Source organism: Chroicocephalus ridibundus, chromosome 2 (genome assembly GCF_963924245.1).
Source record: "Chroicocephalus ridibundus chromosome 2, bChrRid1.1, whole genome shotgun sequence".
In the NCBI taxonomy this organism is placed as follows: Eukaryota; Metazoa; Chordata; class Aves; order Charadriiformes; family Laridae; genus Chroicocephalus; species Chroicocephalus ridibundus.
Genome location: NC_086285.1, coordinates 138,199,786 through 138,254,285, shown reverse-complemented (window position 1 = coordinate 138,254,285; position 54,500 = coordinate 138,199,786). Strand labels below are relative to the sequence as shown.

The 54,500-nt window shown below is 41.4% G+C and overlaps 3 protein-coding genes across 8 annotated transcripts in view; 2 read left to right on the top strand and 1 right to left on the bottom strand.

Moving 5' to 3' along the window:
- Positions 1–7,391: 7,391 nt before the first annotated feature.
- On the bottom strand, positions 7,392–25,056 carry CHMP4C (charged multivesicular body protein 4C). Its single transcript, XM_063327121.1, has 5 exons — positions 24,628–25,056; positions 17,267–17,444; positions 16,192–16,306; positions 12,674–12,782; positions 7,392–10,567 (listed from the first exon to the last, which is right to left on the bottom strand). Exons 1-5 carry the CDS (start codon positions 24,821–24,823, stop codon positions 10,503–10,505), a joined length of 663 nt encoding a protein of 220 aa, XP_063183191.1. The 5' UTR covers positions 24,824–25,056; the 3' UTR covers positions 7,392–10,502.
- Positions 25,057–25,614: 558 nt separating this feature from the next.
- Positions 25,615–44,570, top strand: ZFAND1 (zinc finger AN1-type containing 1). 6 transcript variants are annotated; one of them, XR_010070043.1, is made up of 11 exons: positions 25,615–25,965; positions 27,094–27,136; positions 29,087–29,126; positions 29,449–29,576; positions 29,662–29,753; positions 30,567–30,691; positions 39,136–39,291; positions 39,444–39,532; positions 40,384–40,460; positions 40,895–41,089; positions 44,401–44,570. XR_010070043.1 is itself a non-coding variant. In XM_063327118.1 (10 exons), exons 1-9 carry the CDS (start codon positions 25,911–25,913, stop codon positions 40,427–40,429), a joined length of 777 nt encoding a protein of 258 aa, XP_063183188.1. In that variant the 5' UTR covers positions 25,615–25,910; the 3' UTR covers positions 40,430–40,460; positions 44,401–44,570. The 6 variants fall into 6 exon arrangements, 2 of the variants coding, with proteins under 2 accessions (XP_063183188.1, XP_063183189.1); XR_010070042.1 differs by having other exon boundaries at positions 40,381–40,460; XM_063327118.1 differs by lacking the exon at positions 40,895–41,089 and having other exon boundaries at positions 40,381–40,460.
- A 1,446-nt stretch (positions 44,571–46,016) lies between these two features.
- IMPA1 (inositol monophosphatase 1) overlaps positions 46,017–54,500 on the top strand; it is an 11,229-nt gene continuing 2,745 nt past the window's right edge. The window contains exons 1-7 of the mRNA XM_063327117.1: positions 46,017–46,137; positions 47,884–47,965; positions 49,137–49,270; positions 50,883–50,987; positions 52,271–52,316; positions 52,457–52,565; positions 53,282–53,390. Coding sequence (XP_063183187.1) covers positions 47,903–47,965; positions 49,137–49,270; positions 50,883–50,987; positions 52,271–52,316; positions 52,457–52,565; positions 53,282–53,390 — 566 coding nt within the window. The 5' untranslated portion in view covers positions 46,017–46,137; positions 47,884–47,902. The remainder of the gene's footprint in view (positions 46,138–47,883; positions 47,966–49,136; positions 49,271–50,882; positions 50,988–52,270; positions 52,317–52,456; positions 52,566–53,281; positions 53,391–54,500) is intronic.

Below are 54,500 nucleotides of genomic sequence, written 5' to 3'. Positions count from 1 at the left end.
GTGGGCACATTTTAAAGCCCAAAAGCACAGTTTTATCCAGTATCATCAAAACAGAGGGATACTAGTATTGAAGGATCCTGTTTAACAAGTTACTTTTAGGCTGCCCAGAGCAGGGGATGCGCATAGACGGGGTGTTTCTGAAAGACAGGCATTTTTCACTATCATTCAGAGGTAAGAGGAAGGCTGAAGGAACTATGCAATTGGCCAAAGTTACCGAGTCCCCAAATGTAGGACTGTAGCTGGATAGCTGGACTGTGTAGCTGGATAAATCAGAAAGCCGGATATATATGCGCCATTCTTACATAATAGATAATGAGAAATTTTAGCATTAATTCCTTCTGCAGTGGAGCAGCACCTGACGCTGAAATTACAGTTCAGGAAAAGCTAATGATGTTCTAGCTGAACTGGCAAAGCTTCTCTTTTTATACCTTTAAACCTCACCTTGACAGGCAGAGAAGTGGTCTGCAACTCATTTGTCTCACGCGCAACCCAGATCCTTACCCTCTGCCTGTCCCTGTCGGCGTGACTTGTGCCTTTTGTGTCTCACCGACGATGTGGCAGGGGACCAGCCCAGGCTGAAGTTCTGGTATGGCCTGTAAAGATCCCAAACTGCAAGCAGGGCAGCCTGGCTCTGGAGAAAAAGGGGACTTGGAAGTGGGAGTGGTAAACTTGAGTAGCAATTTCAGTCCTCAGAGGGGCCATCACTGCTAGCCAGAGCTGAGCCCTTCAGGAGACAGGAACATGTCTCATCAGAGAAGAGATCCACCCACAGTGCGGAAGCCACCGGCGCGGGTCTCGCCTGCCGGTGGGTGTTGTGGCTCAGCTCATTAAAGCACTGACCTAATAAAGGGGGTTCCGGGCTCAACTCCCAGCGCTGGCTGAGTCTCATCTGTCTTAAGGGAAGTTGGCAAGTCCTGTACAAGCCTTTGTTAAGCCTTCAGGAGCAGTACTCTGACCTGTTCTCATGGGTTTCAACACAATCTTCATAGAATCATAGAATCAATCATAGAATCTTCATAGTTGGAAGGGACCTTTGAGATCATCGAGTCCAACCATACACATACACACACACAAAACAGAAACAAAACCAACCAAACAAAAAACAGATCCCTACAATCTCTGCCACTAGAGCATGCCCTGAAGTGCCACATCTAGATGTTTCTTAAACACCTCTAGGGATGGTGACTCAACCACCTCCCTGGGCAGGCTGTTCCAGTGCCTGACCACTCTTTCAGTAAAGTAATTCTTCCTAATATCTAATCTAAACCTCTCTAAACCTCCCCTGCTGCCCCTTTTTACTGCTTTTAAGCTCTTCATGGAGATCTTAAATACTTGCCATTCCCTACTCAGCACGCCCGTGACTCGAGGATCATCAAGATGGTCTCCAAATAATGAATTTGTCCCCACTTTGTACCTGAGAGACAGGAATTGTATTTCCCTCTGCTTTGCAAATAGGGAAAAGGAGGAAGAAAGCAATTACGTGATTCACCCTAATTGCACAGTAAGTCAGCTGGTGTAGTCCTAGGGTTACTGCTGATCCCATAGACTTGTCAGCAGGTTAAAATTAGATAATTTGCTGATACGGAGAGCCTCCTGTCTGTATAATATAGGGACTGTGTCTTGGGATATCTCGACTGGCTTTCAAGTAGGTCTAAACATCCTTGCTCAAAAATGATTAGCTGCTTCTAGATGTCATAATATTCCTTTCTGTTACCTGTTCGAACTGAAAGCGCCAAGATGCTTGCATTACTGTGGTGGAGAAACAAGCCTCTGCTCTCTGAACCCCCTGTGGATGAATGCTTTTCATCCAGGAGAAACCACAGCTGTTTTATGGAAATGTTGAGGATGACTATGAAGTGCTGCTCGTAAGTTTGTTTGGCAATTAATGTGGGTTCGTCAGGCATTGCTCATCTGGCAAATGCCTGTGGGAGAAGGCTGTGCATTGGCCTTTCGAGATCTCATTGCTGCTTTGCATGTTCGAAAAATAGATAGATAGATAGATAGATAGACAGACAGACAGACAGATAAGATGGATGGATGGATGGATGGATGGATGGATGGATGGATGGACGGACGGACGGACGGAGTTTAGGAAGCAGTTGCAACACGTGACAAACCTCCTACAGGATCTCTCCTCCCAAATTTCCTGTGGGTCTTTCCTAGGTGTCCTCAGCATCTCCGATAACTGGGTGACAGGGTGGATAGCTTGTGATGTGATGGGGCCTCTGTTTCCCCCTCATTCTGTAGTATAAATGTGCCTGTTACAGGGATAAGCAGAGGCATTGGGTGAGAGACCTACCCTACTACGGCAGCTGCTTTGTACATTTAGGAAAAGTCTTGTCCTGAGAAATTTATTTCTTTCTATGTTGATGTACGGTGTCTTAATTTAGAAAACTTAGTAGGATGATGTAAACCTAATACGCGATTCCTCTTAGATTTGAGTTGGGCAAGGGGATAATGACTTACATGGGAAGAGGCAGACGGGAAAACTGTCTCGTTCTATGGGATCTTTTGAAAACCTTTAAAATCCACCATACAGCAAGATGGTGATGTGCCCATCGAGGTGGTGTTTCTGCTGACGTGTGCAAGAAGAGCCCCGATAAGCCGGCTTCTTGTACAGATCACTGCTCTTTCATCTCACAGACCAGTCAGATCTGACTCAGTCGTCTCTACTTAAACAGGCAATTAAAAACTAGGTTGAGAGCGTTGCAAAATGAATGTGCAAACTAATGTGTTATGAAGGAGTATCAAACAATGAAAAATTAAGCTCAACCTGGCTGTGAGTTAACCTGAGAAACAGAACATGTGCAAATAATTACTTTTATCTATCTTTGCCATCAGCATGCTGTAGGCAACTGCTGGTGTCCTCTGCCGGGTACGCGTTTCAGTTCTGATGCCAGAAAACCACAGAAAGGGCAACATCTTTCACTTCTCAAATGACGTGAGTTGCACAAGCTCGTGATCGTCCAAAGGTCAGAGCACGAGGTGTCTTCTCTCCACAAAGGGGATGCTCTGTTCCGCCCCGGTGAAGCAGCTGTTGGCTCGGCTTTCAGTTTATTCAGACACAGTAAGCGCTCTAGACAGATTCTCAGCCTACGTAAATTAATGTCTCGACTACTTACCATTTTCCTGCATCATTTTTTTTTTCTCCTATTGTCTTCTTTGTGAAATAAAACCCTTTGTGTTCAACCACAAGTGTCTGATACAATACACAGATAAGATTTGTCATTGGGTTAATGCTATTACAAACCTTTTCCAGAATTTCTTGGTCCATGCAGGAGGATTATTTTTTCCCTAGCTCAGGAAACTAAATTAATTAGACGCATTTTGCTGACAGAGCTTGCAAAGCATCGGGAGCGGAAGGTTTTAAGCTGAAAAGCATGAGGTGGTCTCTGCTGTCCGTGTTCAGCTAGTAACTTCTGACACCTTGCATTACAGCCGTAGGAAGGTCAGTAGTAACGTAATCCATTTTATTTGTGCGTCCATACACGGTTTCACTGTGTTTGCTTTTGGTTTAGCAGAAATTACCTGAGCGAAAGGCAGCTTTTTTTTTTTCTTTTTCCCCCAGAGCACTCTAACTCTTCGTCCTGGTGATACCGCTGAAGAAAGCTGACTGTGGGGCTAAAGCAAGCGGGGGGGGGGGGGGTTCAGAGGAGCCCCGGGCTACCTGCTCGTGCCGCCAAATTCAGTATATTTGCCACTGCCACCATTTCTAGCTTAGCCAAGACACTCTTACCAGCCTCTCGGTGCAGATCTGAAGGGCTTTTTCTCTCATGCTCTTGTTTGTGCAGCGTAAAAAGCATGTTTGCAAGGCACGGTGAAAGAATCAAAGCATTATCTATATGATTTATTCTCCTGTTACGGTTTTCTCCTTCCAGCCTATTATCATCCTTCAGGAGGAATATTTTGCAGTGCCTCACTGCAGACACTCTTACAGTACCTGAAGAGGGACACGTGAGGTGCTGCTCCAGGGTATAGCGATACTTCAAGTGTGGCAAAGCTTTTTCTGGAGAGTTCAGTAAACGACCCCGCTGACACATAGACACTGCACTGCAGCAGCTAACGGGGCTGCGGAGTTTGTTCCTTCGTGGTCAAAGGGCCCAAAACCCAGTTCAGCTCTACTGCGTAGCCACTCCTGAAAATGGGGCCAATACCTGCTGAATGTGTGAGTTCAGAACTGGATTTCCTTTGACAAATAAGACCCCTACTTCTTGGTAAAATTACCTGCAAGACCCAAGTCTTCAATAAATCAAAGGGATTAATGCTACACTTGAACATCCTCAACAGCCTCAAAACCAACACCTGCCATTCCTATAGGCATCTCCCACGTGTTCCCACCTAACCCAATGTAGCACTGACACTACCACGCAACTACAGAAGTGCTCTGAACCCTAGCAGGGGCTGAGGCACGGACTTGACCGAGAAATGCCTCTTGGCAGTTCAGTGTCCTCAATGTGTTGCAATGACATCCAGCTGAACCAGTGTTAAAGAGGTTAAGTCCCCTCATCAGGCTGGGCTGAACTTCTCTTCGAAAATGGCTGCTTTTAACGGATTTAATCTTTATCTTCGCTCGTTTGTCATGGTGTGGGGACTGGTAAACTTCTGCATGAAGCTCTGCTTCTGAGGTCCTGCTGTCCCACAAGTTTGCAAATCCAGAGCAGGGAACCAGGCTGGTGCCAAGGTGGCCATGGGCGAGGGAAGGTAAGAGAAGACACAAAGGCCAAAAAAGCAGGCAAGAAGGTGGGTTAGTATTTAAAGGCTTTGAAAAAGTGGGAATTTGGGGGGAAGGGTTCCCCACCACTTTTTGAGCAGCACTTCCAAGCAGGCCCTTTTCCTTCCAGTATGAGCAATAAGACAGACTGAACCTGGGTCCTGTGTGAAAATCGCAGCCTCCCAAGCGGGTCGGTGTTTGCTGCTGTACACTGAATCCAGAGCTCCTCCTGCAGGTCTGCAGAGTCCTGCTGCTGATGGAGCTCATCGCTGCTGCTTGACACCAACAGCGAGCGCACCAGGCACTTCAACAACCCTATATACATATAGGGTATATACAATAGGTACTTAGGTAAGTTGAATCCAATCACAAAAGTAAATATAATACATCTGAATCACAGAATTGTTCGGCTTGGAAGGGACCTTAAAGATCATGTAGTTCCAACCCCCCTGCCATGGGCAGGGACACCTCCCACTAGACCAGGCTGCTCAAAGCCCCATCCAGCCTGGCCTTGAGCACTTCCAGGGATGGGGCAGCCACAACTTCTCTGGGCAACCTGTTCCAGTGCCTCACCACCCTCACAGTAAAGAATTTCTTCCTAATACCCGATCTAAATCTACCCTCCTTCAGTTTGAAACTGTTACCCCTTGTCCTATTATTACACTCCCTGATAGAGTCCCTCCCCATCTTTCCCATAGGCCCCCTTTAGGTACTGGAAGGCTGCTATAAGGTCTCCCTGGAGCCTTCTCCAGGCTGAACAGCCCCAACTCTCTCAGCCTGTCATATATTTACATATTATCTATATTTACATATTAATATAAATATATATTTACATACTAAATATATCCAAAGACTTTCAGATAAAAGTGCACCTTTTATTTTTTTGAGGAAAGGGTGCTAAAGCTGGGGTGGAAGGAGGTCCATGTAAACCCTGATTGAACCCACAAAACACTCCTTAAACTAAGCTAGTACATCTTTGAAAGCTGATGTCATACCAACGAGAGATATCGAGACTCGGCACGGGATAACACCGCTAGCTCAGAGCAATTAGCCTCCCATCTATTTGATTAAATTTAGCTCACTTACGAACTGCAGGATCCTCAATTTAGACACATCCTGCCGTTTAAGTCTGGGAGAACCAGCTGCCTGCTCTTGGAGAAAGCCAGCCGAGTGGGCACCGACACAGCCCTGCTGCCTTAAAAACAGCCCGGGTAACAGCGGAGGGTGAGACAGCACAGGGAGGGTACTGGGGCGCCCAAACTGCCTGAGCGGGTGTTTGCCCAAAGCTCACCTTGGCAAAGACAACAATGATCAACCGTATTGAACAGCAACCGGGGAGTTACCACGAGACTTTTAGTTGAGGGGTGGGTGGGGGTAGGAGTCAGCTAAGCAGACATACAAGCAAAACGTGAAAACGTGAGGCTGTGCAGTGCGCAGGAGAGGAGGGGAGCAGGGCAGCAGAGGGGCCGGCGTGACCCTGCCTGACACAGCCATCCCAGTTATACAAGGATACAAGACATTTCTAGGCACATATTAACATCTCACTTTATCTGCTGCACTGCAGATATTGATCCCAAGTGTATAGTTCAGCGATGGCCAGTTAATTATGTGTTGATAACAAAACAATAAACCACTTAAACCGTGATAGCGTGATCAGTCACATGAACGGAGCAGGTTTTCCTTACAGTACACATCTGACCCACCTGTGCTCTGCTGGTGGGTCTTGCAGGTGTCTCTGCAATGGGGACAGATGTGAGAAAACACGGCAGCTACGTAAGATTAGACTGATGATAGCTGGCATTTCTTAAGATGGTCAAGCTCGTCCCTGCTGTTAAGTAATTTTTGAGAGTAAAGCTTCTGCCTTATGTTTCTAAAAAAATGACGTCATTAAAATAATGCAGGGTCTACATCATGTAAAACTGTGATATTTCCTCATTGGAAAACCGATACCAATCCTCTACTTCCACCCACCTTCCCCAACAGCTGTATACACAGCAGGCGTGTCTGTACCCAAACAGTTCCTTGATGCTTTGTGATGAAGCCTTTAGGCTTTACAAAGAGGCAAAGACGAGCTGCCCAAGCAACTGGACCCTTTCCAGACCAGGTAACGAATGATGGTCTTAAATCACTGCTCCAACACTTTAAATATATGTTTAAATATACACGTGTATGTACATAAAGTGTGAGCTACTGTACACACACTTAACTTTAAGGGGTTTCTAATAAGGTACATGAAAAAATGCATTATTTTATTTGTTTTAATTCATCCTTTCCTATAGTAATTTTTCTTTATCATGTTTAAAAGACCTGACCATTCTTCCTTTCAACTGAGGCCTGGAAAGTGAAATACACACATTTCTGAAACAATGAAGAAATCTTCGGGAGGTGGGGTGGGGTCAAAAAGTAGGTATTTTTGACACATTAAAATAAAATAATCTCTTGCAACACAACTGTTAAGTGCAAAGAAACGCAGCCCAAACACCACAGCATACACTGCTTTTATCTTTTTTTTTTTTTAAACCAATGTAACATTGAAGAATTCTTGATGTTGAAAGACTAATATATCAAAAAATGTTTCAAAATATCCTCATATCCTCTAAATAGCACTGTATCCTAATGACAGTGTAAGGAGAGTACTTACAGTTTTGCCTGGCAGGAAAATAAATTTAATACAATCATATAGCACAAATATGACACAAAATATTTATTTACAGTACATACATACATATTCATTCTTTTCACTTTATATTAATAGCTTTTCCCCCCTTTTAAAGCTATTCAGATTGAAAACGTCCAAGTCTGTCAAGAGAAGAGAACATTCTCAAAATAAATAAGAAACAAAAAAGGAAGTCAGCTGTAGTACACCATCTGCTTCCACAGCCCTCTTGTAAAATATGTTCCAGTTAGAGAGTACATTTACAATAACACGTTGACACTACTCACTCTTGTCTGCTTACATACTAAACAAATACCATCTTGGCATGAAGAGAGACATATGTTCAAAAAAAGGAAGAAACATTTGTCCCAGTGACATCTGAATTTACACAGGAAAAAGCCACCTCCTCAGGTCCCTAGAACACCTTCGCTTTTGAAGAAAACCTGTCATCTACTGTCTTCCAAACAACTATGGCAACAAGCATTCCAGTTCTGGAGGTCCATACTGTATTTTAGCCTATAGTACTTCTGCATATAGCTTCACCAACCACACATGTCCTACCCTGTGAGCTGCTACGTGACTGTCCTCCAGAATCACCAGCCACTACACACAAGCTTTTAGAGAAGCTCACACAAACGACTACAGCTTTTCTTCACCCTTCAGAAATTTAGTTCCTAAAGTACCTGGCCTGAAATCAATAAGCTGAAGACACCTGAAGATTCCCAGGATCAACACTTGGACAAAATATTGCTGGAGGTCAGCAGTCAGGCACCAGCTTGCAAAGGAGAAGGCCTTCCCTAGGATTTCTTCCCTGCAGAGTGTTCACATGGAAAGTTCTTGCACAAAAACAGACTGAAAATCACTATAGTTTCAAACTGGAGGCTGAGAGACCTATTTCGGTTAGGTTGTAGACCACTTTTTAAATTTGCTAAGTGCTACATAAGTGCCAAGTATTGGAAAACTACTAATTCGACCAAGAACAGATGCTAGAAGGCAGCTGTTCCAAGCTAAGCACGGGACTATGTTGGCACAGCCTTGCATTTAGAAACACCAGATGCGTCCACAAGCACATGGCCAGCCTCACACAGTGATGCAATCAGCGCACACCAGTACTTTTTCTACCCAGTTCAGAGACTTGCATAGACTGCACATGTTGAAAACAGGATTCCAGCCAAAAGGATTAGCAAATGGATTCTAAATAACTCAGAGTATTTGTTATTTTATTAAATATGCCTGCTTTCAGCTGGCATCTCATCCTGAATTTCAGCAAGCATTAAAACTGAGTAACATATTTTTAGTGTTTGTTTTTCCTACTGAGAGTTCAAAATGTATTTTCAAATTGTAAGGCAGTTCTTTTTTATTGTTTGTTTTTAAGATGCAAATTGAATAGTTCTATGTTTTCTCTACTTTCAACAGAAAGGGACAATTTTCCTGGTACCTCCAAACTTTGGGACAGAATTAACAAACTTAATTTTTTCCAGTAGGAAATTTATCCCAAGTAAAGTGGCAAGGCTTGATTCTCCTTTCATATGGATGCAAACCAAAAGCAATTCCACAACAGAGAATGAAAAAGTCCTGAAAAACTGAATCTCTCCACAGGGTTTGTAAATTTTGGGTTTCATCCATGGAACTCATCTTGAAATGTTTTGAGCACACCACCACGCCATGTCCAAAAAACACACATTAGCGTATGCTTAATCTAAAATCCAATAAGCCGAAGCCTGTTGTAGCCTGTTGAAGCGAAACACCCAGCACATCACAGACTAAAGCCCACAGGAGAAGGGATCAGTCTTCTGTTGCTATAGATCTTCAGAAACGAAGTCTCCCACTATTCCCCAAGCGGTTCAATCACCAGTAAATTTAAACTAATTTGAAAACAAGAAACCTTTATCGATGTGACTCTGCTTCCCACATCCCTAGGAACTCCACAGTGTTTTACTGTTTCTCTGTGATTGACAGTGGGCTACTAGCACAGAGCTTAAATCTTATTTAATAACATTTCTTAGTACAAACCAGCCTATTTAATTTTTGTTTTGTACTTGAACAGTGATTTCTCTATATGTGTAGTAGTTTAGCACTCAGAGTGGCATTTGTTCCTTAAGCTAAAAAGCTGTCAGTAGGAAAATAACATGTCAGACTTTACAAGCAATTCAGGATCAGCTTTTAACCAGGCTTAGCAAGGCATTTCAAATGCAACATGCTCATATTATTTCCATTCAGAAACCGAATAAGAGAAAAGAACCAAATGCTCAGAAATTAAAATTATTTTGAAATGGTATAATTAAAACATTGTGTTACCAGTTCCTTTGAGGATGGGTATTATCATACAAAGTAAAGACTCACCCTAGAAAGACACAGTGGAGGAGAAGAACACAGGAAAGTCAACTCTCTTCTGGGTTTTTGACAGGGTTAGCGGAAATCAGTTTTGTTTGGCAGGGATCTATAACATCTTGGACATTTCATTTCCCCAGTCATTGTAAAACTGTTCTCTAAGTGAGTAGGAAATAGTTCAAAATACAATTCAAGTCGACCTATAGATGTGCAAGGGTATTCTGGCCAAAGTTTAAAGCCAACCAAAAAACCTATCCCACTTCAAAAAATCTACAGAAGAGTCTCCTCTTAATATCTAGGACACCAGAAGTTGCTCCAGACAGACTGTCTAAATCTCCATGCCCAAATGAATGGCTGTTAGCTCTTAGACTCAAAGGAATTTGCAAATCAGGACATGGAAAAAGCTGTTTTGCTAATATTCAAATAGTCTGAACCAAATAACCCCCTAGGACAGAGCTTTGATAACTTATTGAACTTTTTCCAGCTGTGTGCATAAGTGAGGCACAAGGGTTTTACCAACCAGCAAGACATAGTAAGACATTACCTAATAAAAACTGATACTAATAGCAACAATCTCTAGCCTACGCTGAAAAAACAACTTTGATGCCTGGAGGTTTTGGCAACTATTGTATTTTTTTGTTTGTTTTTAAACTAGTTTTGTAATATGGCAGTAACAGTACTCTTACCAAGATTGGCCATAAAAATAAAAAAAATAGCCTGTATGAGATGCAACCACACTAAATCAGTACAGTTATAAAACAGCATTACAGCTCTAAAGTTCAGTGTTATAAAAAGATCATGTTCTTATGAAGCCCAGGCAGCCAGCTGCTTCATTTCGTCTTCATCCTCCACTCTCTTCCTGGTCGATGCTGCAGAGAAAGAGAGATTAACAATAACCATCAACTAATGTAACAGTCAGAACCATTTTGTTTGTTAGCAGGAGGACTTGCACAGTGCTTTTCAGTCTGAAGATCTCAGATCAATTTATTGAGTAGCAAGCTAAACGTAGGTAATGCAGTAATGAAGCTGATGAGGGATGCAACTATTGTGCCCCACCACAATGTGCTGTGAGAGGGAGCAGGCGCGCACCAGAATGCTGCAAGTTCTCTCACTGCCACTTGAGCAGGCACAAGTGACCTACCCCTGGCCGGCTGTGCATCCTGCTGCCTTTCCAAATGGTGCTGAAGGGTTCTGCGTGTGCAGGAGTCTCCAAACGCACTCACTCCATTTTAACGAGAGGTGTCATTTATTAAAAGGGAGAAAGAAACTCCTGAACTTATCTTTCCTCAGGTGACATCAATTAACTGCTGTGGTCACAGCAACAGCAATTCTCAGCTCTGTACGAAGTCCCACACACACTTTCCTTCTTTTACCCAGATCTCCTCTTGCACATTTTTCACATTCCCTGAGCTAAAAGCTCACCCGAATAGTCTTCCTTCACTGACCTACAATCTGCATGCCCTACAGTCCAGGTTCAACTCCGGCCCATAGGCTGTGCGTGCCAGGATTTGTCCTCCAAACCCCAGTGGAATGCTGTTACTGGGTGCAATACCCTCGTGTACATTTACAACAGCCAGTTGGCTCCCACCTGTGGCAGCCACACTGCTGGGAGCCACCACCTTGAGAGGGGCTGCAGCTACCACCTCCGGGGACATGGGAGACCAGAGGTCCAGTCCCTACTATAGAGGCCAGTGCCACTGGCTCAGTGCGCGACTGGGGAAGGTCACTATGCCTTGCTCCATCTCAGTTTCCTCATCTCTAAACTCAGGAGGCGTAACATGCATCTCCAATTAGAAGCATTATAGAACCATTTTGCTCTTATTTTGCTATTTCTGTGTAACAGTAAGCATGGAGTTTCACGAAGGATAAGCCAGTTTTGCAGGCCTTACACTGTATTAAAGTAACCAGCTACTTTTGCCTGAAGCAGTCATACAGACCGATGGAGTAGCAAATTAAGATAGTGAGAAGCACATGGAGATGGCCTGGGTTTAATAAAAATGTGAACTGGCACCGCTGAATCTGGAAGATGATGTACGAACAAGCCATAAATGCCTAGACTGCAATCTGCACTGGGTTTTCCTAAATCCATTTTTTTTACTAGCTGTTCTGCAATTAACTTAAGTAGATGAGGCCACAATCACAGTTTGAACATTTTAAACTGTTTCTCAGGGTTTTAAGTGCCAACTGCCAAAACACACATAAGAGTCTCCGAGCTGAGATGGTGTAACTAACCTGTTCTGCAGCAGAATGCACCATAAACAACCTGTAGCAAGTGTGCGTGCTCTTGCCACCAAATATGTATACTCTTTTGCTAGCATTAGTACACAACGAGTCTTTCAGCTGACAGAGGACAACAGGGACATGGTAAAAGGTACAGGTAAAAGTTGACTGTCTCTGGCTTAGCTCAAAATTAACAGCGTAGAACTACGGAAAAATAAGACCACTGCTTAATGCCAGGAATAAGTCTGTTCTGTAGAAAGAAAGCAAAGGAATGACAGTATTTCTTTAAACGTGTACTTCCTGCTGCCTCCTTCGTTTCTAATTAAAATACCAGTGGCAAATATCAAACCACTACCTTACAAAGCTGGATCTTTGTGACGCAAATATTTTGAATCTAGGTCAGACTCTAATTAAAAAAGACTAAGGATCTAATTGCCAAAAAGAGAAAAAAGGTCTTCCCATTCCTCAGTGATCTCACTACACTTCAGTAGGAGATGCATTCTTATATGTGGAAGGTCAAATTCCCCGAGTTTGCCTCCCCAAATCTACACAGAATTTGATCCCAAATGCTTTCATACAGAAAACCAGGATTCCACCCTGCTTTTTCTGATAAATAGATACTAAAATAGGAAGAGGAACCTATAATACTTTAAAAGTTAAAACACAGTTAAATACATGTCTGGAGCTCTCTCTTCCTTTCCTCCTACTCACAGCATGCCTTAATCATGAGAAGCGTAAAATGGCAAGCAGTTTACCAGGGCGAGAAGGCAGCGATGTGGACGGAACACTGGGCAGCCTGACATCTCTCATTTTCTTGTTCAATTCTTCTTGCTCCAGTTCTTCTAATTCTGCCATCAACTCATCCTAAATTCAAGCAAAACACCATTTACAAATTCATTGTCCTGACAGTGATCTCGGGCAAGGGCACATTTAACAACCATGAAGCAAAGCACTACTGAAAAAACAGTTTAGACCTGGAAACAAATATATTAAAAAAAAAAAGCATATCACAAGTATAATTTTTACTAAGTGTGGGCAATAACAACAAACCTTAATTGAAAGTTGAGAGGACAATGGAAGTTAGAAACAGACAAGGTATAAAATTAGAAAGAAAACAGTCAAAACTCATCAAAAAGGCAAAGAGAAAAGTAGGCAAAAAAAAAAGGTCCCTCTGCTTTCCTCAGGTTTGTTCCAAGTCTAGAACCTGTACCCTTTAACAGTCTCTAATTTTAATGTGCAATTTCTAGCATTTTAAAAAGAAAACAGGTTATAAGGTAACCTGTCATTAAAACATTATGCTTCAACCCTATCGCACAAGTCCAGGATTATATATGATTTCAAAGCAGCACTGGAATCAGAGATGTTCTCCTGGGTCCTGTTATTCACTTTTGAAGCACATAACACTCTTGGGCTTTTAGCTGCAGAAGTTGATTTGGACAGATGATCTAACCCACTTGTATAATACTAAAAATAAAGAGGCTACAACATTTTTTACAGAGACAAAGACTTATTCCTTGGCTGGAGCTTCCCAAAGAAAGGAAGCTAAATATTAGCTTAAATATTATTCTCTCTTTGTAGAGAAATGGACTTTTGCCATGTTGATAAAATGGTTTAAAAAGAAACAATGGGAAAAAGTGGGTGGGGAAGAAGTGGCTGTAGCAAACTGAGATCTACTAGTATTCAAAGTATTGAAATGGGCTTTGCCTACCCACTTATACCTTATCTCCAATGTGAAAATTAAAATGATAATTACATAGCCACCACAGGCCTTCCTAGACTTACTTTCTCGGGTTTTTATATTTTTAAGGCCAAAAAAGGCTACGGTTTGTCTGTCTGACCTAGTTCACAGTGCAAATACTAGGATATCATCTAAAAATTTCAACATCAGGTCTACAGCTGATGATGTTCAATTGACACCTCAAATAAATGTGCAGGTTGGGGCCCCATGTCTAACTTCAGCATTTAGCCGAGGCGCAAACGTATCTGTACTTTCAAGTGCCTCAGACAGTGGTGTGAATACAAGCTTCTTACTAAGTTAGTATCCAAGTTGTTGTAAAGTCAATAGAAACGGGTATTTCTGAAGATCTCTACATGGTCATCTAACACTCTCCCCCACCAAATTAGTCCTTATCAACCTCTGCTGAACAAGTAAACAATTAAGAGGCATGTCAGCCACGACAGGCTCAGGAAAAAAATAAAAAAAGAAAATAAAAAAGAGGTGAAGGAAACAATGATCATGACCCCTACACTTTTAACATAATGATGTGATGGCTAGAACATCTGCTCTCAAAGAGGGAGACCCAAGTTCTAAGTTCTAAACTTCAGGCATGGATTTAACTTCTGTTTCCCACAACTCAGGCATTGCTCTACAACAGCAATAACAAATCCACTTTCTCTTCTTGAACCTGGGCCAAAAAGAGAGCAGAGGGAATATACCATGTGAACTCTCAGGTTCCAGGCTTTGTCCACTGGAATGTGCATATTTTGCATTTGATTATCAGAAACAGGCCTCAAGGCAAGAGTCACGCCTCCCAGTGAGCATCCTACTCAGTAGGACCGAGCTTTTTTGCATTCTTCATGACATGCACTGTGTCAACCCAGGGAGAAAGAACCCTTATTTTTTGTGTCTATCTGGATCAGTAGAAATTAAATGCTTTCATTATCTCCTTATGTCCATGGCACATGTGTGAAGAGGAAATCCAACTTTGTGGTCAAAATGTCCTTCAAAAAAATAAAATTAAATTAAATATCATGCTCCAACACAAATCATCTCATAACCCAGCAACTAAGTAATTGATTCTAGTACTTCTAAGCTGAAGCGGCCTGCAAACCAGGTTTACGAGTTACTGGACAAGTGCTAAAACTATTATGCTCCTGTGCATAGGCATCACGGTACAATGATGCTCCATGCGACATTTTCCCAGAACAGAAAACAATAGAAAGAGAAAACAATCAACTTAGACTAGTATCTCTTATGAACTTCCAGGTCAACCTACAGCATGCTTAGGAAGTCTAGATTCCTAAAAGTTAAGCACTGATGAGAGGTAAGCAACACTGTATAGCCGTTTGGGATGGCAGTGTTTTTCAGCTGTTTGAAGCCCAGTTTACACAGGCCAAATCCCATTCCTTGTGCCAGTATTGATTAAATGTTTCTTGAAAGTCTATTTACCTTCAAAGTCAAAAAATAGGAAAGCAGATAATGGGAACAAAATACAAAGAATCATTATTATTTTCAACAAATTGTAACTGTTGAATGAAATTTCCTCTCCCCCCCAAATCAAGCAAATATGATATAGCATATGTATTTTCCTCTGATATCCATTTGGGCACGTAGGAACAAATGAGCTGGGGAAGGACCGAATTGTTTGATTCTTTAGAACATTCTTAAAATGATCCCTAGTGCTTGGTCATTTTAAAACTCAGTTAAAAAACAAAACCAAACCAGTTGTGATATTGAGCCTGATCCATAGCTCTGCATTCCACTGACTGCAGGAATTTTGTGTATGCTTGACCCTTGAGTCCTCAGACATGGTTGGATCAGAAGGTAAGTAATGTCCTAGTTAGACATCCAAAAATCAAGTCCAGGAACACTGGATGAAAGCTACTGCAACAAATTTTCAGGTCTTAAGTGCCTTGTGGGGGTTTCAGAAGAAAAATGCTCAAGGAAGAAACCTTATTGCCTCCAAGAGGAATTAATGTTAATGTTAATTCATTACCTAATGTATCTACGTCTGTAGAAAATCTGGAAAACAGGGAAAGCACCTGCACCTCCAAGCACCAAAAAAGACCTTAAAAAACTGGTCCAAATATTCAGATTTGTGAACAGCAGCAGCCTGTTCATGGCATAGGAACATGCACTTAGTCAAACAGATGTCTATTTGGAGCACAAAAAATTATATGTTTCAAGCATCCAGTTGGAGAAGTACAAATTACACGTTTTAGTGGCCACCTCCTTCCATGGTACAAATGAGGATAACAACTACAGGAGCGCAGTTAAAATTGGCTTTTTAAAATTTATATATAAATAAAAAATATTTCTGTTTTTACATATATATACACATTTTCTTTATTAAATTGTGTATATTATTATTTTTATATATATATATAAAAATATATATATATATAAAAATGTCCTAGTTAGGGTAAGCTAGAATCAAGGAATTCCACATCCACACCTTTTGAGAAACAAACCACTGTAACAAGCCACTGCACAACTAAATAACTATGGAGTCATTTAACAGCTAAAACTCACAGGCTTTACTGAAGTACTAACCTCATCAAACTCATCACCAAAGCCGGCTCGGTTTGAAATAGCGTCTGAAATTTCCTGGGCAACATCTTGCTGTTCAGTGATATCTTGCATCAAATCATCAATTTTGTTCAAGTCCCTGGCAAGATAACATGGAAACATTTTTTAAAGATATATCATTCAAATCCTATGGGAGAGACTCAGAAAAACTTGAACAGACTATTTTCTTTTTACGCCCATGGCTGTATAAACAGCAGAACTCACTGGGAATAATTTCCCTCACCTACACCTTAAGGTTTCTTGGCAAGATTCTGTGTGTGTTTTAGCCAGTCCAATTTCTTCCACTTTAGGATTATACCAAAAATCAAACTGCAGCAGTCTGTGTCTCTCTCCCTCTCTGGGCTTCCCATACCTCTGCCAGCCAACAGCCACATTCCCTGGGAAGATGCCATCTTCTTCCCAAGGTTAGCATCTTTATAGATGGAACCTTTTTGATGTTCAGCTTTCACCAGAACTGAAAGGAACTTAACAGGACTATACCCATTTAAAAGTTTCCCCTTATTGTTAACTTCATTATTGTTTCAGTTCCTGTTTACTTCTCCCAGAACAACCTTTCTGATTTAACTCTGTTTATTCAGGCAGGAAAATGCCTCATCAACAATATAGGACATATAAAAATACTACACAAACACACAAAAAAAATTACACTCTTTTTTATTCAGATCTAATTAGTACTTTGAACCACAAAATACATCTTATGGACTTTGAAGAAACGAGTCCACTTAATTTCTTCAACTAAGTTTTCTTCTGGAAAAACTGAGGGCAGAGGCCACTCTCTACTGCCAAGGCAGACTTCAAAAAAAAAAACCAGGTACCACACAGATCTCTCTAGTTAGTTGGACTTCCTTCTACACTTGCTGTTAAGAAAAGATACCTTTCTGCCAAATACAACATTAGAGCACCAATAGCATTCCTGACATTAAATGCCTGAACCAGAAATTAAGTCAAAACTGGCTGACTTGATACAATATACTGTAGCGATTAAATAGTTTGAAAGTGGTTGGTAAACTCAACTTGAAAGCTATTAGCGAGCACTTACATATTTTCATGCACTTTTTTCATAGCTTGTGCAGCATAACCCATATTCTTGAGCACTTCTGTGTTGGTATGGGAGTTTTCCAATGCCTCCCTCTGGAACTCAATGGTTGAAAGCGTCCCATCAATTTGACTCAACTGTTTCTCATATCTCTTTTTTCTCTTCAGTGCTTGTAAGGCAGCTGGAATGGGAAGAGGCAAAGTGCACTGTGTATTTTCATAGCAAAATGCAAGGACAAGTAGTTCAGCACCGAGCCGACCTGCAGAATTTATAATTCTCACCCTCCTACCTTACTAGTAGGGAGACAAACTTTGCCCACACCAGATCAGCAGCCTGTTTATCACCAACATGCTGTTGCATGAACATGCTGGGAAGCCTCTTTTAGATTAACTCCTTTTAGCACCACAGGGAAGAGCAGCTTCTTCCTCCACTGCGGGAGATCTTGAACTCCATCCTGTGCACACAGGCAAAGCAGCGAAGACGGGGAGGAAAAAGAAAAATGTCAGAGAGAAGCAGAAAGGACGAAACAGGGGAAAGAAACAAAGAAAAGAAGAGTTTGCAAAATATAAGTAAAAACTAAGGAAGACAGAGTAAGAAGATCTGTCATGATACCCACACCTCCACCAACGCTGCCTTCTAAACTTTGTCTCAGCAGCGGAAATTATCCGGTGCAACGGAGAGCCCACATGGCATAACCAAGCAGGTGGGTTAGAAGAGAGGAGGACTCACGCTTCTCTGGCTTTCAGCTGCATCTGTTTCTTACAATCACTTAGAAGCATGACCTTTAAACCTTAAAACTTGAAAACATACAGAACTTTGTAGACACAGCCACAACCAAATCCAGCTACTCCCCATTATCACTGTAAATTGGTTGAGATTTTAATTTTTTTTTAAAATATATATAGATATCTTTTATATTTGCTAAGTTATGAGCACCATACTTTGCCCAGAGTAAATCATTACCAGAATAAATGCACGTGACAAGCAGGAGGAGAAAAGGGCTTTCTCTCAGCCTCTGGGTGTGGAACACACACAATCTTGCCGCAAGCATTTCCTGACCGCTGTCCTTTCCAAACTACACGTGCCAGGCAAAAAAAACCAACCAACCAAAAAAAAAAACAAACACACAGACCACCAAAAAAACCCCAAAACCAAGCAAAACCAAAAGGGACTGAATTAACTCATTGCTCTTTCAGTGCTATTAATACCCATGTCCTTTCCCTTGTCTCTTACATTTAATTTTTATATCAGGTTCAGAGTCAGCAAGCAACTGCAGCCCCCCAAACTGAGGAAAACGATAGCAGTGATTACTGTCGCTGTCCTATTCACATAATTGCCCACATGCAATAACACTGAACCTTGACATTGGGGTACACATGAAGTTAGGATCCCTCCAAGGAGGGGGCACAGCTTTATGGTGTGTAACAACACACTAAAAAATTTAGTGCTTTGTTGACAAATGCTTGAATCAATATAGTCAAAGCTGTTCATCATTAGCTGTGCAAGGACAAGCATTCATACAAACTGAGATACACAATGACTTCTAGCACCTGCAGTAAAATGTTTCAGGACAGCAAACCACAATCACAACAGATTAATCCCAGTATTCAAATTCAAGATTTTCCCAGGTTTTGGGGCATGGTCCGAATATTCTGAAAAGGATGCATGAACCCCAGATGATGTCATGCAAGTGCCAAAGGTAAGAACTGTAAAATTCTCACTGGCAATTCCAAAGTACATCAGTTTGACTTAACGCCAATTTATCTTTTTATCTACTCATTATTTCCCTACTTATTTATGCTTATTATTGGTAGCATTAGGACACCAGCCACCCCCTTCCTTAGCTCTAGTTGAATCACAATTTTATCCTGGATTCTTAGTTTAGGAAACCAGAGATTCCAGGTAAATTTAATGGTCTGAAACTAAGCATAACACCAGCTGTGCCAGAGAAGACTTTAAAGCCCTGCGGACTGCGGAGCACTAACTGGCTGATGCAGAAAGGCTTCAGCTGGAATAAGTAGCTATCACAGGGAAATACTTCCAGTCAGTGTTTTTTCACAAATGAGGCTCTGTAATGGTACTGCTATTATTGGCTGCTCAGAGAGAAAATGAATTTCCTCAGTTACACACAAAGGAGTTGTTTTCAAAATCCTGAAGGTTCCTGTATTAAGATTTAATTAAACCGCACCCAAATTAAGAAACCACAGAAGAAGCTAGACTCTGTGTGACTTCACCTATTCATAAAGAGCTTTTCCTAATTATTGTAGTGCAACATATCATCTTTATTAATTCTATTTAGTTTTACCAGTGACTTATAGAACAAAGCACTTCTTAGGAAATAAATTCATACTCCTTCCTTATCAACCAAGACATAATTCCCACACTACGCTATATGCTTTTTCTCATTTATATTAAATGAATGCCCTTCATTGCACAGTGCTTTGTAACAGTAGCTCCTATAGCTAAGATACGAGAATTTCCTTGTTATTTGAAATCTGTTTTTCTGTTTTACGGATTATCGTGAACTTTAAGTGCTTTTCTACTGCGCATACAAGCATTTTAAATTTTGTGTGCAACTCTTATAAGATTGAAATACTTCACAAAAATGCTACTGCATTACAATAACCAAACTGAAGAATAACACATCTATCAAAAAATAAATAAATTGAGCAAAGAACATAAACTTACTTCACTGAAGGTCTAGGAATGGCACTGAAAAAGGGCGTTGGCCATCGGCCCAGTGAGAAGAGTCAAAGCAGGAGTAGAGTCTGAGGAACCAAGTCTAATTAATACCAATTCAACCAGGAAGAGGTGGAGGACTTCTCCCGGAAAAAAGCAATCTCACACACTGTCTCTGTCACGCTCCAAAGAAGCCGACTCAACTCCTGCATTTCATAATGAAGTGGTTAGCAGTTGGCTGGGCTTTAGCATGTTTCTTGTGCTCTACTTCTGAGTCCAGCAAGCAGGATACAGCTCATAGATTAGGAACCACTGCTTTTAATCTGAATTTTTATTTTATTTTCAAGATACGTGGTTGGAACAACAGCAGGCTATTATGTCAGTTTAAATAAGCATATTAAAGAACTACTGTTATTAACAGAAGGACCCTTTTCCAATACCACTGCTATGCTGATACTTTTTTATTAAGCAAGCAGAAATAGCCAGCTGGGCAATAGTAATCCTGGTCACGTTGAATATCCAGATTTCTAAAGGAAAGAACAAAAGTAGTGACACAGAAAGAGTTGTGGCAGGCTCCTCACGGTTTCATGACAGATCAGAATGAAAAGAGACAATACAGCGATAACAGCACCTTTACCTGTCAAGCCCACCACCAACACCCATCAGTACAGGAATTACTGAAGATCTCATCTTCTGAAGTAGAAATAAAAGCATTGTCTAGTAATCCTTAAAATTTCCAGGGGGAAACTGGTGAAGAAGGAAAAGAGTGTTTCTTCAGAAGATATAACACCACAGTGAAAATACTGGATCTCATTCTTGGATACAGTTCACAAACCTCTACTTCAGTCCTGCAAGGAATTGATGGATTACAATCTCCCTTACACCAGGGACAACCAAAAGAAATGCTGCTGAGGCCATAAAAATCATACCACCCTAAGCAAACTCATTATCAGCATTAATAATCCTTAAAACCTTCTGGGAGAAGCCACATACAGTTACAACTGAGGTGCTAATTCAAGAACAATAATGCACTTGACTCATTATAACCATTCCAGTTCATGGCAAGACACCTGAAACGTGATCATGAAGATCAGAGAACAACAGGTGTAACTCACAGAACAAGGACGCACTAAGGGCTTACTCATATCTCCCCGCCAGAAACCCTCAGTCCCAACCTGTCATACACCCTGCCATACGCATGACGGCCCTGTCCATGTCAACACACAGCTACTACATCGTTGTTTGGTTTCAACAGCCTTCTGGTAACAACTAACTCATGGAAAAGGAATGCCACATGGCTACATAAGCCCTGCCCAAATGTACCACACAACATGGTTAGCAGCATCTACTTGTAAAACCCTATGTGTTATTCCAACTTTCTATGTAGGTTTTGTCCTCAGTAGCACTATGTGTCTCTTTATGGTTAAGATTTAATCCTATTCTGGATGGCTTCTTTTAACTTAATTCTTTTCATTTAGCCATTTTTTAGGATCTGTGAAAGATTCGAGGCTGAAACAACACTCATTCACGTGTATGTTATTTTCACAGGCACAGGTACACTTCAGAAGACACATTTCCTTTTAAACTTTTAAAGTTCTAAAACATTCCGTATCAATTTCTGTCCTTTAAGTTTTCCTGTATGACCGTCAAAATATCGAGGATGAAAGGCCAATTTGCAGAAGGAGTTGGTAGCTGTGCACTGGCTGAAACTGAGAGACCCAAAAAAGGATAGCAAAAGATATAAAAAAAAAAAAAAAGAGTTTGTTATCTGGAATGGGGAGAAATTAAAAGGTGGTGCTAACTGTGAAAAGAAATACTGCTTATAATGACATAAACTCTGCAGGAGGAATTCCAGCACACATCGCTGTTTTGAAAACCCTCAAGTGGTCTAGCTGCAGTAAGATATTAATGGGGAACACTAGAAATGTATCACCCCAAAGGCATAACTAATTTCAGATTAGGTACAGGAACTGCAGAGATACTCACTTCATAAAGGAGAAGGCAAAAATATTTAAGTGATGCTTCACATCTATTTGCACAGCTAATGTGTTACGGCCTTTAAGTCAAGTTAAGCCTACTAATGTCACATGAACCCGTTCAAGAATCATCTGAACCCGTGAAAAATTGCTGGTGCTTGAATCTGCTCTCTCTTGCGTCAGCATAACTGACTCAGACTCACACGTCTAAAAATCAAATGAGATCATGCTAATTTGGTGCGTTATTCTAGACTTAGATACATCTTGCTCCAGTCTCCAACACTTGCTTTTTAGTTTCCACAGGCTTCTCCACAGATGCAATTAAGAAAATGCAACATTAAAAATTACCTACAAGGTCCCTTTGAAACATTTACTTTAACAAGGCAGTGAAGATTAAAACTTTTATTCTCTCATTTTTGTGTATGTTTACATAATGCTACAATAGCTGCTGGTTAGAACAGATTTCCTCTGAACTATATGGTACAGTATACCAGCTAATATGCTGCTATATGTAAATCAACAGCAATTAAACCACAAAGCAGTTGACATATGAAATGAAGGGGTATTCTTGGGGATTTCGGTTCACTCACTAGCCTGCTAAATTCAAGCACTTCGGCACAGCAAGGTTAGTTTCTCCTCTGACTGTAGTTAGACTGCCCTATTTTGCCTTTAGAGCCATTTTTGGCATGAAAAATTCCCACTCTATACTTCTAGCCCTACTCCTGTCTCTTTACTGTCCTTAACTGCAGGTTCCTGAGCAAATGACAGGATAAAAAGGAGTTATTTTTAACAACGATCTGCTCAACAATCCAGTTTGCAGCATGACTCCACAAACAATCGCATTGATAAAAGCAGTGGAATGGCACACTGAGCACAGCCATGGAAACAAACACCTGGTAGAAAAGCTTCATATGTCAAACACTGCATGCCTGATGCACAAGGCCGTCGTTTGACAAGCACCTGGAAACAGCATCAACCGGCCAAATTAAGGGAGAAGCAGATCCACCTTCTCCCAACAGCAAGTACTCATTACTGCCTGTGCACCACCCTCTCCTTCACAGGTGCCCGAGCACTTGTGCAGCTGTGGACTCAACTGGGTAAGTGGAATTTAACCTACCTACCCTGGGTAAAAAAATAACCCAGCCAAAAAAACCCACGACATCTTACAGCTACATCCAGCTTTCTGAAACACACCCTTGAGAGAGCTCTGCAAAGGAGGGAAGGGAGAAGCACGGGGGCAGGAGCGAGGCAGGAAGCATTGCTTCTTCCTGCAACAATGCCAGCTTAAAGTCCAGCCTTGGGATGAAGTTCCACAGCAGTGGGTCCGGATCTAAACAGGAATTGCCACAGTCACAGGAGCAGGCCTGTTTTCTTGAGTCAGCCCCATTGCACGGGCAATTGCACAGGGCACCAGACCCAGAAGCTGTCTCGTTGCTCTGTCCCACAGCAAGTTAGTTTTCAGCTGGGTCACCTTCCTGAACTAGCTCACTGTGCCAGCACACAGGTTCCAGTACCTGCACAAGGGGACAAGACAGACGCTCCAGTTAAAGCCAGGGCAGCAGAAAGTTTGGGACTGGGACAACCCCAACAGCTCCCATGCCGCAGAGTGGCACCAGCTTTACTCCCTCCGAGTTCAATCTGTCCCATCTCAGCCAATGCCTTTAAATCCTTTCTAAATAAATGCTTTTTGCTAATGATTATTAAATGCTAAAGTGTTACAAATATAGATTAAAGGGCTAACCAAAACACCTTCAAACCACAACTCCTCACAATTTCTAAGTTACGTGGCATTAACTTTTTAAATTATCCAAAAATATAAAGAGCAGATGAAGGACCTACTTTCTTGTTATGCCACAAATCTTTAATTCGAAATGTTTTGCGTCTGTTTTGAAGTTTTTAAAGAAAAATAAAGCCTGTAATAGACAAACAGGTGACTCAAGGAAGTAATTAACTTGTTCCTCAAAGGCCTGTACATCCCCAAGACATTAGCTACCATCACTTGCTTCCCAGAGATGACATCAGTATAAGCAGGATCCAGACCTTCTTATCCCTTAGTACTCTCCCCTTGCCAACTCTGCCAACAGCAGCCCAGACCCGTAGTCACTAATGCTCTGAATTATGATCCGTTTTTTTAGTGATAGCACATACTTCCTATGTGATTTGAGGCAAATTACTGAATCACTTTGCTCCTCAGTTGCCAGCAGTATATTCTCCAACCCTTACAGCTGGGATAATGTGAATTCTTCCATGAATATACAGGAGATCCTCACGTTCGTCAGCTCCTCTGCTATCTGCACAACCAACAAGCAACACACAGGCTGCGATCCCCAACGCACAATGAACAGTACTTTGCAGCACCATTTATCCAACTTCAACTGTAGTGCACAGCACGAACAAAAGTATCGCGCAGGGAATCACTGACATTAAATCAGTTAAGAATAAAGCACCTTGTTATCAGCCCATCATAATGAAACCATGAGGCACTAAACGCTAACAGATGCCAAAGACGCAAAGCCGCCGTCGTGTCCCAGCGTGCCAACACCGTGGTGACGCTTGCTGGGAGTCCACAGCCGAACCCCGAAACACACCGCATACCCCAAGTCCCCCCTATCCTCATTAGCGCCCAGACCACCAGGAGAGGTTTGAACCCCGGTATTTAAAGCCTCGCAAGCCCCCAAGCCGCCGGGGCCGGGCCTGGCAAGGGCTCACCTCGCTTGTTCTTGGTGCCATGCTGCCGGGCTGCCGCCAGCTCCCGCTCGATCCTCGTCTCCAGGTATTCCTGCTTCTTGCTCAGCATCTCCTCCGTCTCCCGCAGTCGGGCCAGCGCCTCCTGCGGCGAGGGTCCCCCGCGGCCCTTGGAGGCGGCCGAGCCGCCCCCCTTGAAGAACTTGGAAATCTTGCTCATGGCGGCGGCCTCGGCTCGGCACCCGCCGACGGAAGGGTCTGCCCGGCCCGGCCCGGCCCGCAGGAGCCGCCCCACCTGGCGCAGGCTGCGACGGCTCTGCCTGGGCCCGCGGGCGGCGGCCCCGCACCTGGCGGCGGGGTGGGGCGGGCCTGGCACCGGGCTGCCCGCCCAGGGGCGGCCCCGGGGAGGCCGAACCGCCGCTGCCCTCGGCGGGCCTCAGGCGTGCCCGCCCGCCCTGCCTCCGCTGGCGCCGGGAGGTGGAAGCGGGCTTCGGGGGGCGGCCGAGGCGGGGCCGGGCGGGCCTGCCCGCTGCGGGGGCGGCTGGCCAGTCTGCGCTTCCCCCCGTTTTCTGTCAGCCCCGCGCCGCAGGGAGGTGCGCTGCGGGAGGTCACAGCGCTGGCCGGGACACAACAGGTGACACGGGCGGAACGGCTCCCGCTGACCACGGTGTGCGGGGACAAGGGACAAGACGCGGAGCCAGCCGTTCATCAGGGCCCTTAACGCCCGGGCACAGGAGCGCGCGCGGGCCAGGGCTGAAAAAGTAAACATGAAATTCTTAAGAAACGTGGCTTTTAAAAGCGCGGGTGCACGGCGAAGGAAGGCGCAGCGGCACTAATACATTACAAGAAGCATCTCGGAGAGCTACCCTCCCTCTCGGAACGGGCCCTTGTTGGGAGGGCTGACACGGCTAACGACAAAAATAAGCCACAAAAAATACTTTTTGCCCTCCAAGACAGCTGCCTGACCCACGCACAGCCCCAGCCTGAAGCCGGACGCGCCGCTCACGCCGACGCGGGCTCGTCAGCGCAGGTTCCCCAGAGCCCGCCGAGGCAGCCGGCCCTGTCGGCGACCCAGCAGCTCCGAGCCGACGGGCCCAGACCACCCCTACGGGCAGCGGGGCGCCACCGGCCCCGCCTCAGCGCCCAACCGCCACCGCCCCCAGCCGCTCCCCGGGGCGGGGACAGCCGGCACGGCCGCAGAGCAGGCCCCGCCCCGCGGCCTCCTCCAGTGTCCCGACAGCCCTTGCGCGCCGCGCGCCTTCTGCTTCTCTGCTCCCTTCCCCCCAGCCCTTTGGGACGCGCGGGAAATGGCGGAGCTGGAGCTGGGGCAGCACTGCGGGGTGGCGGATTGCCGCCAGCTCGGTAAGGGAGAGCGCGGCGGGTCCCCACGAGAGTCGCGGAGGCAGGGTCCGGCCTCCCGCGGGGTGGACGCTGGGCCGGGGGCGGTGCTGAGGAGGCCGTGAGATGGTGTCGCCCCCTCGGGGCGGCCCCCGTGCTGCTGCAGCCCTGCCCGTCCGCTGCCGGGGCCGGTCGTTTCGGTTGTGTCAGCGGGTGGTGAATCCCCTGCTTTGCCGACTGTTGTTACCCTGTTTCTCCATTCTTCACCCTTGCTTGCCGTCACTGATCTCAGGAATCGTGTTCGTGAAAATGTAAACCTTTCGGAAAGAGGCAGCAAACCAGCTTGTACTGCAAGCTTTCTGATGGGAGCATTTGGTCTTATAAATGAAGCGATTGAGATCTTCGTGACCTGAGCTGTGTAGTCCAGTTGCGTGGTGGTCCATTAAGACCAAATCTGAAGGATGGAGAAATGGAGTAATGGCCTGGAGGTGGGCATTTGCTGTCATTGGTGGCATGGCTGAGTTCAGCAGATAGTGAAGTGATTTTATCTGTAGGAACTGATGCAGTAGGTGGGGGATGTGTGCAAAGACTTAAGAAGTATGTGCAGTTTAAATACACAAGGGCGGTACGTATGACATGAAGGATAGAGAGGAAGGAGCAGGATCGTGAGGACTGTCAAATGGAGGGGACGCTGGATTTTTGGAAGGGATAGCATCTTCTCCAGTTGGCAAGCCATATAATAAAAATGTAAAATGTCCAGTGCTCCAGCAGTCAGTGAATAGTATTCTGAGTGGTCTCACAATAAATGCAATTTTTAGCATAACCGGTAAGTTTGATGACTAGCCAACTGTTCTAGTTTCAAAGTTTGATACTGAAAAAGAATTAATTTAAAGCATAATTCCAACTTTTGGAATGTATCTAAACATAATTTACCTCCTTGTATGTTTTTCAGTAATGCTAACTAGAGGAGTCAACAGTGTAACTGTGTTATAAAAGCCACTTCTGGGTAGTGGGTAGATGCAATTTCTAAGTGTCCTTGTAAAGTTACCTAACCCATGATAGGTAAGCAAAAGTTAATCGTGTAAAAATTAAGCTAGAAACTGTTAGCAAAACAAAAATAATGTTGTCTAACTGAAAACAAATCTGTTTCAGATTTTCTCCCCTTTGTATGTGATGGCTGTTCAGGTGTCTTTTGGTAAGTTCATAGAGTCATAGAATATCTCAAGTTGTAAGGGACCCGTAAGGATCAGTGAGTCCAACTCCCTGCTCCTTGCAGGACTACCTAAAACTAAACCATATGACTAAGAGCGTCATCCCCACACTCCTTGAACTCTGACAGGCTCGGTGCTGTGACCACTTCCCTGGGGAGCCTGTTCCAGTGACCCACCAGCCCTTTTTTTAATGTCCAGTCTGGTCTTCCCCCGACAGCTTCATTACATTTCCCTGTGTCCTGTTGCTGGTGACCTCACCTGAGAGAGGAGATCAGCACCTCCTCTTCTGCTGCCTCACTTGAGGAAGTGACAAGGTCACCCGTCAGCCTTCATTTCTCCAAGCTGAACAAACCAAGTGACCTCAGCCGCTCCTTGTAAGTCTTGCCCTGGAGACCTTTCACCATCTTGTTTGCCCTCCTCTGGACACACTCTAATAGTTTGTTGTCCTTCTTATATTGAGGCACACAAAACTGCACATGGGACTTAAGGTGGGGCCGTACCAGTGCAGCGTAGAGTGTGACAGTCACCTCCCTTGCCCAGCTAGCTATGCTGTGCTTGATGCACTCCAGGACTTGGTTGGACCTTTTGGCTGCCAGGGCACACTGTTGACTCATATTCAACTTGCCATCAACCCAAACCCCCAGATTTCTTTTTGTAGGGCTGCTCTTCAGCCTCTCGTCCCCCAGTTTGGATGTATAACCAGGATTACCCCATCCCAGGTGGAGAATCTGTCACTTGCTCTTGTTAAATTTCATACGGTTGGTGATTGCCCAGCTCTCTTGCCTATCCAGATCTCTCTGTAAGGCTTCTCTACCCTCAAGGGAATCCACAGCTCCTCCTAGTTTAGTATCGTCAGCAAAGCTACTTAATGTACATTCAGTTCCTGCGTCCAGATCATTTATAAAAACTTCAAAGAGTGCTGGCCCTAAAATCGAGCCCTGGGGAACCCCACTGGTGACTGACTGCCAGTCTGATGTAACCCCATTTACTATAAACCTTTGAGCCTGACCTGTCAGCCAATTGCTCACCCAATGTATTATGGACTTGTCTAGCTGTGTGCTGGACATTTTATCCAGAAGGGTGCTGTGAGAGATAAAAAGCTTTGCTAAAACCCCCAAAATACCACATCTGCCAGCTTCCCTAGGTCAACTAGATGGGTGACCTTATAAAAGGAAATTAAGTTGATTTTCCTCTAAGATCTCAGTATGGCAGCTGTGTAGACCTAAATGTTGTATAAAACATTCTGTGATTCAATTCAGGTATGTTTAGTTAAAAAATAGTTGTTTCATTGAACTTGCCACATTTTTTCATGAGCAGTTGTGGAGCTTTGAAATCAGTGGGAGTATTTCTAGAGTACAGGTAGATTATTTTGGAAGGCATCTATCTTAGACCCTGTTTTGTACTGGGTTTTTTGGGGGGGGAGGTGGTGGTATCTTTTCTTGGAGGAAAAAAAAAAAGTTTCTTCCAAGGTTCAAATCAGGGCTTGCACTTTGATTTGCACTTCAGATTAACAGAGGGCAGTTGAGATAAGCTCAGATAAACTGAGGGCAGATTTCACTTTAACATGTTAGAAGCCTTCAAGGAATTTCTGCTGTTGTAGAAGGTGATTCAAAATCCATTCAGACAAACTGCAGTTGCTTTGAGCTAAATTATTAAGCATGCTAATGTTTTTATTCTCTTGAAAAGGTTTGTTATCTTGGGGCATAAGTTCCAAGAGCTAAATGTTTTACATACTCAGAAAGAATATGATCAATCCATTCAAGACGTGAAATGCATAGATTAGAACGGATTTTGGAGAAGATTCATTATTTCATTGAAGTGTTCTCATGATAAAACTTGTCAGATCACTCTTTAAACACTTAAGTGTTTTCACATGCAATTTTCTGTTCCTGAAATATTGATAACAATGTGGTATTTTCTTCTCTTGCACAAAGCCTTCAGCACAGGAGCCGGGATGCTCATGGGTGTTCTGAGGTAATCTGATAATATATGACTAATTAAAATTAAAATTCTGTGCAACTTAACTGTTTATTTTCAGATTAGATATGTACACACAGTATATAAGTATGAATTATTTAACCGAGAATGTGACAAGCTTAAAAAAACGAATCTACTCTTTTTCTGCCTGTCCAAAGTAAATTGAGTTTGAGTAGGATGATGGTTCTTTTTATAACGCTGAGCAAAACTTAACCAGGACAAAAGTAGGAGAGTTTCCAGTTCTTCTGGAAAGCTGGGATGGTGACTTCTATCTGTAATATCTGTTTATTTACACAAAATATTTTGTACTAATGTCTAGGTGAATATAAGAAACAATTCTGTGAAACCAGATCAGCACAGGTCTTACCCATGCTCATACAAGGACTGCAACGGAAAGGAGCTTTTGCCAGTTTTATGTCCCTACTGTGAAAAACATTTTTGTCTAAGGTGAGTGAAACAGAATGTTTAAACATCAATATTCATTCATTAGTGTATGGAAAAGGTAATAAAAGTTTTACACTGTTGTTTACAGACACCGGCATCAGTCAGATCATGAATGTGAGAAACTGGACACACCAAAACCTCGAATGGCTGCCACCCAACAACTAGTTAAACATATTGTAGGCAAGTACAGTGGGATATATATTCTACAGTTTTCTTCAGAAAGCTGTTTGAGCTTGTGACCTTTTCTGAGGGTTCAGGTTTGACCAAATGAGAAGAAAGAATGGGAGTCCTTTGTCTAAACAGCCCTGAACTCACATGTCAGCACATAGTATCGTTCATCTAGGCTGAGACAACAGTGGCATATGTCTCTAAAGAGAATCTTTAAATAGGGCTCAGATGTATTTCAGAATTATTGTCCTGTTCTCATTCTACAAGTACTATAATGTAATGAATTGTACCTAGGCATCATTATTTGCATATTAATTCATGTGCACATAATGCAATTGTATGTTATTGGGTGCACATGCCTGTCTGTTGGGATTATACCTACACAACCAAGACGGAAAAAAAATGTGAGTCTACAATGTCATGTTTTGCAGCTTTTAAACAAGCTCTAGGTTAGGAAAGAGAATGAACAGCACTGCCTAATCGGACAGTAGAACGTACACATAGAAAGGAAGAGCTGAAACTGTTACTATATGAATGCTGTGATGGCCACAGGTGTAGAAACTTAGGAATTTGTATCTATTTGGCTTTTGCAAACTGTGTTTACCTCGTGATAGTATTTTCATCTACTTTTCAGTGTAAAGGAGTTCAGTTAGAACTGTAACAATTCCAGATATTCTTGAATAGGGGTACCTGATATTGTGGCCTCAGGAGGACATGAAAGGGATGGAAACCTTGGAGATATAATGAGGCCAAATAGATTAATTCGAAGATGTGTTCAGGAGACAGTCTGATTCATAACACTAACAGGAATAATATTGTTCGCAGATTCTAAAAAGAATGAGGAAGCAAAAAGCAAAAAACGTAAAGGAGCGAAAAACAGTGAGACAGCCGCAAAAGTGGCATTAATGAAACTGAAAATGCACGCGTGTGGGGACAAGTCCTTGCCTCAGGTCAGTCATGTTTGTTTTCAATAATTGAATTCTCAAAGGAAATGGAAAGCTTTCTAAATTTCTTGTTCTTCATTTAGTGTCCTCAGTTTGATTTTGGATTTAATTCTCAAGCCCACAATCATTTATAGGTATAGTTCAGCCTGGTACCGAAAAGCAATCTCATTAGTGTTATGTCTGTTATAAGGTCTCTGTGTGGAGTTAGGAGCAGTGTGGTCAAATTCCTGTATTTTATAGAAGTGTATTTGCCTGCCATATGACTGTCACCCAACACTGCAGGGACAGACAGTTTCTTTTGGGGATCTTTGGCAGAATAATGACAGCACTAAGTTGTAGTTAAAGCTTTATTATTTCAACAGACCTTGAGGCTGATAGGGAGGAGGAGCAGAAGTCTGCTTGTGCGCATAATGTTCAGGGCCATGAGGAGGAGGGGAGAGGGGACTGATACGTGACCAGCTCCGTCACAGAGAATGGCGGTCTGCTTTGTCAAATGGCTTTAGTTGTGCTAACCATATTGGCAGGGGTCAGGAGCAGGGAGTATAAGTTACACCCCACCTCTTGACACCACCATGAACAGGGAAGGATGCCAGTGGGGGTGGTACTGTCACCTCTTGCTCACAGCCTACAGCTTAGTAACTGGTTCATAAAAAGGACTCCACGTCAGCAATGGGACGTGTTATCCAAGGGCCATTCATGTGAAGGGAGGAAGGGGAGTATAAAACATTGATATTAGCAATTGATGTGCGTAGAGATCTATAGTAAGATACAGCACAAAATAACATAATTCCAACAGCTATAATAAGAGTTAATATTAACAAAATGTGACAGGCCTATGTTCCAAAGTCAGGTAGCCAGGACTGTAGCAAAAAACAGTCAGCAGGTAGACCTTCTGACAAGAGTTGCTCTTGAGCTACTTGGTCAAAAGTAGGAACTTGTCATTGAATTATGTTTATATCATATTCAGTTTATTTAGATTCATTGGCATAAAAACAGCAAGTGGTGTTTAACAGTATACATATACCTCCTTGTGACGGTAAAAGATAATCTAAGGCCCAATGATTTTGAATTGCTAATTGTGAAAACGAACTAATTTCTGATTGCAAACATTTTTGAAAGCATCTGCAGTAGCGTTTTGGACAATTTCAAGCATAGCAGAAATATTTACAATAGCTCTCTCCAAATCATCAATACTTAAACTTGGAAACAATGCACACATAAAATGATGGAATTTCATCATTCTTTGCACCAAGGGATTGATCACAAACACACTTCTTGTGTACAGGGTAACGGTTGTGTAAAAAGGTAGAACTAAAAAATATTTTTTATTGAAATGGATAGGGGAGAAGACACGATCTAGTACAAATACCCATCTATTGTTGTGCCAGACTTTTATAGGCATTTGTGCCACAGAGCCAAAACCATACAGATGCTGGAATGGTGGGCCACTGATTTGGAACCATAAAATTTCTAGGGAAACATTCTTCACACCATTGATGAGCCTGTTTTTCATTGTCAGGATGATCAAATGTAAGCAGGCAAGGGTGGCTTATTCAAATTGTGTGAAAACGGTTGGTGTATATACAGCCAGATGTGTAATTTCAATTACAGATGGTCCAATTGTTTTTAGTTCTTAACCAACCATTACTCTGTAGAATGTAGAATTAGGACGAGTGAGATTATAGTATCTTTGACAAAATGTCCAATTGACAGTCCATGTGAGATTCCAGGGTAGCAAAATATTAAAAACATCCGTAATCACTGATTTGTTTTTACAGATCCATGTGGTGCTTAACTTAGATTCACTACAAACTCTGGTTTGATTATAGCATATCAGCTGAAACCAAGTTTGTGTTCTATTGTAGAGCAGACTATAATCACAATTGCTTGTTTTCCCCACCCAGGACAAATTTCTGTTTTGGGCATGGCAGTGCACCATAGGGTCTTATCATAAGAATGTGCCTTAAAAGGTTGAGTTTGATAATCTGGAGTGTTGGGGAGTGAGTATGCCAACTTAAGTTGGTACCAAGATGTTTCAGGAGCAGGTTCAGCTACCCGCCCGGAATTAGCAGCTGTAGATTGAGGGTGGTGTAAACAATACCAGCAGTTTGATTCATTACCCATGTGAGAAATTATGTTCGTGAACTGAATGACACGATTATCATCCCAGTCTTGAAATATAGAGGGAGAGGGTACAATACAGTGGGTGCTGTGATCATCTCTTTACAGCTGAGGTTTCCACGAAGGTAAAGTGATGATTCCTTGGGCACGCTTCAGGTTTGTTCAGGCCAAAGAATCCGTTCAAGTATAGTTTGTTAACTGAAGCAGTAAAAAGTTCCTCAGTCTTGGGAATTATCCAAGCCTCAGTGAAAGTTAAAGGGAGTCCCCTTTTAGGAACAGTTTCCTGTATGCCCTTTTCTCAGGAAGTTACGAAAGTGACATATTTTAACCATCAGAAGGTAGTTAATAAGAACAGTATCACCCTGAGAAAAATGACAGACTGACAATGGGGATTTTAGATGTTTTATGGGTTGGAGAGCAGGAGAATGAGCTTGTTCTACCGGGCATCCAGGGGGTGTCTGCCAGTTATTTAAGCATCAGGCAGCTTAAGGTAAGGCTTTATCCCATTTTCCTACATATAAACTTTACCCTAGAGCTCATTTTAGTAGGCCATTCCACATCTTGACCGTGCCATTACTTTGGGGTCTGTAGGACAGGTGGAACACCCAGGTAACTCCATGATGTTCACACCATTCCTGGAAAATATTTTTTTTTCAAGTGAGTGACATTGTCAGACTGCACAGCAGAGGGCATAGGAGTGTCAGCAAACCGTTGATTAAATCCTGCTGCAGTGGTAACACCATCCGCGTTCCGGCAAGCAAAAACTTTCCCTTAGCTCAATATTATTTCAGCTCCAGTAAGGATATAACGCCACCTCTCGGGTGTTCAAGGGAGAGGTCCAACACAATCAATTTGCCAAGTGAACCAGGGGATTTATTTCCTACCCCCTGTCCATTTGGTCCCCCAAAAGGTGACCTCCTGGCTGAGGCCCTGGCATTGTTTCTTCATCAATTGTTTCAGTAACCCAGTTAGTGTTGCCCTGTATCCAGTTCATGGAATATCCATAGCGAATATATTTAGGATTCCTAGTTGCATTCACTGTTTTTGGGAGGTGGAGGGATGCAAAAGAGAAGTTCCAAATTTACCTTAACAATTTAATAAAGAACTATTTACTCCAGTTACTAATATTTTCTGATGTTTCAGTCTTTAATTTATCATTTGCTATGGCCCAAAGGGTGGGACTCAGTCCTCGAGTGGCAGAGGGAAGGGCCACTTGTACCTCTGCCAGTCCGAGCCCCTTTTCTAGTTTCCCTGATACTGCTCTCTGATGGGAGATAAGTCAGGATATTTTTGTGATTTAAAGGAGTTTCCATTTATGGGAGGGGCACTAGGTAGAGATATGGATAGCTGTTCCTCCTTTTCCCCTTCCTTTGCTAGTAATCATACTTTTAGGTAGGCAAACCGTGGAGCCAGTCACCAGTGTACCCCTGATTTATGCAGGCGTGCCACCACTTGCTTCGCCCTGATTGTGCACTTTCGGTTTGATTAGGAAGCCTCCTGATGGCATTATATTGTTTATTTAAATTGGCCTGATGGCAGCGTAGGGCACTTGTTCAACCTCCAGATGGGACTGAGGGAGTTAAGACCTGGCAGTTCTCCCTTCATATGGGAGGGTCAGGGTCAGTACTTGCATTTGTGGAGCACTTGTGAAAAGGGGATTTCTGCAGGTCAGCCCCGGCATGTTTGCATAAAGATTGATGTCTCTAACCCTGCAGTTCCTTTCCTATCAGACCTCAAATCAGAGGACACAGCAGGAAAGTCACAAAGACTAGGTTTGTCACCTGGGGCTTCGGATCAATGTAATAAGGTTATAATAGCCGTTTATAATTACGCTTCCTGCAATTCATCTGGACCCTGCCAAGGAATTGTAGGCTTCTTGCTCCGATCTTGATAGGGGACCCTCTTGCCCACTGAATAGCAAAGGTCCATAAGGTTCAAGCGACACTCTCTCCGAGAGTGAGAAAAATTGTAGGACCTAAATCTAAGTCCTTTGCGTCTTCTGCAAACAGATTTTCTCTTGCTGCTTTATCATGCCAGAGGCGGCACAACCATTTAACTGTCGACTGCCCAGGTCATTTTTGGTGTGTTGCTTGAATTTTTCACAAATAATCCATATTAAAATCTTAAATGTTAGTAGTATCCCTTCTCTGCAGATTGTTCCTCTGTGGGTCATCAGTAGTGATTTCTTGTTTAGTCAGGGGTTGTACTGGTACAGAATCAATTCCTTCCTCACCAGATTCACCCAGGCTGTCCCAAATGTCTCCAGCCCAGTCTCTATCCTACATAGCTACACAGACCTTTATGGGGTCTATATTTCCACCTTTTAACAGTTTTTCACAATGTTTTCTTATTTTTTCTGTAACTTGTGGCAGTCATTGTTTTTCACGAGACACTCTTTTTCCAGACTTGCTATCAGCCTTTAATGTGGTGATACTAATTCTAAATCCTTTGCTGACGGTTCACCTTTCAACTTCATAATTTCCTTTTCTAACCTTTCAGCTTGTTCATTCTCAATTTTCCATACTGCAGCTAATAGCCAGCACATTCCTACCTTCTGTCTGTCCTTCTTCACTTTACACATATCCTTCCATTTATTAAACTCATTCCATACAGCTTTTGGATCATGGCTTATTGCCTCTAGCCATTTCTTGTCCTACTTGGGATCTTGCCATTTTCTGTAAACCCCTTTCTCCAGGAGTCTCATTTATCAGGGAAATCAGTCATCACTCTGACCCAAGGATTCTGCCAACTACACCAAGTTATTCTGTTACCTGACACTATGAGGACAGACAGGTTCTTTTGGGGATCCTTGGCAGAGTAATGACAGCACTAAGTTGTAGTTAAAACTAAAGCTTTATTATTTTAACAGAATTTGATGATCAGCATAGCATAGAATTTTATGGTCACAGTAGCACAGGAGTTTTATAATCAGAATCAGTGTAGCACTGTTTTGTAAGTAGCATAGCAGAATTCCTGATGGCTGGGCCCTCTGCAGATTGTGTCAAATCTTAATGCTTGGCTTGCAGTATCAATATCACAGTCATCATCAAGACTCAAAACATGTAAAAGCATACAACTCACTCAGTCCTTGGAGGAAGGAGACAACAGTAGAGGCGTCCCTGGCCACTGGGGGATCGTGGGTTCTGCAGTCCAGCAGCAGTTCTGGTCCAAGTCCCACTTGGGGCTTGTAACTGCTTGATTTTATGGACAGTGCTCTGTGTGCTGCTGGGCTTCCCTGTTGTGTGACGGGGTCATCACCACTGGGTTGGCCGTGTGCCTGGGATCTTCAAGGCCAGTAAGGAGGGGAGTAGTTGTCCTATCATCTTGAGGCTGATAGGGAGGGGGAGCAGAAGTCTGCTTGGTGCACAGGACCTTCAGGGCCATGAGGAGGAGGGGAGAGGGGACTGATACGTGACCAGCTCAGTCACAGACAATGGCCATTTGCCTTATCAAATGGCTTTAGTTATGCTAAACATATTAGCAGGGGTCAGGAGTAGGGGGTACCAGTCACACACGGCAAACCCATCTCAAAGGGATGCTTTTCATGCTGGGAACTGAAAGGCCTCTGAAAGAGACAGGACACAGCTTGCACAACTCTCTACCAATCAGATTGAACCCATCTCATTTGAATCTGAGCTTTGTGTTCTGCAAAGCTCCATTCTTATTTCTGCTGCTCAGATTTGATAGACATTTATTACATTTCTGGATGAGGTATGAAGGGCCTGGGGTCAGTTGTTCCTGCCTTTGGGTTGTAAAATGGTTTTGAGAGTTGCTTTATGTTTCTTTCAGCCTTTAATTTCTTTGGTTCTTGAAGTATTTCACAGATTCCTTATGTTTTACCATGGCCAGTCAAACCTGTTGTTCAAGTCTTTTCCACATATCAGGATTATGTAGGGTTTAGAAACACCTTGATTCTTTCATCTAGGGTTTCAATTTAGATCTGTATTTACACATCCTCTTAAATGAAAGGTATTTAAATTTCTTTTCACCACATTGTTCTGTTGGAGCGTGCCAAGTTTAGGCCTGTTATATTGATTTTATAGTACTGAAAACATTCTGTGTGATAGTCTTATTGTTAGGTCTTATCTTAGTAGAGTACATTTAATTATTGTTTTTAAAATAACTACAGCTATTCCATTACTGAGTCCTCATATGAACTACTTCATGCTTAGAAATTAGATAACTCTGCTTAAGCAGAAGTCATAATAGAAAGACCTGCTTGTAGCATTCTTCACAGATAGTACCACTTTAATAAATATGTGCTGGAGGGAAAGTGATTAATTTCAAATATTGTGGAACATAATTAAAAAAGTCAACCCTCAACATATATAAAAGTTGCTTTCTAATTCCAAAGCCAGTAATCTCTGAAAAGTGTAGCACAAATTACTGTATGCTAATTTCTCTTACTGTTCATTTCCTCATTTGGATATTAATTGTTTAACCATCTAGCATAGCAATAATTCTAACAGTGATAAATGAAGCCTGTTAACCTTCAGAACCTCTCTATTTAAATTGCTTCCCAGACTCCTTTTAGCTGCCTTCTGCCCAGCTCGTTCCAGTTCGATGACAGAGTTTTTGAATATGAAGTTTCTGGGATGCCTCTGAGGCACATTGGTTCTCTCATCACTATATACTCTCATCACTATATAGAGAAGATTGACACATTTTTCTTGGAGGTGCACAGCAAAAGGACAGGGGGCAATGGGCGCAATCTGCAACATGTGAAATTCCAATTAGATAATAGGAAGAAAAATCACAGCAATGGTGGTCAGACTTTGGAACAAACTGCTCTGAAAATTTGTGGAATTTACATCTTTGGGATGTTTAAAACTTGATTGAATCTGACTTGGAGCAACCTGATCTACCTTTTTAGTTAGGTCCAACTTTAAAGTTCCCTCTGCTTTGAGCATGGTTTTGGACCACATGACACCAGAGGTCCTTCCTGACCTTTCTGGTTCTATGATCAGGAAAATCAGGCTATCTTAGAAATATCGTTTCTCTGGCCTCTTTGTTCAGATTAGCTTTCTGTAGATGATTGCTTCTTTGGGTGTCAGACCTCATAAGAGTTACCCCTTTTTGAGACTGACCAGCTCAAAACAGGAGGGCCATGCTGCAAAATAGGGTTAGTTATTGTGTCCCTGACTGACTCTTATTTCCTTGGGTATGGCACAGAAATTCCAAGAGGCATACCCCATAGTTAGGAGTGCAACAGCAGAATGAGCTGCTTTGTGAATTAAGTTCCAGTGAACTGTGGGAGACTGTCTCATCGTCCTTAGAACTGGAGGAGCAACTGTAGGAAGGTGCCGGGGGACTGATAACAGTTAAGTGATTTAGCATGTCTCCATAATAGGGTGGCCATTTTGTTAGCTGTTTTGCAAGTTGTGGTCATTTACATTTTAGCAAGATTCAGGTCCTGCTTCCCTTGCCCCTGTGTAATATTTCTGCATGATAAAGATTTTCTTGTGTGTGGAGAGCACTCAAGTTTTGAGGAAGATGCACACGTTGAAATTCAGACTCGGTTTTATTAACATAGCTGGGGGAAGGGTAGTCCCATATTTTTCTAGGGAAGGCATAAATAAATCCTTTAAAAAGAATACTTCTGTCTTGTTTGATAGTGTCTGGCTTGCACTTAGCAAGGGTGGTCTTAACTGATGGACCAGCCACGCTTGCTCTGTGTCTTCTGTTGCATGTCAAGAAGAAATAAAACTGAAGAAGGGATTGTCCCATTCCTGCTCAAAATCTGTCCCTTGTAGATTACTCTTGAAATTTCTTAAACAAATGTTTCAGTCTAGTAGATACTGAAAGAACATTTAGTACATAAAAGGAGGAAAAACAGGATAAAGGATTAGCTGGCCATGACCAGAATGTTGGTTTGTGAAGCAGGCATTTCTAGTACGGTGAATTGTTCTGTTTTAACCGCCTTTGCATTCCAATTTGAGACGTTACACTGCTGCCAAAAGCCAGCACTGCTTATTTAAACTCACCTTTTTCTCCCCAGAGCAGTCATTATTGTCTAGTAAACCCAGGGTAGACGCTATTTCATGTCTGTCTATATTTAACAGTCTAGCTGTGGGACTCTGGCAAAAGATGTTCCCTCCACCTTTCTGAACTTACTGTCCATCATATGTGTGCCTGCAGCTGGCGGGGATTGGACTCAGTTATTTATATTCTGCAGTAAAATGGGGCCTTGGTTCTGAGAGAACAGAACAAGTTTCAATTGGTAATTTTTGGGTTGACATTTTTTTACTGAGAAACTATTAGATATGTATGACTTGAATGATGTGTTTCTTCCGTGAATAATTTTTTGTTTATTTTTCATGTTTTTCTAGACAGAAAGAATTTACTTCCAAGTATTTTTACCAAAGGGGAACAAAGAGAAAAGCAAGCCCATGTTCTTTTGCAGTAAGTGGAGTATTGGCAAAGTAGTAGATTTTGCAGCTTCATTAGCAAGCCTTAAAAATGACAACAACAAATCAACATCCCAGGTAAATCAGTAATAATAACAAACATTTTCCAGGTTGTTGAGTTTTTCGTTTTGGTTTTTTTTTTTTTAACTCTTTTGTCCCTACCCCACCCCACTTCTTGCATCTCAGATAGGCAAATCTTGATGTTAATTTCTGTGCTGTTTGTTTTACAGAAATTGAGATTATGCCATACTGCCTCTGGAGAAGCCTTGCCATTTGAGCACACATTGGAAACGTGGCTATCTGATAAAGACTATCCATTGTACAATGGTGGAAATATAATTTTGGAGTATCTTGATAATGATGTTCTATTTATAGAAGATACAGAGTCATACTTTAGTTAATCAGTAAATTATGACAAACAAAAAAAATCAAAGATTTTTTTTAGAATCATGGTATATTCAAACCAAGTCCAGTTTTCTTTTAAAATCACTGGTATGCCAGAATCTGTGCTCAGCTGTAAAGACACAGTTCCCATCAATTTCTCAATTGGTTGACTGACAGAAGAACTATGTCCTGAAAGGAAAATTAGTTACCATAACAACTAATATTACAGATATTCACTTTCTAGAATAAATTCTTGCCTTATTTAGCAGTATAATGTCAATAATGTTTTCTTAAATTTTATATTTATTTTTGTGTAAATGATGGGAAAAGCATGTATTAAAAACAATAAATAATGAAAATGTAAGCTTGCAGTGTTATCAGTCCTTTGAAGGGAAGAAATACATTACACTATTGCAGAATCTTTTCTACATCTACAGGAACAGATTTCATTGAGTTTGGAATCAAGCAGTGTCCATGCCCAAGGTTCACATTTGCTTGTCTCCTCGTAATAGCGTAACAACATTTTAGAAGGAAAGCTTTCTGAAGCAAAAGTAAATTCACACAGATTTCTTTATAGTGTTTGTAAATCTCAGCATCATTGTGTGATTAGATGGGGGATAAAGAGAGAACTTGAAATTGTCCTTTTCTAATTCTGTGAAAAAGAGGAAGAAATATGGTAAGAGAGGAAGAAATGCAGTTCAACTAGAAACATAGAATTTGACAGCGTGCAGTTTCATCTTGGCATTTCCGACCTTAGGTAAATCTCTATTGTTTCCTCTTCAGCAGTCTCCAAGATGGACTTACTATGTTTCAAAGCAGTTGTTTACAGTGATTGTACATAAAGAAGTTACACCTCTGGGCGTGTAAGTATAACCTATGGAATTAATGGCTTTCAGCATTGTCAGTGTCTTGAAATTGTTTGGTGCTCATTAAGAAGATTGTTCAGAATATCGGTAGTTGTTGTACTCCAGGTTTTGGATCTCTCTTGGTGGATTTCAAAGCTGGATTGTAAATTCAAAGTGAAGATAGCAAAAAATAACCAAAAGATTATTTTTATCACAGTTGTTTTGAATTACTGAAACATAAAAACATGTAATGTTGTACACAAATATTAGGATCAGCACTTCCCTAATGTGATAAGTTCTGATGTATAACCAAGGAGCCTCGCTTCATCTTTCTTGAAAGAGCCTGTTACAACCCAGATTCATTCTACAGTGGCCTTGAGCCTGCCTCTATTTAAGCTGGAGTAGAACTCTCTCAAGACTAATTCCTCCGATTTGCTTTCATCTGTTTACAGCTATTCAGCGAGTGTTCTCCAATGGGGAGGAGCTGGAAAGGCAATCCTACGATGACAGAAAGGACAGAGTATGAACAGCTGTAAACAGAGCAGTGGAAAGCACAAGCCTGGGCTCCATTTGCAAAGCTGTAGTGTGTTTCTGCAGCTCCGTGGTGCCCTGCAGCATGAGTGAACTGAGGCAAAATTATTCATCAGGTACTATGTAGGCTGGCAAGATTTTCAGCTGCAGTATGTAAGGTGTGGTCTATCGCTACTGAAATGACCTAGTGGCTTGTGATTGGGGTGCAGTATTCACACAGAGGGGGAGAAATCACTGCCTCCCACAGCGTGACTCACTGCTGGATCAGCGTGACTCACTACCTTTCGTTTTCAGACACAGGGCACTTTCTTTCAGGTAGCTATCAAGCATTGGAACACGCTGCCCAGGGAAATGGTTGAGGCACCATCCCTGGAGGTATTTAAAAGACAGGTGGACATAGTGCTTAGCCATATGGTTTAGTGGTGGTGGGTTTTGTCAGAGTTAGGTTGATGGTTGGATTAGATGATCTGAAAGGTCCCTTCCAACCTAGGTGATTCTATGATTCTATGTTCCAGATCATACGTGCAACATGACTGAACGTACGCAGTAATGCCCAGAGGTGTAACTGGGCCACAGTGAGATTGAATGTCTACATTGTTCAAAAATGTCAATATGATGCATTTCAGGAACATTGTCCTGACGTTGCAGGACATACATATAGAAATGGGGATAAACTCTATGGGGAGGGCAGGGGACATAAGGCTAAGGAATGTTGCTAGTCCTGTGAGAAATGGAGTTTTGGTTCGGAGAGCTGATGTGAGGCAGAGAGCTGTACTCAGACCTGTGACTGGAGGTGGACACCACACCATGGTCACCTGGGCATTCACAAATCTGGATTTGGTGTTTTGGCTCATTCAGTTACTGTATTCACTAACTGAGAAAAACTGTCCAGGTTATTCTCAAGTACATGCTTGCTTAAAGGAAACCATTGTCCACTGGCTAGATTCGGGTTAATTTGTACCAGTTTGAAAATAGATAGCCGTGCATGACATACCCATTCTAGCTGCAGCTGCAAAAAAAATAATATCACAATGTAAGAGGAGTCTGCCTAGCATCTTTTTCAAAGGTACTCTCCCTTGGCAGAACAGCAATGTGGCCTTGTTCAAATGGCTGTAAAGTATCATGGTTTTCGGTACTACCAAGTAGCGTACTTTATAACAACTTAGGAATAACTGTAGGATTATTACATATTAATTGGACTTGCATAAAAACCAAAAACATCTCAGTGAGTGTGTCAGTGTTAATTGTTCTTATTTTGCTTTACAGTACTCTTTACTGTAGTTTTAATATGACTTGGGTACTGATAAATTATTTTACTGGATGTGGTGTGGATGTCACCAAAAGGAGGGTGCTTCAGGTTTCCATGAAGGAAACAGTCTTCAGTGGCTGAATATTTTGGAAATCTTTGTTTCCTGGCAGCGGGAAGTATACCTGCATTTCTCCACTTTCCCCCTCCTGTCTCCGCAGCTGTTTGTAATCTCCCTTTCCAGCGCAAGAGGAACAGTTCCTATTCCCTTGCTATTTCTTTTCCTGCCTTTCCTCCGCAATTCTCTATTCACCTTTCTTTGCATCTTAGGCTGCTGTGGTAAGGAACATGCAGAAAGAGGTTAACCATTGTTCTGGGGCAAGTGAGTCAAGGAAAAGCCCCAATCTGAACTCGCTCCCTCTGCTGTTGTTACTGAAGCAAGTGGAAAGTGCTGCTACAGAACAGGGTCATCCTTTTTTTTTTTTTTAGCAGAAAATCCTCATTCTCTACTTAGCCCCTTCCTTCTGCCCCCAATTCTTCTGCCTAGCAGTTGCAGGCAAAATAATTAAAATAACACTTGTTGTGGATAGAGAGAAGATAAAACTTGGGATGCAGGAAGTAAATCTTTGGGGAGATCTCAAAGGTTTTACCAGGCAGGTTGCTTTCATCAATCGCCAGTTAGTGCTAAGGGCCAGCAGCCTGTAAATGACAGTACAAATACGGCAAGTCACAGTTGATTAAGACTCCAAAAAGTTTTCACATTCACTTTCATCTTAGTCCAGGAATGTGTCTGTGATTGTACGTAGAAGCTCATTCCACTCAGTTTTCAGAAACTAAGAAGCAAAACCGAATTAAGCTAATCTGACAGATAAACAAGTGAAGAAAGGTGAAAACTCTGCCCTAATCATCAACTCTAGGAACAACAGCAGAAACTTTCCCAGAGCTTCAGTATCTTGCTGAGGCTAGAACTGCCAACATTTTAGCTTTTTAAGACTCTAGCATATCTTTATTTAGCATATACAGTTTTTTGTTTTTCTAAAGCTTATTATCTTAGCACATTTTCATAGGGAAAGTTAAGCAACTGGATTTGAAAATAAAACAACCCCAAAACACTTCAGAGGAGACATTTAACATTTGAAACCATTGTTAAATTTACAGGCTTGTGTTTAAAGTTGCTGAACTGTTTCATTTCAAAGTCAATAAATAAAATGTTAAACCCACTTTTAGTAAAGAAAATATATGCAAAGTTACTTAACTGAGAAGAGGAATTTGTCAATGAATGATTTTATAATAAACAGTACTTTCAGTTGAACTATTAAAATAAGTGAATATCAAGCCTTTTGGTTGTTTTATCTGCAGAATAACTTTAGAGAACGCACAAGGTCAAGGCTTTGCAAACATTTTACCACTGAGAATGCTCTTGGTAGCAGCTCCTGGCCTTGTTCCAGTTTAAATACTGCTACAAAATTGCCCGGCATGTATTTGTGATATATGTAACACAGTTTGGAAAGGGTTACATTAATATCAAGAGCTCAGTGTTGCTTGGATGTGTGATCTGTTAGATCAGCTGAGCAGTGCTGTAAGCAAACAAGAAATAATACATCACACTAAGAAAGCAGGCAGTAATCTCTCATACTTTTGCTTTCATTAGTTTCCTTTTTGTGTGCGTGTTTTAGAAAAACAGCAAAGTATGTGCCCTGGAGTGTCATCAGTCTGGTTTGGAAGACTCCTATCAATAGATCAGCTCTGTTCATATCGCTTATCAAATACACCTCCCTGCAGCTCAGTTCTCCTCATAGAAGCGTCTTGCATGAAATAGTAAATTTCAGCTGGAATGGAAGTTGTGGTTTGGATTAGGGAAATTACACACTTATGAGGACAGAATTTCAGGCGTTTCTCTTTGTTTTACTTCTGCTGATTTTAGGATCAATGCAGAATTTGAAATCCCCTTATAGAGCTTGTAAAACACTTAATGTAACCTTCAGTATACTATTAACGATGTCAAAAAAGCCATTTTCCATAATACTGGTGTGGTCCAATATGGTTTGTGCTGAGGCACGTTTGGCAGCTTGCCTCAACGCAACCACGTGCCTCTTTCAGCTGGCTGTATGCTTTTAGCTTAACCTTGTAAAGAATGACTTGCAAAATAATTAATAAAAACACACCTTACCATCTCTGCAGATCTTCAATGACTGTGAAGACTTTAAAAAACAGGCTTATTTGACTATTCCTGTTTATGAAATGGGAAGGAGGAAACATGAAAAGGCAAGCAACTTGTCCCACACAACAGCACCGCTGGAATGGAAACTGTGTCTTCTCTGATGTGGAAAGGACAAAACTGCCCCTGTTTGGCCTTGAACAGGTGCCTAATCATGGGTGGGATCAGCATTGGGGAAATGGGGTAAGGCTGCTTCTTTTGGTGATGTAGACATTTTATGACCGTTTTAAATCATAAAGCAAACTACAACCCTTGTCCTCTTTACAGTAGATCATCATTTCACATATGACAGTAAATTACATCAGTTGCAATTTGTGAACACAAGAGAACACTTCACTGTTTACCTTTACTTGGTGAAAGACAATAGGGTCAAAAGATCACAGAAAAACAATGAAGCTGGTATTTAGTCGGTCTTGGAAAGGAAAGCTTTTTGTCCTCTGTGTAACTTTAATTATACTGATCTTGAAAATGCATCATTTGAACTGCAAATTGTTTTCGGAAATCTTTGTTTGAAAGCTAGGGAGTTTTCTGAAAAATCTGTTTACTGTGTATTTTAAAAATACTATGTATTTCCAGGTACTGATTTGGTATTATTCCAGTTAGCAGAACTGTCAGCAGGAGGGGCTAGTGAGGGGGCAAACGCAGCAGTTTCAAGGGTATTGGTAGTTTTTGAGGAAAAAAAACCACAAGATGTAACGGAAAAGAACCACATCTTTCAGAAATTGATCAGTTTATTGTTTTTAAGCACTGTAACCTGAATTCATTAAATGCTGTTTTACTTCAAGGGCACTGTCACACATATTATAGAGTGGTTTCGGTTGGAAAGGACCGTAAAGATAATCTAGTTCCAACCCCCCTGCCCTGGGCAGGGACACCTCCCACTAGACCAGGCTGCTCAAAGCCCCATCCAGCCTGGCCTTGAACACCACAAGGATGGGGCCTCCGCAGCTTCTCTGGGCAACCTGTTCCAGTGCCTCACCACCCTCAGAATGAAAAATTTCTTCCCAATATCTAACCTAAACCCACCCTCTTCCAGTCTGAAGCCATTACCCCTCCTCCTATTGCTGCATGCCCTTGTACAAAGTCCCTCTCCAGCTTTCTTGTAGGCTCCCTTTCAGTACCGTAAGGCTGCTATAAGGTCTGCCCAGAGCCTTCTCTTCTCCAGGCTGAACAACCCCAACTCTCTCAGTCTGTCCTCATAGGAGAGGTGCTCCAGCCCTTGGGTCGTCTTTGCGGCCCTCCTCTGGACCCGCTCCAACACATCCACGTCCGTCCTTCTTGTGCCGAGTGACGTTCACGTTCTTTTTCACGGGCCTTTATACTTTTTTCCACACCCTGTATAACCCGGTCTCGTTGTCAACAGCGGCGTCCTCGCCAGCTACAAACCCAGGAAAACGCCAACCGCGTTCTCCGCATCTTCACCCTGCCACGCCCAATTAATAAAAAGAAGTCGACGTTAAAGGCTAATTTTAAGACCTTAACTGCAATTTTGAACGGTGCAGGCGCTGAGGCAACCCCGCCCGGCGACCGTTACCTCACGCGCCGCGGGCAGCGACCATGCCCCTTCTCGCCGCCCTCCGCGCAGGCGCAGCGGCGGGAGGGGGCGGAGTTAACGGCCTCTTTCCCCGGCGCCTGCGCACTGACGGGGCTGCGCGCCTCAGCGAGAGGGGAGGCAGCGGCGGTTACAGCGGTGGATCGCGGTGAGCCTCTTCCTCTTTCCTCAGCCGCCATTTCGGGGTATCATGAAGGGAATGCGCCGCTGCCCCGGGGGGCTGTGTGGCCTTGTCAGCGCTGACAGGGCCACACAGCCCCCCGGTGGCCGCGGGAGGTGCTGTCGCTCCGGCCGCGTTATGTGGGCCGCCCTTCAGCCCGGGTTCCAAACCTTTACTCTGAATGCATGGCCTGGGATTGCGGGACAAACTCGTCATGGGGCACCCGGAGACGACAAAACATAGCTGGGGCAAAAAAACCCACTTTTCCCAGTCAGTGTAGGTGCTGGTATTTAACTAGAATGTTTGTTCTGGAGTTACTGTTTTAGTAACTTAGAGGGTTTAGATGTAAATGATGTAAAATGGCCTTTAAAGGTCCCTTCCAGCCCAACACATTCTGTGAGTCTAAAATGTACTTAAGGTTCCACCAGTACTACCAGTCGTTTGTGGATAACAGAGTAACTTTTACCTAGTGCCAATTCTTTGTCTGTTTGTAGACGCATACCTGGATCTGTTCTGTCTGTACCCAGTTCTGTGTTCTGACAAAGTTATTTCTGTGTTTATTTAACAGAATCTGTACTTTGCCTGCTATGATAAGTAAAGAACGTTATCAACATAATTGAAGCTTCATACCCTTTGCGTTCTACCTAGCTTTTGTAGCCATCTCTCTCTGTTAAGGACCAAGGCTGAAGAAGGCAAGGACAGTTAGATCAGGATGCTTGGAGTGGAGACTTCTGGATTGTGTTAATTGCACAGGGTTTGGGGTTTTTTTATACTGTCTCAGTGATGTTTTTTTTATAATTTACCTAATCTTTGTGAATCTGCAAGTGTTAGAAAACTGCTACCCACGTCATCACTTAAAAACTAGCTCACTTTAGTAGGAGATACCCAGAAGGCTTCTGAAAGGGATAGGTCTCAAAAATGAAACAGACTTCCAAAATTCAGAATACCATTACATCTTTGAATGAATTTGTGGTCTGTTAAGGGTGTATCAGAAATAACGTATAATATGCTGATTTGTATTTTGCATTCCTCGTGAAAGTAGAGATGCATGGAAGATGAGGTGGCTAGTATTGCTTCATAATACTTAAGAATGTAGAAAATGCTTTTAAATGACAGGGATCTTGTAACTGTCTCATGTAGAATCAAAACCATTTCATATTTCTGTTTGGAGTAAACCCCTAGAACAAAGCACAGAGGACTAAAATACAGAAAGGACAGATTTGGCGTTTAAGATTCTAGTCTTCTAATTTAAGATATTCAAAGTCATTTAAACCATACTTAAAAATAGACTAAGGTGTATGTCAACAGTTTCTGCAATAAATTACAGTGAAGATTCTAGTATTTTTAAGCAAAAAGGCCTTGAGCTGTACGCTGTATTTGTGAATGTGCCTGTGTGTAACCACACTATTTGTTTTTCAAAGCCTTTATGTATATTGAGGTCAGTGTCTAAATGTAGAATTTTGTTTATCCATGTACCTTTCAAGACTGAGGCTCTGTACTTGTTAATGTTTTTACGTTATGCCTTTTTGGTAATCACAAAATGTGGGAAAAAGATCTGGTAACTTAGACTAATATTAATACTCTCTAAGTTAGTTTTTTCAGAGTAGAGGATAGGACAAACTTCCATATTCCATCAAGGAGAAAACAGTGCAGTCCAGAACAAGGGGGGCAGAAAATCAGAACTTGTAAAAAAATAGCCATAATAATGTTTGTGTTAATCTGTCCTTTTCATAGGCTGTATATCTAAGAAAAGATGGCAGACCCTTGGCAAGAATGTATGGATTATGCAGTTGCTTTAGCAAGGAAAGCTGGAGAGGTAAGTATAACCTATTTATAAATACTAACTTTATTTATTGAGTCTAGTATGTATAGAGCTTTTAAAGGAGCTTTGATATTGTATATTCTCCTAAGGAGTATTTTATCAAAAATATAAATTAGCAGAATCATTCAGTGATGTTCAGGTTCAAGATTGGACTGTCTTTCATGCTTACAGCTTGGTTAATTTAAGAAAACAACTTTGCACCTTTCTTTGTACCAGAGTCTGATTAAAGAACAAGGATTAACTTTTGTTTCTTAACTTTGATTAAAAAAAATAAATAAATTCTGAAGTGTGGTAAACAATGAGCACCTCTTAAACTGCACCCGTATATCTTATTATTTTACCACCTGAAAGCTGTTGACAGTCTTTCTTACGAACTCCTCAGTCAACTTTGTACAGTGACTTGTTGGTACAGGATAATCATATCGTGTTCTCTTTATGAAGACTGTTTTACTTCTGTAAATAAGAAGCATCCCTTGCAGTATTGGTATTTTGCCCATTTGTGATCTAAGAAGGCTTAAAACATGACAGAGTTTGCACAGCTTGGCAGAGCCTCAGCATAAGAGTGGTTATTAAATGTTCAGTTCTTGGTAGTTCTGCTTGGTACATTTGAAGGCTATTGCTGTGGCACATGTACAAATTCTGTCCCCTGGAGCTGCAGAACCTGCAGAACATCGTCCCTGCAGTGACCTCATTAAAGTCTTCCCTCAAAATCTCCTAAGTAATAGTAAAATAATTCTGTGGGCTGTGAGGCATGGATTCTTGCTTAAGCTGACTCTGATTGTTTTAAGATCATAAATGCAGGGTCTGGCTAAAAATAGCTGACTTAAGCTCAGTCTTAAGTGTTTTGTTCAATTCTGGCATTTAAATTTATAAATATAAAACTTGTCCTAGGAAAATAGAGCTTAGTTTTATGTACCAGTGGATCTTCTTGTAGTACTTAGATTTAAGGTCATGTAAAAGTTTGTATTGAGTAGGGACTGAAGATAGATGCAAGGGTAGGCCCCAGCTCCTGCGGTTAAATCCAGGTTTTGTCATTTTTTGTATTTGTGTTTTGTATGTACAGTATAGAAAATTTCAGTAAAAATGATGCTCAGGTTTCTGGGAAAACTACTATTTTCCATACTGTTAATGAAGAAAAAAAAATTTTCCCCCCTTTTGTTAACAGATAATCCGTGGAGCACTCAAAGAAGAAATATCTGTTATGACTAAAAGTTCGCCGGTAGATCTAGTGACAGAAACTGATCAAAAAGTAGAAAACTTCATTATTTCTTTGATAAAAGAAAAGTATCCTTCTCACAGGTATGGGTTCCTACCAATACACTTTTGATAGGGGAAGGCGAGAGGTGACTAGAAGAAGAAAACAGAAAGGTTGTGATTTTGCTTGGTAAAATTTCATTACAATTAGCATGCTGGAAAGTTACAGAATTCTCCCTTGCCCTCAGTATGTTAAGTATTTTAGAGTAGTAGTGGGCTGAAGTTTTGCCCAGGGCTGTAGTAACAAAACAAGGTGTCTCCAGGGTCTACTGACATGAGTTTAGCCTTGCTCGGGACTTATGCTGAAAGGCACTTTGAGTTGAGCCAGCTGTAAATAACATATTGGTTATTTGTGTTGGAGAATCAAAGGTGTCCCCAAGATACCTGGCATAATGGCTGAAACTTAATACAGTTTCCTTAAAGTGGGTTTGCTAATTTTTCTTGCATTTTCTTATTGTAGCCCTATATGTGAAATGCAATAAATGTGCATAGAATTGAAACAACTGCAGTGATACAAAATGTCAGTAACCTAACCAAATTAGTGCAAGCATACAGACTTACAGAATGACCTTGATAAACATCGTAGAATATTTTAGCTTCTTTTTATATTAGATAATTGATATCGCATTAGACATACTGGTGCTGAATTTGTCTTTCTAACGAATTACTCATCCGCCTAAATAACGATGCAGTCTCTCTCTTTTCTTTGTGAAGATCTGCTGCTTTTTGGAAACACGGTGTTTCTTTCTGAACAATCATCTTCACTTCCATAGTTAATCATAAAACTCCTAATCAATATTAAAGGGGCCTTATTTATTTACTCTCAGCAGTTCTCCTCATTTTACGTGTTTGTGGAGGAAAGCATGTGTTTGATGCATACTTTTCATAGGTTGAGTAATATGCGATTAACTTTAACATGCAAAAGGCATAGAAGATAATTCCACCCACTTAGAGTCATCCCAGTAATTTTGCAGTTCAAAACAAATACTTCCATTAGCAGCAAAAACTGAAATTTGGGTTCCTGTAGCACTGTGCCTTGTGTATTCCTTTGGGTTAGTATTATGGTTGAGCATGTAACTCTGCCATCTTCTTCAGGAGGAGCTCTGGTTTGGATTTCATCCCTTTACCATGTTACCATTTTTGTAATGCTTGTAAAACTAAACAGTTTTGAGACTAACAACTTTTTGTCACATTTGGATTGAAATCAGACTACAAATTTAACAGTTAATGCAGTGGTCTAACCAGAGGGATATGACCAGAAAGGCTTTCGTCAGTTAAAACACAAGCTAAAAAGTAGTGGTGTATAGTACAAATAAACTGAAAGGTGTAAATAGCTACAAGTATTCTGACTGAAATTTGATGATGCTGTTACTGGAAGAAATGATGAAAACTTCGATGTTAAAACATAAAGTTACTTACATAAAGTTCTTTCCCCATGTACTGTGATTATCTCTGACATCATAAATATTGTTGCAGACTTGGTCAGATGTGGTTAGTGCTTTCCAGATAAATTGTGTATTTCTCTACTTTTTCCATATGATCACTGATGGTGCAAAAACCTGCATCTCACTTTAAGATTTTTTCATTTCAAGGACACTTGTAATTCAGAACTTTTAAATGCTTTCTTTGTATCTTTTAAATGCGTTTGCTACTTCAGCTTCATCGGAGAAGAATCTGTTGCAGCTGGAGAGGGCAGCATTTTGACAGATAACCCCACGTGGATTATAGACCCTATTGACGGAACTACCAACTTCGTGCACAGGTCCACCTTTCTTTTTTTTTTTTTATGTTAGCAACTTCAACTGATTACCTTTTTTCTTTCTCCAGTTCCATGAAAGTAAGGTTTTGTCACTTTTTAAATTGCCTTAAAAGAGATACTGTGAACTTGTTAATAATTTCAAATTGTTATTTGCATTTATTGAGAGCTATTGGGCAGTTTTTGTAATCATTTTAGTATTTCTGTAAGTATTATAATAGTCTCAGTCTGTAACCAACAGCAGTTGTTCCATGAGAGGCCTGTACTGTATAGCAGGAGTCAGCAGCCTTTGGCAGAGGTGCCAAAGATAGGTGGACAGATTTTAACAGTAAAGCAACAGGATTTAGAATTAGGAGTTGTAGCATCTTCAGAGGTGTTGATTTCTAAGAAATTTCAAATTCATTAAGATTTAGGAGCTGCTACTGTGAAAATAAACAGAATATCACCAGTGATTGTTTAGTGGTATTTTGTACCAGGGTAAGGAGGGGAGTTTCAGTTTAGTGCCGACTGCCTATTCCTTCTGTCTTTGAAACATGACAGATTTTGGTCCTGATGAGCTTTTTATGAACGTACTTTATTCTAATTTTGAAATGGCTGCTGCTATTTGCACCACGGCTTTAAACAGCTGCTGAATCCTGCTAAATGACATGTTCAAAAAGCTGTAAAAAAAGAACCCATTCTGCTGGATTTACAGAATTAAAAGTCGTCTGTATTTTTTGCAGATCATTATTAAGGCAAATGTTTTGGAACTGCAAATTTTGAAAAGTAAAAAAACAATTATAAAAAAAATTAACTGGTTGATCATTAAAAACTTAGACTGAGATGCAGCCCACCATGTCCTATATACTCCCACTGCCTTCACTCTTCCCCCTACGTTCTTCCTTCTCACTTCAATATCTGTCTTTCTCGTTGCTTTGGTGGAGAAGGTGGAGGTGGGGGGAGAGGTGACTTGCTGCTTTTGATGAGACCGGCATGTTCCTCCTGAGAAAGGTTAGTAGCGTAGAGGCTTGCTTGTATTCTTTGGCTATAAAATGACAGTCACTAAGCTGTAACAGGCTTAGTTTCAGTGGGTGAAAAAGTTTGTATTTTAAATGTTAATTGGTGTTCTAGGGTCTATTTTCATAGTAAATTGTGCAAATTCCAGAAAACTATTATTTCCTATACAGTGCCAAGTTTCTTTTTGAAATATACATTACGTTTAACTGAATATTGTTTTTATTAAGAGTAAGCGTGGTAATGAAAGAAGCACAGTATCTCGCTATAAATTAGTGAAATGTTTTGTTTTGTAGGTTTCCATTTGTGGCAGTTTCAATTGGCTTTGTTGTAAACAAAAAGGTATACTTTTTATTACTTAATATCTAATCAATCAAAACCAAATTAATTCCTTGATGCTAGTTATAACTAAGATCTGTATTTTCACAGTAAATAGGAAGAAAGGGAAAAAAACCTCAAGGTATCTTTACTTTTTCTTGCAGATAGAGTTTGGAATTGTGTATAGTTGTATAGAAGACAAAATGTATACTGCCAGAAAAGGAAAAGGTGCATTTTGCAATGGTCAAAAACTTAAAGTATCAGGCCAAGAAGGTAAGTTGAACTGAGTATCTTATTTCCAGTAATTACATTTATTTTGAAAATGAGGCATCAACAGTTTTAGACCTGGATATATTTCTGTTTTTAGCTCATAGTTTTGTTTTGCAAAGACAGACTTTTTTTGGCCATGGGTTGTTCAGTTTTGGGAAACAACTTTTATGTTCTCTTTAATGCATTTAACATGCTTGTGATCTTTGCAAAAACAGGACTCAGCAATTGAAGATTTTATTCCCTGTGCGGTGTGTGCTTGTTTGTTTTTAATTCCCTGTATGTCTGTAATCCATCTGTGATTGTTCTTTAGAGTCTGTAATAAATCTACCAAACAATTCAGCTTCTTCCAGGTGTGAACTATTTGTTTAAATCAGTATCTCTCTTGTATACTTACTACCCTATGTGAAGTAAAATCCACACTTAAAGCGTCACCTTTAAAGATCTGAGAACTGTTCTAATTTTTGATAGCAATAGAATTTTATTTACTAATGACATCGATTAATGTATATGCACAATTGACTGTGCTTTGTTCGTTGTATTTTATTTTTTCCCTGCCATTTTCCATGTAAGAACAAATTTGTATACATTCAATATATGTAATATTTATATTAAAATACCTTTTAATCAGTCTAATAAGAAAGCAATGATGTAAACTCTGCTAATTATTATTATTGTATAAGTTGTACTGTTGGAAAAGTGAGGGTTTTTTTCTTTTCCAGACATTACAAAATCCCTTTTAGTAACAGAATTGGGATCAAATCGTGATCCAGAGACTATAAAAATAATTCTTTCTAACATGGAAAGACTTCTCAGTATTCCTATTCACGGGTAAGATATTTCCTACTTCTTATATTTACTGATATATGTTAATATGTACTGTAAATATGTAAATAAGATCATTTTCAGGAAGGATTGGTTGCATTACATTTGACACTTTAAATGTGAAACATGATTTAAATGTTTTTGTATAGTAGCTTCTGCAGAGAAACTCTTAAGTGTGTTTAACTTTTTCAAGCTGGGACATATATAAGAGACCCCTAACAATCAGTATTGAGAAGTAAAGCATGTTTGCTTTTGTAGGACTAAAATGTATTGTATTAGTTAAAAAAAAGAAATACAATTCTGTGCCTTTTTTTTTTCCCAGAAACACACTAGGGGTAAAACTGGATTAACAGAAGCTGTATTACAGTTCTTAGTTTCCTTTCCTTGTAGCAATGAAAATAATTGCTGGGTTTTTTATATATATCAGAAGACAAAAGTAGACCTCCCTTTTCTCTTTCAGCATCATAACTTTTTTTTTTAATTTGTCGAAGTAGTTGAAATTGTCCATAAACTGCTCTTATTTTGGTTACATTCCCTGCTTCCTCTCCTCTAGATAAGCCAAAGCCAACATTTCCGCAAACCATTTCATGTCTAAAGGTGGTTTCAGTAGACAGTTTCTTGTAACTCAACCCTACTCATGTTTCCAATCTCAAAGGGCTTTTAGTTTTATGCTGAAATTCTCAGAATTCTTGTTTTGACACTTCACATGTAGGTTTTTTTCTACTATCAGTAAGTCTTCTGCTGTCATTAAAGAATATATGCTGAATTGTAGAGTAGAGAATACATTTTAGGTACATTGTCAGTTCAACTCTGGTATTTTATTTGTGAAGAATAAATGGAGATCGGAGTTGATATAAGTTGCTTCTTGCAGTAATTTAGCTGCCATCAGTTACAGTTTTATGTACTGATGATTAAAAAGCAAAGTAGAATATCTGTTATTGTTTCACAGGTAGATATCTTCCATAATATGTTTTAGGTTAAGAAGCTGTTTAAGATTTATTTCCACTCTAAAACAAAATTGGTTAACAGAATTCATAAATGTAATTTCTGGTAATCTGCTATATTCAGAGAGCTCTTCAAGCTACTTAAGCAAAACTTTATTCCCAATTTTTCATT

Coding starts and splice junctions, on each gene's coding strand:
- CHMP4C (XM_063327121.1), bottom strand. CDS start 24,823: ATGAGCAAGATTTCCAAGTTCTTCAAGGGGGGCGGCTCGGCCGCCTCC. Junction 17,445..24,627: donor TGGCACCAAGAACAAGCGAG/GTGAGCCCTTGC, acceptor TTCCCATTCCAG/CTGCCTTACAAGCACTGAAG. Junction 10,568..12,673: donor ATCGCTGCCTTCTCGCCCTG/GTAAACTGCTTG, acceptor CTTTCTCTGCAG/CATCGACCAGGAAGAGAGTG.
- ZFAND1 (XM_063327118.1), top strand. CDS start 25,911: ATGGCGGAGCTGGAGCTGGGGCAGCACTGCGGGGTGGCGGATTGCCGC. Junction 29,127..29,448: donor ATGCTCATGGGTGTTCTGAG/GTAATCTGATAA, acceptor ACTAATGTCTAG/GTGAATATAAGAAACAATTC. Junction 29,754..30,566: donor ACTAGTTAAACATATTGTAG/GCAAGTACAGTG, acceptor TATTGTTCGCAG/ATTCTAAAAAGAATGAGGAA.